Here is a 60,948-nt window from a genome sequence, read left to right as displayed (position 1 = left end):
TGAAGCACCATGCCAGACTTGGCCAAGCAGTAGCATGCACCTCCTTCCTGACCCACTGGTCCAAGGAGGGTCTTTGAAGGCCTCAAGCCTCCAAAGATACCACTGTACTCATATGAAGATAAACTGTTCTCCTTAGCATTACAAAATGATGACCCTGACCCACTGAAAGTCAGCTCACCAAAAGCAAAACACCAAAAAATAGCTGACCTTCTTTGAGACCTATCTGAGCTAAAAAAATCTTTAAGGTACAGCTCTGCAGTGGCTCATAAATGACCTAGCCCCTGTGAAGCCCTGGTAGGAAACTGACTCAGATACACGGTTATTTATTTCTAAGACAGTTCCTATGGAGACCAATTTGTCAGGAGAGGCATTAGCTCTTATTAGATCATTTTCATCTCACACTCTCTAGTTTGAGACGTGTCTCTTTCTGTCCATCAGTGGTGGCCTAGAGGGAGATCTCAGAGTCAAATCTGCTGTGTCACAAGGCAGCACTCCTGGTCTTGGGTACAGCCAGAGCTTGACCTGGCACAGGGTGGTTTGCAAGGCATGCCATGGTGGGAAGTGGCACAGCAAGGCCCTCAGCAGCACAATACCACCTCATTATTTGGAGTAATAGAGCTGACTCAGGTTTTAGGATCAATCAAGTTTTCTTGTAGGCTGTGAAGCAGTGACAGAGAAAAACATCTAAATAATTGAGAGACCATATACTCTTTCTTAGTATATATTTTATACCACTTGGGAATGTGCATGCAATACCATGCCCTACATGCAGCAGAAGGGTTTCCTTCTCCAAAGATCTTGCTTTCAGACAGCAATCAGATGAGAAAAGTATTACAAAAGAATACTCTTAGGGTCAGAGAGGAATTTGATTAACTTCATAGAATTGCGAGGTGACCTGGTAAAGATGTCAGCAGTGTAAATGGATGCAGAAGCCTGCTGGAGAAGGGGGATGGAGACCAGTTTCACTCCATTGGAATCAACGCTGAAGTGACGCTCAGGTGAGAGACATCGGGGTGTCTGCTCTGGAGCCTGTGAGAGCTGAGCTCTGCGCCCTGGGCAGCCATGCCTGTGCATAGGAGGTGAGGCTTACGTTTTCGCTCTGACTGTGGTGAGAACCAGATGACACCAGGCAGCCATTCAAAGCAGCTGCTCAGCTGGCTGGGCATGAGGGTCTGCCCTCTCCCTGTGCTGAACAGCTTCGTGCCATCACTTTGTTGCAGAGTGGTAGCAAGGGCAGCTATGCGAAATTGTGGCCCCCAGGGATACCTGCATAGACTTAGCAAGAACAGGGCTTTTACTGAGTTTTAGTCAGGCTCTTCAACTTCTTACGGAATACATTGAGCACCTGGCAAAGGGATGCTACCATAAGGCCTAAATTGGCCTGGTATTCAGTTCCTTTGCTTTGAAGTGAGATAACAGATACAGAGAAACCACATTTATAGGAAAAAATACAGAGCTGGCAACAAAAGATGAAAATAAAAACTAACAATTCTCTTAAATACAGCTTTACTGTATACTGGAACCTTGCATGCTGTCATTTTTTCTGACTTATTTAAACATAATTTTCCCATACATAATTTAAACTATAATTTCCCCAGTAGCTTAGAGTAAAGAAAACAGCTAAGGAGTCATCGGCGGGGCTTTGTCATTTGTTTCAAAGATGCTAGGATTAATAATCTAACATTTAGGTATAAACATTTACATGATATGTAGCACATTGCTAAATGTGCTACATCTAGGTATAAGCACAAAAAGGTGCTGTTTCTGAAACCTGTATTTCAATCAAGCATCAGTAATACTGGCTGATACACTACTATGAACATACTCATTTTAGTCTAATAGTCAAGCCAGGTATTTTACAGTTTACATTTAATATCTGAACATTTCTGTTAATAAAAATGTAATAAGAAATGGAAATAAAAATTAACATCCATAGCCAACTGGAAAACTGTTTTCATCAAATGAGAAATTTTCCACAAAATGTTTTGTTTAAATATTCAACTATTTTAACTCATGATCTGACTTTTCTATTCACAATAGGTAAACTGCATATTACCTCTGTCACCTTAAGTGATTGCAAAGCTTCTCTGTAGCAGAACTGTTTGTCAGTACTATATTAAGAACAGTAGTGAAGTACTCAGTAATTCTGTTAACTTTTAATTAAGAAACTGAACACTACTTTTTTTTTTGTTTGTTTGCTTCTGTACACTTCTGGTATAGGTGCTTTCACACAGCTGGATATAATAATAATTTATTAATAAATAGGTGAAACACTGCATTATTTGAGTAATTTTAAGTGTAGCCAGTTTAATTTGAAATAATAATAGTGTTTTTCCGTATGTATACTGCCTTTTCACGCTGAACATATACTGATAGCCGCAAGAGTCCTACAATATTAAATCCACACTGAACTTGGATAAATAAAAGATGTAAGCTCTGTAGCCATCTGGTAGGCACATACCCCAATCAGTAAAACAATTCTCTGTTTTCAGGTCTATTAAAATTAATACAAGTTAGGACCTTTAGCATGTAACAGGATAGGGATCCAAATTTCCAGACAAAACACTTGGTTAGTAGTGGGAGGCTATCTCTTTTATAGTGCTTGACCAGAGAAAGTATCTCTTCTACATTGTAAAACAGTGGAAGAGACACAGGCAATTAGCACAAGCAAAACATTTTCACTTGATAAGTCACTCTACACTGTTTTTTTCTGCCCTGTCAGCAGTGTCTGAAAACAAAGGAGACACAGCAGCCCCAGGAGACAGCTTGTCTGCCCAACCATTTTTCTGGGGATCTCTTAGTTTGTATTAGAAAACACATAGCAAAGCTTCTAGGTGTCAAAATTTAATATGCCACATAGCATGCTGCAGCCATTGACACCATGGGACACGTGAAAGTCTATACCAAATCTGTGTCTTTAGGGAACATACTCTATACCTTGTCTCCACCTCCCTGGTTATCACAACAACCCCTTGAATAGGCAATAAGACCTGGTCTTGTCTCAAGTGATTTGATAAGCAGTTGATAACCACAGTTCATTAAACTCTTGGGATATATAAGCCACAAGGTTTCAACATACCCTGGAGCTTAGAGGCTTGACAGCTGCCTGCTCAGCAGCCCAGGAGTCACTGGAAGATGTTCTTGACTGCAAAAATACTTGTTTTTACTGTGAATGGTTTACTCAGAGTGGCAATGGGCTTTGACATTGGATTATCCACGAAATGCGTGGTGATACCCAAGGAGATGGGCATGTGCCACAAGATTGGATACTCTGAAATGAGGCTTCCCAACCTGATGGGACACACCAGCATGGCCGAGGTTATCCTAAAATCCACCACCTGGCAGCACCTTGCACACACGGACTGTCACCCTCACGTGAGGACATTCCTGTGCTCCCTGTTCGCACCCATCTGTTTAGATACGTAAGTACCACAGCACAGTACAGAACTGCAGCTTTTATTTGCCAGAAAGGGGATCAAATGAAATGAATGTTTATCATAATCCAAAGGCACTCTCCACTTTTTCTAAAGTAATTCTAACTTTTCTGTACTTATCAGAAAGACAAGTACTGAAAGCATGTTCTACTTCCACTTCAGTTTGCCTTCGGAAAATGAATGTTGTTGTCAAGGGATATCATGTTTTATTCTGTTATAGTTGAAACTTTATTCTTGTTAATTTAGGGTTGAAGCACCTATTGTGAATAGAATCAGCCTCACGCTGACACTTTGCCCAGGTTGTAATAAAAAGAACTTTAAAAACTGTGACTTAATCCTGTAAGCTCAGTGAAGTCCATATTACAAACCACTCACATAGTTTGCACAGTTGCCATTTCTTGAACTATAGTATTATTGAAAGATGCTAAATATCAGTGCAGATGTTGCACTTTGCACAAAAAACACTGTTGAAATAGTTTCTGTTATCACTGAGCGAGTTTAAGTGATTCAGCCTAGTATTTCCTCTGGCCACAGGTTCATTCATCCTTGTAGGAGTATGTGTGTTGCCGTCCGTGACAGCTGTGCCCCTGTGCTTGCCTGCCATGGACACCTCTGGCCTGGCAGTCTGGACTGCGATCGATTCCCTGCAGATGAGGACATGTGCCTGGCATCTCTCACAAAGGAATACAAATACTCACACAAAGGTAGCTGGAAAATGGTGGAGGAGAGCGTGGTGCTCTTCTGTGTTCCTGGGAATCATGTACATACAAGGAACACTGTTCCCAGGCAGTCTGTGATTTTATAAGTGGTCATGTCTATCTGTACGGTTCATGCAGATGGCAGGGGAAAGTGCTAGTACTTGTAGCATGAGCTGCAGCAGAGCTCAGATCGGGTAAATCAGCATCACTTCAAAAAAAGAAAGTGTAGATAGTCTATGCTCAGATAGTGGAGGAAGGCAGTTATCACCCTGCACTCCAATGGGCAGTATCATACCCATGGCAGCACACTGATTTATTCTGAAGTCTATAGAGACTTAGCAATGGCTCTTATCACAAATAATTTTACATATACAATAAACTGATTCTCAGATCATCTTAGAAAAGTTGGAATGATTTATTATCTGATTTTTAATATTTTTTTCAGGGGAACCGGAGATATCATGATAACAGCGTTCAACTATTCAGATACTCAGGCTTGTTAACTTCTATGGAAAAGAATAGGATTCAGTTGCTACTAGCACACCCAAATTCATGTGTTCACAATCCTAATGTAGCTGCATCCAGAATCAGACAAAATCAGCCACCTAACCCCTTTCCCACCCACTGTAGCAGTATTAAAAATAATACTGTATTTGTTACTGTATTTGATGTTGATAATTGAAATTGTCAGTTCAAACAAGACTGAATGCACACGGAAAATGAAACTTTTTCATCCCTTGCCAAGTTTTCAGAGGAGTGTGTAGACTTTCTGTGTTATCACTGACCAGTTGTGTATTTTCTCTGTCATCCCTGTGGTTAAACAGTAGGCTCTCAGGCTTTGACAGCAGAAAATTAAACCAAAAGTTTTTAAAACATAACCATGACTTTATCATTTCTCAGCAGTCCTACCAAAGCCTGCCTGCCAGACCTGCCCAGCAGTGGAGGAATTCTTTACACACAAAAGAGTTCTTGAAGTTTTCTGTGACAGTAACTTTGGTAAGTCCTTGCTAATATGGCTGCTATTAAAGAGAATAACAGCTCTCCTTCTAAAATGCTTTGAAATTAGGATTACAATAATGACAGTTTCTGCTGTAATTTCAAAGGATTAAGAGTTTGGCTTTTAACTTTGAATTGTTTTTCAGAATATGTTCTTTCAAATCATAATATAAGGAGGATTTATTTTGCATGAAAGATTCATCAATGATCTAGTTTACAACTAAACAGCTCTTCTGTTCTTGTTTAGTTGGCTACACTGTAGAAAAACATGCTTTATGGAAAATATTTCTGGCAAAAGCTGCCAAATAAGCAGGTTTGCCTTTTATTAGTGGTTAAACCAATACTAAAGCTTTGGTATTTCACTAGTGAACAGTATGTCGTTGATATTTGTGTGTATGAGTTTTTCATAACACAAAGCTCACTGAGGAGACTCAGAAAATCAAATCAGTAAAAGAAATTCTTACTGGTGATACAAAACCAACACCAACAGCTTTCAATATCTAATTACCCAGAAAGCCTGACATACAAGGTGATGGTAAAAATAAATTACTCACTTCTGTGAAAATATTTTTGCTAGTTGCCTAATTCAACAAAAAAGATCTTTACTGCACACCTTTATTTTTAAACATTTTAAAATGTATACCGCTGCTAGAGAAGTCCTTGCCATACTCTATCAGCATAAATTATGACAGTATTTTTAAGGAATCATCCTGCTTTCATTGGTAGTGTTTCTTTTGGCATGTAAACAAATGGAGTGACTCACGTGTTTCCTTTTTTTCCTTAGCAGTGAAAGTAAAGCTGTCCAAGAAGAGAACAGTATTTGGCGACCAAGAGTATAACATTGAATGCCAAGTGGAATTCATTACCCAGGGCTCACTCTTGCCTTATGAAACTCAGAATATGATACAGCAGTGGCTGCTTATCAATGAAAACTGTACACAGAGGATGACTCCAACCCATCGTCCCATGGTGTATCTCCTTGTGGGGAATATTGAAGAGGGCATCATTTTAGTAAAACAGGTTTATCGATGGCAGAGGAGGGACTCCCAGCTGACTTTGGCCACTCAGAAATGGAGATACCATAAATGCCTGTAAATACTTATCACATTATTTGTAAAAAGATGATTATGCTTCTCATAACAAACTTATCTTGTAAATAGGAATGCATTATAAGTGGAATGTAAAGTCTTAATGTCTTTTAAAATGGTATTATAAGTTGAACTTAAAGCCCAGTGTTATCAGGCCTCCTTTCTGTAGTGTTACAGCTAATCACATGAAGTTTGAACTTAGCCAATCATGTATAAATGTTTATCGCAAAAAAAATTTTTACTATGCGCAAAACCTAGCATAAAACAGTTGTAATCCAGCTGACTATCTTAAATATATATTTCTATACCATCTGTTCTGCCATTTTCTCCAGTTACCTAAATTTTCCCTTGCTTAATGTTTCATTAATCCGCATCATTTTCTCCCATTATTTTGAAGTAAGGCAGCCCTCTGCTGGTCGCTTTTGCCAGAATCAAAGTAAAATAAATAGGAATAAGTAACCAAACACGATGTAGCTGGCCCCAGCCACAAGAAGATTTGATCATTGTGTGTCATTTTACAATGACAGAGCTGATAGTGCTCCACTGGAATCACAGTCAGGTACCTGTTACCTGAAGGTCCTTTTCGTTTTCAGACACATTACAAAAGCCAACGTATAAACTTTACCAGTTGTCTAAGTGGTCTGCAGGGAACTAATAGAGTAATAATATTCAATAAATGAGAAATATTACAGGTGCCACATGATTAGCATCCTTATTGTCAGTGCAGTACACTTATACTAAAGACTGCATGAAGATGGCCAGACCTTGACTTTATTTTAGTTTTATAAATGTGTATAATAGACACAAAACCAGGTAATTGATAATACTCAAATTAGAAGCTGTTTCAGCAATACAGTGTCTATTATGGTAATATTTTCTTGAAACAAATATGGCAATGTTTATGGTCAGTAGCTTTCTAAAAGTCCCATCTGTACTGATCTGGGGTCCTGCTATGTCCTCTGTAAGTGCAGATTTGTATGCATGCTCCTGAAGGCACTTGCTCCATCACTTTCTACCATGAACTGTAAGACTAGAAGAAAGCGAGGGGAAAAAAAAGTTGACACAGTCTATGTTCAGTTTATACTGTATAATGAAGTCACTGCTTAGCAAAAAGTGGGTTGTTCCAAAGCACAGTTCATTTGATCCTGCTGCGTCTGGCCTGGTCCCTGCAGGAAAAGTGGTAAATATTTAAAGGCAGCTGGCTGCTAGGCACATGCCGGCTGTTGCTGAAGGGCCTTCCCGAGGCTCCTCCTCAGCAGCCCCCTGGGCTGTGAAGCCTCCCCCGACTGACAGGCTGAGATAATCAGGCTTGTTCAGCTTGGAGAAGGCCCCAGGGACACCTTAGAGCAGCCCCAGTGTCTAAAGGGGGCCTACAAGAAACCTGGAGAGGGACTTTTTACAAGGGCATGTAGTGACAGGACAAGGGGGAATGGCTTTAAACTGAAAGAGGGGAGATTTAGGCTAGACATTAGGAAGAAATACTTCACTATGAGGGTGCTAAGGCACTGGCACAGGTTGCCCAGAGAAGCTGTGGCTGCCCCATCCCTGGCAGTGTTCAAGGGCAGGTAGGACAGGGCTTGCAGCGACCTGGTCCTAGTGGGAGGTCTCCCTGCCCATGGCAGAGGATTGGAACTGGATGATCTTAGGGTCCTTTGCAACCAAACCATTCTGTGATGACCTGCTCAGAACTGGCAGGAGAAGCATTGGCACCTGGGCTTGGTGCAGAGAGGTTTGGGCTCTGGTGCTGCCTGCTGGGAATGGGAGTCTTGCTGCTCTGCAAAAACGAAGGAGCAATCAGTTAAAGTTTTTATTTTATTTATATTAAAGGACAGCCTGCAGGCCAGGGGTGGTGGGTTTTTTTGTTTTTTTGATTTGGTTTTTTTTTTTTTCCTTGCTTTGTTGGTGGTGTTGTTTTGGTAGGTTGGTTGGGTTTGTATTTCTCTTGGATTTGTTACATACTAAAACCCAGCTCCCGTGGTTGAACCAGCCTTGGCATTACAACACAATCCAGCCCGCCAGGCACACTTCACATTGCTCTGGCAAAGTGAACGTTTCTTTGGTGTGTACTTCAGGGCCCCCCGGGACGCAGCGATGTGAGGAACAGCGGCACTACTGAGGCCGAAAACCAGGCTCAGGGGCTCCCATCCCGCTCCCGCCGCTCTCAGAGCCGGCCGCAGGGCGGGGACTCCCGCCGGCACTCCCAGAGTCGCCGCCGCGGGAGGAGCGTTCGGCCGAGCTGCGGCGCTCCCGGCGGCTGGGCCCAGGCGGCGGCTGAAGCGTGCCGGCTTCCCGCCCTCACCGACTCCGGAGGCTGGACCTGCCCGCGGCCTGCGGGGTGGCCCGGGCGCGGCAGTCCCACCGGGAGGGCGCCTGGGGCTGCCGGGCTTCCTCGGCAGGCGGGCGGCGCGGAGCAGAACGGGCCCGCTGTAACGCGCCCTCCGGCGGCTCCAGGGCTTCGGTGTAGGCGGCCTGGCGGCCCAGTGTGCACCTTAACCCTCTTTTTCACACCGGTTTCTTTGTTTCTCTTAAATGCTTCGGGGGTTTTGGAAGACCGATAGAGTTTTGAACCCAGCAGACCCCTATAACTGTGTCGTCCGCGGTGTATAGGATGCTGCTTTTCAACTTCGTGGCTTTATAACTTAAGTTTTCACAAGTTGCTGTTTCCCTTCACATCAGCCGTGTCAGGTAAGTATCTCTGTGTAATGGCAGATGAGGAGGCCGGTGCTCAGGTCCTCAGCAGTCTTTGCGAAGCTGAGCGTGGACTAGAGGGGCTTGGAGGGGTGACACAGCCCCTTCACCTACACCACAAAGCCCTGCACCCAGGTCTCCAAAATGCAGGTAATCTTGAATCCTGCCTTCATGCATCCGGTTTCGAGTTTGCATTGCTGCCTGGCTCCTCCAGGAGGAGTGCTAAATGATTTTCTTTGATTTTGTTCTGTTAAGTACAAAGCCTAAAGTGCAGAATTGTCCTGCAGCAGATATGTGTACATATAGTCTCACTAGCTAATATAATATTAAATTTGTTTTAAGAGATTTTCTTTCCTGCCTGAAATACATGTCTTGGGATTTTTGTTTTGGTTATGTCTGTAGTAATGGCTTCGGGAACAGCGCTGATTTATGATGAGGAGATGACCACTCACAAACTACTTTGGAGAGAGTAAGTCACTGCCGTCGTTTTCATTAATAGATTCTTACCAGGACTTCTGAGAGAAGTACCAAGTAAATGCAGGTTTTGTAAATGTAATAGGAAACACCCAGTGGTAGATAACACTGTAATTTTCCTAGTAAATGGGAAGTCTTTCCTTTTGTAGAAAAGTTTTTATTTTATTCCCAGTTTGCATCCAGGTGCTGTGATGATAGTCTGAAACTGGATTTGAGAAGCTTTAGGTCTCCAGGCTGGCAGGCCTTAACAAGAAGTGTTAGGTTTAGGCATCTGAGTAGCCCCCTAAATAAAGTATTTTAAGCTAATTAAATAGTTTATAAACCTAAAGGATCATTTATCTTGTAGATGTGATATATGTTTATGAGCATATGTGGATATACTCACTCAGATAAAAGCTGACAAATTCAGTTAGAGATTGGTATATGACACTTGCCTAAATTTACATAGATTAGGTTAATACCTTTGCAGTGCCAGAGTACCAGCCCATTGTTGTCTTCTCTCCCAAACCCACTTCTCCCCTGTTCACCTTCATTGTAATCTACAGCTTTTCATTTCAGCATTCCTGTGTCTGTAGTTAAGCATTGCTACTTTCAGTGGTGAGAGGGCAAACAAAAAATGATGCCATGGTGTTTCTTTTTGATTTAAGAACCATACATATTTTTCAGCTTGCATATTTTAGAAGCAATTTTTGGCCCAATTCCAAAGCAAAGAGTGTTTAAAGACTGTATTTCTCTTTTAATCCCACATATCACTCTATGAGGGTAATGAATGTTCTTACAATGCGAAATTAAAAGCTAGGCATTATGAAGTGTATTTGTTAGCTGTGGTAGTATGATTTTATAGTGATACTATTATTGCTTATTTTTAGTCCTGTTTGCGATATTGAAGTGCCAGAAAGGCTGTCTTCCTCTTATACGCAGCTGAAGTGTTATCATTTGTTGGAAAGATGTGTCCATGTGCCTGCCAGAGAAGGAAGCGAGGAGGAGATCCTGTTGGTTCACAGGTCTGAAACATACTTTCATCACCATTCAGGTTAATTCAATGAAGTAACAAATCTCATACTTCTAGGTCATACTTCACTCCATTTGAAAAGATCTGCTCCAAAACTTCCAGTGACTTCCAGTAATTTCAATGGAAAATGCATCACACTCAAAGTTAGACAGATGATGTTCAGTATGGTGTAGGTGCTGAAGTATGAATCTGCTATTCCACTGAATCCCCATTCTCACTCTTTGGGTTCTTAAGCAATGAATGCTGATTTATACATAGGATCAGAAGTAAACTTCTAATCAAAATTGTGAAGAGACTTCAAAATGTGTAGAAAAATGAGTATTTTTTTAGAAAGATAATAACCTTATGTTTCTTCCAAGTGTCTTTGAGATAGAGCAAACTGAACAGAGAAACTTCACAGCTAATTCTGTCGGGGAACAGCAGCTTGCCCATTCTGAAGTCATGGCAATGAAATCTGCTCTAGTATTTTTCATTTCAGTGTGATGATTTTGCAGCCAACTGCATATGGTTCTGTGTGCTGCTTGTACACTCATTTGCAGTTGTCAGGGAGTGTGAGGGCAGCCTTCTGAGAGGCATGGGGAGTCGGGAGCAGAGCATGATGACATATAAGAACCCTTACTTTCAAAGCGCTCCTTACTTTTTTCACTACACCCTGCAACTGGCATTCCAGAGTATCTATTGGACTTGCAAAATACCACAGCCCCTTTAAACATACGTTCTGCTACTTTTCATTGCATTTCACATTTAAAAAACCCTTTTTAATTGCTTAGTGAAGTGTTGCAACTTTCTGTCCTCTGCAGTTCGGAATACTTAGAAGTGGCAAAAAGCACCCAAACAATGAATGAAGAGGAACTGAAAAAAGTCTCTGGAAATTACGATGCTTTCTTCTTTCATCCGGTGTGTAAGTTAAATTGCTTCCTCTGTGGGAGTATTTGTGTTACTGCATCCATCCAATTGACACTTTCCTAAGTAGGGCAAAATTTGCAATACATTTTTTTGCTATTTAAATAGACTTGCATTTATGATGTTATCTGTTTCAAGTTTAGTATAATGCTATAATTTAAATTGGCTAAGTGTCCTGTCATCTGTTTTTTAATTATATCATGCCAGTATAGCTCACTACCCAAATTTTAGCTCTATTTTTGTCACTTAATGTCACTGTAGACCATTAGTGAGCTACAAATCCTATCTTGGTAACAGTTGCTCTTGAATGTTTGGCTAGATAATGCAGGTGAGGTCCTTCACGTTTTGCCTCTGTAAGGTTTCATTCCTTACTCTCAAAGAGTTATTCCATTAGTCAGTTCAGTATGTCCATCCCATGTTTCTTAACTGCTCCAGAGAGAGCATCCTTATAAAGGATAAGGTTATCACAGGTAAATCTAGTCAAAAGCATATTGGAATCTGTGTTGTAAAATAATGCTTTCAACTATCTGCATACAACTTCAGTTGGGTAGAATTATCTCCAGACAATTTGCTGTTGGGGTACAAAAGCATGTCACATGTAATTACTTTAAATAAGCTGATTAGTGATTGATGGCAACTATGAGTCTCTTTCAGAACACTTACCGCTGTGCCAAGCTAGCGGTAGGAGCAACTTTGCAGCTGGTGGATGCTCTGATGTCAGGAAAAGTGTGCAATGGAATGGCATTAGTAAGGTAAGAAAATAGGTGAGAAAGTTTTCACTTCTTACCAAAAATTCTTTTGTTGTAACTATTTAAAACTTTGGTTTAGACCTCCAGGTCACCACAGCCAGAGAAGTGCAGCTAATGGGTTCTGTTTGTTCAACAATGTTGCTATTGCAGCAGAATATGCAAAACTGAAATACAGTCTACACAGGTAAGTGCATGGTTGGCTCTAGAGAAGCTTTTCATACCCCAATTTGTCATTTAGATAACTCTGACATTGTACTGTTTTAGATTAATTTCTAGAGCTTTCTGGGCATCATATATGTTTTAGGTCAGTAAAACATATTAATCTATACCTATACCTCCTCTAGATTAAGATGCTGTGGTGGTTCTGCTGAATGTTTTCTTTTACTGATCTGTGCAGAATCCTGATTGTTGACTGGGATGTGCATCATGGGCAAGGAACTCAGTATATATTTGAAGAGGATCCAAGGTTTGAACAATTTTAGTTTTTTTATATTAGCTGGTAAAAGATTGCTTAACTCTGGAGAGAATAAGATTTCTTAAATTTCTAAAACTATAATTTTACAAAACATTCTCCTTGCTATTTTAGTTGTTGTTTTCTACTTGTTATAAAATAGAGGGGGAAATATAACAAAAAGAAAAATATGTAAATATACTCTATTGTAAAGAGTAGCAAACACAAAATGACTGATATGATTACCTTGGTTTGCCAGTAATAAGATCTCTCCATGTCAGTATTCAGGCAGTACATCTATTCTCTGTATTCACAGACCTCTCAGTTGAAGTATCCAAGTAGTAGTTGGATACAATACATGAGCTTTATATTGTTTTCAGAAAAGCCACAGAAGTAGGTTCTAGAAACAAGTCTGCTCTTCTAAAAATGCCCTGTCTTTGAGCTGAATGGACTGCATGCATCCAAGAAATTTTTAGCAGGTTAATTTTGCCACAGGACCTACTATGCTAAGTTTCACAGTCCAAGTCCCTTAAGAAAACTAAGGAGAAAAGACAATTCTATTTTATTACTTTCAATCAATGCAGTCACCAGGTTCAGGATATAAAGTCAGTTCCACAATAATTTGTCAAGTTGGATTTGTTATGTATATCTTTCAGTGTTTTGTATTTTTCCTGGCATCGCTATGAACATCAGGAATTCTGGCCATCACTCAAAGAATCTGATTATGATGCTGTGGGTCGGGGAAGAGGAAAAGGTTTTAACATAAATTTGCCTTGGAATAAGGTAAATGTTGTTTACAGCACAACAAAGCAAATGCAGTAGCTTTGTATCTCATGCTTTACATAATGCTTTCTGAGAAGTGTACTGCTTTTCATCCGTGGCAGATGTCTTAGCATAGTGTACATCCTTCCTGTCATTGGAATGTCTGCAGAGAAATATGGCTAAGAATGTGATAATGCTTTTTTCATTATTTTAGTTTTTTTTTTTATTTGGTTTTTGTTTTGTTTTAAAGAGGAAGATGTGCAAATATGTGCATATTTGTTTTTTCTATAATATCTTGCCATCAAATCAGAAAGTGTTTCAGGAGATGATTACATCCATCCTTGCTCAGCAGAGAACTGAAGCTCATACTTCAGTGGATATTAATGCACCTTACTTGAATTGAGTTTGTTTTACCTGACCTCATAATAAGGTTCCCTTAACTTTTGATACTATCATTCCTTAAAGTCTTAAAGAAACCTTAGAAAATTTGTTATTACAACAGGAAAATATGACCTTATTTCTGATATTTTGCAGGTTGGGATGGGAAATTCAGATTACCTTGCTGCATTCTTCCATGTGTTGCTTCCAGTGGCTTTTGAGGTATTTTTTTTTCTTCTCTGCTATATGAATAGCAAAACCAAAACCTCCTTCCTAAGTACTTCTTAAGCAGACACCTTTGAATGTTGTAGAAATACAGGAATTGCCAGTAGCATAGTTAACACCTTATTTCCGCTGGTATGACTGATGTCCTGATCAACTGAATAGTGTTTGAGGAATGTTAGCTTTTAGATATTCAATACTATGATCTGCAACTTCTCTGGAGGAATGAAAATAGTGTAAAAGTGTGATCTTAGTGTTTATTCAAGGAGAATCTTTGTGTTCATATTGTAGCTGAAATACCAGCTGAACATGGTACTGTTGAATTCCAGTACAAAATTGAAAACGGGGCATAAGAATGTGCTACAACTCTCTCTGTTTTATAACAGTTTGATCCTGAGCTGGTCATTGTCTCTTCTGGATATGATTCTGGAATTGGTGACCCCGAAGTAAGTAACTTGTGGCCTTTCTGTTGTCAGACATAAATCTGTTTTGATCTACCTCTTCAATGTCCTATGAATATCACTTTCTCTGAGCTATAAATACATGTTTGAGTCTTTAAGTTGACCCAAGCTACTCATTAAATACTACAACAAAACATGTAAAGGCAAATTATTCAATAGGCATAATTATAGTGGGGGGGTTGCACCTTTAAAGCGGTTGGTTCAGCATTTTGTTATATACAATAAAAGGCAAGTGTTCCAGTATTCCAACTCAGACTCATGTTTTTCAGATTGTATGGGGATTTTTTACCAATGTTTTGGTTCAGGGTTTCATCTCAAAATGTTTTCTTTGATTTAGGGTCAGATGAATGCCACTCCCGAAGTTTTTGCCCACCTTACCCATTTCCTGATGCAGTTGGCTAATGGCAAGCTGTGTGTCATCCTAGAGGTAATGACTTGTAAAATGTACCCCCAGGGGAAGGGTCTTTGTATTAGAGCCATGTAGGGCAAGATAGAAGCTAGGAAGTAAAAGTTCTTGACAAAATAATTTATTCTTTTTATCTTTTGAGAATCAGGAATGCAAAAATGGCTAAGGTTTGACAGTACTGTTATACATTAAAAGAAATACATGTCTTAAAAACTGGGTTTGTTTTGTTTTTTTTTTTAACTTAACATTTTGAAAAAGGAGCATATGGTCATTGTCAAAAAAATTCATATCCTCCACAAATATGTTCAGTTCTTGTAAACAGTGACTAGCCTGCTGCTCTGGACAGTCCCACACTCATTAAAATGTATTTAGTGAATAAGCTGCATTACCATTACAATTTATGTCTTAACTCCAGGAGTGCTTAAAAACCCCTTAACCTAAATATACTTTTAACTTAGTAATGGAGCCTTTACTAAATTCCCCTCCTAATGCTGATGGTGTGACTGCTCCACAGATGGTGTGCAGGAAGTCTGTCATCTGCAATCTAGCAGTTTTCAATCTGTCTTCAGTTGTTCTCCAAATTCTGCAAAACCATTAGGACAATCATGTCTTAAAAGTGTCAGGCTGAGGGAGATTTCCCATACACAGACATTTTAGAAGACAGTGATATTTGCTTTCTAAGGAGTCTTCCATCAGAATTGATGAAGATAGCATATCACAGATAGGAAAGGAGAAGGCATGTTTCCAGGGTTTGCATCAAAAAGTCATGTCTGATTTCAGAAATTAATTGAACCATGATAAAATGAGTCAAACCATAGGATGCCAGTGAATTTCAGAAAACAGCCTCTAACTTAACTGGTCTTATATTGGAAGTCATTGACTTAGATGTACTTGCGTATCATCTTCCATTTCTATAATTTCAGATATATTTCAAAAGTTTAATTGTTTTCCATGATGATATTCAGAAGGATGTTACAAGTACTTGTTCCTTAAGTGACATGAAATACCTTTTTTCTAGGGTGGGTACCATTTGAAGTCATTGTCTGAATCCGTCTGCATGACTGTAAGGACTTTGCTTGGAGATCCTATACCTCAAATAACTGGAGAAATGGCACCTTGCCTAAGGTAAGCATATGAAGAATTTTAGAACCACTCATGTATTTATCACAGAGGTAAAGATGTGCATGCTTTGAACATTTTGCTGAAGCAAGGTTTTAATGTGATGCTTTATACCATGCTTCAGGAAGTGGTACACCTGGTTTGGTGGTATATTAAGGTTTTAATATGATGGTTTATATTATCTTATTTTCTGCTCTGGATAACTTAAAAAAAAAAAAGTCAAGGTACAGTTTTGTATACGTCTGTTTCTGAAATTACTTCAAGTTGTGAGAATTTAGTGGCTTATAATTTTGGACCTTGTTATCCTGTAGAGATCTATCTCACTCAAGGCTGACACAATCCTACTGTAATCAAGGCAATGCCAGTTAACAAGAGCCAGCATTTGGGAAAGAATGTATTAGCAAGGATTAGTTCTTCAGACTTCAAAGCCATTTCATTGCTGTAGTACAGCAATAGCTGGAGCTGACCTTTCTCTTGTCAGTGAGAGCTTATTCTGTGTGGAGCCAGTTGTGATGACTCCTCCTGTTTCTGGAATTTGGAGCATCACAGCTTGGGGTGCAAAAGCACTTGACCTGAACCAAGATAATTAAACTTTGAGTCTAACTTCTTTTTGGAGACAGTAGGACTGTGTTTGCACAGTGGTGAATCTGACCTAGGAAAGCATTCTGAACCTTGGGCCTCAATCAGTCCCAGATCTAAACAGCACCTTTCTCTCTACCTGTCTATACTATCTCCCCTACATCTCCAAGTTCCATCCTCAGTCCCTCTCCCACCTCAATAGTTGTCCTGAGTTTTTTCCAGTAGTAATGCTTCTTATGCATTCTGGTGGCAGCTCCTACCAGTTGGCTGCACTGGTTAAAACTTGGATCTCAGATCAGTCAGGGAAGTGGTGTAATATACACAGGCTGTGTATAAACTCTGATGGAGCAAAGGTGGTTATTTTGCTCCAAGCACATCCCATACCCCCTGTATCACTTTTTCTCTACCAGTTCCAGCATCTGTTTGCTGGTAATACAGAGTTGATTACATATTTATCCATTATATTAGTCAAGCACCTGAACACCTTACAAATAATCTCCAAGTACACAGAATTTCTCCTGGGTTTAACATGATCTTAATTATGTTTGTAGGAGAGCTGACATAATAGGACCGTTTTCCAGTAGTTCTGCAAATAACCAGTGATAAAAGGGATTTCAACACAAAGAATAGCAGGGAATGCAATTTGCTTGGTTACTGAACAGATAGGCTTGCTTTTTTTGAGTGAATCCAATGACATCTTTACATTGTGTAGATAAAATGTCTGACAAAGACAGGTGAAACCCTGCCTCTCCTGAAGTCAGGCACAGGTGTGCTTCCTCCAAGATCAGGGTTGGGATTTCACTCCGTGTGTGTAAATGTGTGCACATACTGCATGTGTTGTTCTTCACTTTTCTTTTTCTGACTTTTGAATCTAATCTTTCCAAGCAATCTGCCCACTGGCTCTCATTCTGTTCTGTATTCTCAGAGGAGACCAGAGCTTGTTCATTTTCAGTTGGATTTTTTTTTGTTTTGCTTTTTCTTTGAGGTACATTTGTTTCCTTTATTTTCATTACTGCTAATACTGTTTATCCTGTTTCCTTTGTAGTGCTGTTGAGTCTATTCAAAATGTGAGAGCAGCCCACAAACCCTACTGGAAGTGGTTGATGTATGAAGGTAACTGCTTCTCTTTCCTCAAGCAAATGTGATTAGTAAATGGATTCATACAGAAATTCAAAATGATTAAGATTAATACCAATGGATTAAAATAATTGAACTACCAGTTCAATTCATGACTGATGAAGCAGTTTGAGGCTTCATTCAAGGCCATGTCTTCAGCTGGTCTGAAAAGAACTTCTGAAGCTGATGTTTGGCTTGATGATTATGTTTGCATCATGCCAAAAACTAGCACTTTGATATCTTTGTTTGAGGGTGCTGTTTTCTGTGTTGGAAGTATGGGCATAAGGTTTATTGTAATTTATGACCTTTTGCTAGATTAAAACAAATGTAGCAGCACTGAAAAGTAACATCTGTGGCAGGAAACATTGTAGCTGGTACATAGAAATAAATATGCATATTACGAATACAGATGTACTGTTTTGTAATCTACATCTGTACGTTAATAATAAATATAATTATTGCGATATATGTAGCCAAATGTTAACGCACTGCTCGGGGATTAATACATGTTAAGCCCCCTCTTTTTTTTTTCTCTCTCTAGACGTATCATTTTTACAAAACTTGAGCACCAAATCACACCTACTAACAAAAGCTGATCCAAGTCCCTCCACAGAGCATGAATCTAAGATAACTAACAACAACAAAATTGTTGAAGTAGAAAGGTTTTTGGAACTGCACATGAAAAACATTCTATTTCCAGTGCCTCCCATCAAAACAGCAACAACAATTGACTCTAAAGGGTCAGCACATTTTCTCCCTGGACCTGTTCATTTGGTGAAGGAAATGGACAAAAGTGAAATCAAAGCTCTTGTCAGGTTGGTCCTGTTTATTTAATTTTCAACCTAATTACGAGGATGAGAGGTCTCTGTGCAGACTGCCACCTAGCTCTGTCTCTGCCATGGCCATCTTTTAGGCTTTAGTCTACTCAGTTATAGTCAGAGTTTCTTCTTTTGAAAAATTAAGACATTGGTGTTAGTTATCACTCACAGCCTTTAGTTTAGTTCTTTGAAGTACTTAATCAAAATACTTTCAGATAAAACTATTTCAGTGGAGATATATAGATAAAACTGTTAGATAATTAGATAATATTAGATAATAGATAAAACTATTTCAGTGTTATCATCTTCCTGATAGAGCTGGGGTTTTGAGAATCAATGTGTAGCACCTATATAAATATTACAGCATCAGTACTAACTGCAAAATACTGTTAACTGTGTCCTTGTTGAACATATTGCCTCTAATCTAAGTTTTCTTCATATCATTTATTTTACAGTGGCTTTTACGTAGACATTGTGAAAGAGGACAAAACTCTGTTCTCTCTTGGCAGTGTGTTGGCTGTCCTAGATAAAATACTTAAGAAGGAGGTAATAATAAACTGTTTCAATCTTGGGGGTGGAGGAGGCTAGGAGGAGAGTTAGCTTCCTCTGACTTTTCCTTCTACTGTATTGTTGTCCAGATATTAGTTACTGTGTAGTTCACAACCCTCCTATCCTCATCTAGAATGTGCTTAACTACAAGAATATTCAAGATGAAAAAAAATTATGTAGGGATTGTGGTTAACCCAAAGACATCTTTCTAATGATCTTTGGGCAAGACATTGTGTTGCCCAAAGAATATGAGCCAGTAAGAACCTTCTCATCACTATCAGACACAGAGGTGAGCCATGCATTCTGTCTTCCAGCTGAGGGGAGCAGAAGCTGGTGTGTCAAGCACTAGTGAGCAGCAGCAAGAAATCTGAACATGAAATGTAAAAAAAATTTCCTCTCTTAATGCACAGTTTTGCCTCCTGTCTTTAGGGGAGACTTCTGCATTACCTTTCAGTACAAGATGCCGTGCTGTGTGCAGCTGCACCCATTTGCCATTATCTGTACAACAGCTTACTCATAGTAAATTTTGATTTATACATGCACACACCCCCTGCCAGCTAGTGAAGCTGTTAAAACCCCCACTGTGCTGTGATTCTGAACAGAGTAATTCCAGCTCGGCATTCTGATTCTTGCAGGGTCAGGAATGAAGAGGAGGCAGGCCGGGAGGGTACATGTTTGTATTTATGTATAAAAAGTTGGAGAAGCAAAGAGGAAAAATTGCAAACAAGTTAAGAATACTACATCATAATAAATTAGTCTTTCCCTTTGAAGAAAAAGCTCTTTCTAAAGTACCAGGCCAGCAAGTAAGAGTAACTGCCAGAATGGCCTTTTTCTTTTAAGCCACCTTCTTGTTGTTGGAACGGATATATGTAGATCTCAAGGACAAACTTCTAATGTTGTAGACTGCTCATACCTCCGGGAAAGACTATAAATAGAAAAAAAAAAAGTAAAGAAATAGAACATCCCATGAGCTACAGAAGCTAAGCTGAGCTTTTTGTGTTGACATATACAAAGAGGAGTGAGCAGAGAGAGCATGCATTATCTTTTTGCTTAGCTTTCATGTGAAGTTCAAAGCACTACATAACATAAATGAAACATGAAAGGCTGAGTGAGTAATACCGCCATTGAATTTTCCAGAAAGGAATAGCTTGCCTAGGTTAAAGGAAGAGTCAGAATTAGAATTCAGGGATGACCTCCTTTACATAGGATGTATATTTCTGATGCAGTTTGCCTACTGGCGCACTGAGTGTATCCAGTCTGCAGGCTATCTAAGAGAACCAGTAAATATGACCTTCTCCTGCAAAAGCTATTTTTACAGTTGCCTTTTAGCACAGCACCATACTTACGAAGTTACAGAACAGCCCTTGGCATAACAATCAACTATGGCCTTTCTGTAGGAAATGAATTAATAACATTTTCTTAACCCTACTATGATAGATCAATAAGATTCTTTTCATACAGCAGTAGCTTTGTTTGAATGTCACATCTAAACAAGAAAAAAGACAGTTGATACAAAAGACATCATCTTGTGCAGCATTAATTCTGAATGAGAAATCTATTTTGCAGGTATGCAATGGAATTGCAGTATCCCCCACTGCTGTGTCTGTTCCTGTTGCACTAAGACATTCTGTTCAGTTTGGATTTCAAAGGTGAATTTGTATCTTCTGCATTTGGGGATGTTTGACAAAATGTAAAAATAAGATACTGGGTGTTTGAAGTATGGCAAACAGCCTTCAAAGCCTTAATTTTAAAACAAATAGCATCTCCATATGCAAAGCATTTTCAGTATCTAGTTAGGCAATATTGTAAATGCTAGTGAACCCCTTTTGCCTTACCAAAGGCAAAACACTTGTAAGGATGACTGCTGTGCTAGCCTATGTTTTCTTTGTCAGATTTTTATTGTCTTTGGTCCAAGTACATTATCTTGGTTTCATTTTTTCTGGAAAGTATTTGGTGGGTGAAAAGAACTTCCCTTGAGCTGTCATAAATGTTTTTTCTTTGTACTTTTAATGGATCAAATTCAGAAACAATATACATTATTTTTATGCATGTAATCTACATGCAAACTCTTTAAACAAATTGCACTAATAGAAAAAAATACTTGTGGATATAAATGTATGCATATTTTTCTTTGTTTTCTGCAGAGTGCTTTGTATATTTGTTGGGGACATGCAAATCAGACCAAATACAGAAGATGGGTGAGATTTCTCTTTACTTCATAGAATCATAGAATGTTTAGGTTGGAAAGGACCTTAAGATCATCTAGTTCCAACCCCCCTGCCATGGGCTGGGACACCTCGCACTAAACAGTGTTGCTTAAGGCTCTGTCCAGCCTGGTCTTGAACACTGCTAGGGATGGAGCATTTACCACTTCTTTGGGCAACCTGTTCCAGTGCCTCACCACCCTCACAGTAAAGAACTTCCTCCTTACATCCAATCTAAACTTCCCCTGTTTAAGTTTTAACCTGTTACCCCTTGTCCTGTCACTACAGTCCCTAATGAAGAGTCCCTCCCCAGCATCCTTGTAGGCCCCCTTCAGATACTGGAAGGCTGCTATGAGGTCTCCACGCAGCCTTCTCTTCTCCAGACTGAACAGCCCCAACTTTCTCAGCCTGTCTTCATACGGGAGGTGCTCCAGTCCCCTGATCATCGTGGAGGCCCTCCTCTGGACTTGTTCCAACAGTTCCATATCCTTTTTATGTTGAGAACACCAGAACTGGACACAATACTCCAGGTGAGGTCTCACAAGAGCAGAGTAGAGGGGCAGGATCACCTCCTTCGACCTGCTGGTCATGCTCCTTTTGATGCAGCCCAGGATACAGTTGGCTTTCTGGGCTGCAAGCGCACACTGAAGCCGGCTCATGTTCAGTTTTTCATTGACCAACTTCAGGGATTCACATCCCAAAGGCTTTATAAATGTTTATGAGTTGTCGATATGTATGGTGAAATCTGCACCAAGGATTCAGTCATGAGATGTTGTTCATTAAGTTTAGCATAAGACAAAATACAGAACATCCCCAAATATATCTCTGAAGAGAAACTGCTATCTCTAAATGCCACTTTAAGATTTAGGTTTAAAGAATAATCCCTCTATATGATATGAAAATTAGATTGTTACTGACATAGAATATTGAAAATATAAAGTAATAAAGAAGACATGTAATTTGCCCTAATATAATAACTAACATTATTGTTAGTATCGAATTGTATATAACAAAAACCCCAACCCCCCAGAGATTTGGTAGTGGCCTAAGGCTGACATCATGTCAATTCTCAAAATTAAATAAACATCCCTAGGCAATAGCCACAGTCTGCTCTGTTTGCAGCATTCCAGATTGTGATTTAGGGCTCATTTTTTAAAGCACTTTTCTGTGTGATTGGGACTTCAATAATGTGACCTTTTTATTTCAGACACTAAAATGACTAAAAACCATGTGCACAGTCTTCCTATAACTGTAGGGGGCACATGCTGTAGATGCAGAGTTCCTTATTGGAAGTAATCTTTACTTATCTATAACTTTTTTTTTGCCACTTCCCCTTTTTCTTAAAAGTAATTTACCCATAGTTTTCAATACTCTTCTTTAAAAACTACCTTAAAAATTATTTCCATTTTAATTAGTGTTTACATTAAGGCATGTACTAATGCAAATAGTTACTTGCTCCTGTGTTATGAATTTGTATTTAAAGAATGATGAAAGAAAAATTCTGTCTCATTGGAAGTTGTTGATTAAATACTCAGATGTGGTGTTTATTTACAGAAAAGTACTCATGGTACATATTTGTGAGAAAGAAGAGTTTGGAAAGACCAGCTCCAAACACTATATTTCTCTAAGCTGGAAAGAGGTAAGATTCACTTTCTGGAAACAACGTTAGAGAAAAATGTTTTAAACAGTAGAATATATTTACAGATTCATAAAATGTCACTGAGAATCACACCTCTCACTGCAATTTGGACCTTTGAAAACACTTCCTTTTCTTGCCCTTGCCAAGGTACTACTCCTTCACAGATCTGTAGAGTATATTAGAATGCACAGGGCTGTGGAAACCTTCAGTAGCTACTGGGGTTCATCTTCAAGAAGGCAGAGTTAAAGCGTGAAGACATTAAAGAATAGATAAATAATCTGCATGCTTAATGTAAAAATTGCTGTGAGAATAGATGAGTGTCCAATTTCCTAGGTCAATCAAAAGCTTTTTGAGATTCACCTTACTGTTTTGGTTTATATCTGGGAATCTGGGGCTTTACCTGTGTGCTAAACAGTTTCTTGTTGTTAAAGGATGCCAAAGGAAATGATTTCTTTCCTGCTGTACTTGGAGTAATTCTTCCTGTAGCATACAGTTATCAACCAAACTTGACAGTAATAGCTGTTGGACCAAACAGGAGCCTTGGAATAAGTGGGATTTCTCTGCTTTTTGCTTTGCTACAAGGATTAGCTGAATCTCGCATTTTTGCAGTGATTGAGGTAAGAAGTAGTGCTAAGCTGTGGTATTTCAAAGTGGCTGGGACAGAACTGAAATCAAACAGCAGCACGTGTAGTATGAACTGCTTCCAGGCTGCCTAGTAGAAGATATTGGCTGTACCTATACTGCCTTTGGTACCCCTGAGTTCATGATGCAAGCAGCCTAAATTTCTTTCTGTCCTGAGAACAAGACACAGCTGAGTACTGGGCTGTAGGCAGCCTCCATCACTGAGAAGCTGAGGTATGAATGCAAGCCCATGGTTATGTCTATGAACAGTAGATGTTCTGACAATTTGCTACAACTTCCCTTTCCACCTGGGATTCATTCCTCAAAGCTGTCTCTTGAAAAGAGATACTTGTGTCTGTTAACTGTATGGCCTCTTTCCATGAAATGTGACTGTAAGCGGCCCACTGTAAGCGGCCCATTGGCCTGTTTATCATAAACCACTAAATTTCCTCTTCTTCTCTCCCCCATGCTGTACTTTATCACACATGATTTCAGTCATGCAGAAGGTAAATCAGAATGGCACATACCCTTTAAGTGGCCTTAACTGCCGTAATACATAACTGAGTCCCAATGTGTTTCTGGTAGAGAGGATGGCAAAGGAAATGAAGAATATACGGATCTTTCCCTAGTCTAGTTTTTCCACACATCACCACCTTAAAGATTTCTAAATTTAGGAAGTCAGACGCTGTATCCAGACCTGTGTGTGGTAAGTGTGAGCATATTTTCCATGAATTTATCTAATCTCTTAAAGAACTCAGTTTACACTCTTGGCCCCTGCAGCATCCTGTGGCTGTAACACGATTCCTGTCTGTGTTCTGTGAAACAGTAACTTTTGATTGCTTTTGTGCCTTCTAACTCTTCTTTAATGAGAAACAACTAGTAATTGTTCACATATTCTTATCTGTTCCCCAGCAAGTATCCACTTAAAGATACACTATTCATTTAGTTGGCAGTTAAGTGGGTTTTGACATACTTAATTCTGTAGTGTTCTCAAATGTCATTTAATTTGCAGTGCTGATATGTAAGCTGTCCAAGCTACAATAATTTGTACATTGATATGCAGTAGACATGAATAGTGTATTTGCATGTTACTAATTAGGAATATGAAATGGAAAGAATTATTGGTATTCTAAAGGGAAACTGGGAGGTAAAAAGGAAGTTGGGTATGCATCATTTCGAAATGGCTGGTACTTTTATACTGGTACTGTGCAGGTAGCTCCATAATAAGTTTATGTAATTTTTGGGGAGTTTCTAATCCATGTGTTTGGCTTTTTAGAATAATTGAAAAATACTTCTGTCTCTTAAAAATAAAATAGTGTTGCAGTCTTCCAAATTAAATAATCTTCACATGCTATCAACATTTCACGATAGAATTTCTGTGAGCAAATGATATTGATTTGAACTGTCGGAGTCCAGAAAAGTCACTTCTTGATGAAGGAAAATATATCTCTATTTTCTACCTATAGAAAGTAAATGGTGCACGAAATAAACAAGCTGCATGGCCCCCTTCCTGCCTAATATTTTCTGTCTTTAACCCAGCATTATTTCTTTTCAGTCACTAAAGGAAAACTGAGATTACTTCTCTGAAAGAAACAAATTTTACAGGAGATAAAAAATAATTTGCCTTTATCAGTAAAACCTTCTCCATTTTGACACATTTTTATTTGAAAAAGGAAAGTTCCTCATTCTTGCTACTAATACTAGTAACTTAATTACAAAAGCTTGTTTTAAAGTACTCCATGTATTACTGAAACGAAGAAAGTTTGGTTACCAGAAGTATTTTTTTTCTTCTTAAATAGGATACGGAGATAAACTTAGTGCAAAGTGTAGCCAAAGCATTAGTGGGTACTTCTACACCTCACTTTGGAGTTTTTGTACCTCCTACCCAGGAAAAAGTAAAACAAATAAAAATATTAAGAGACCAATTTCAGCAGGAATGGAAAATGCTTCAGTGTTCAGGTAAGCTGTCTGGTTTTATCTTTAGATACGCAAGTTTCTGAAAAGATGGTAAAAAAAACAGCTGGATCCTTGTAGTCAGTGGGATATTGAAGTCAGTGGGAACAATTGATCTAATGTGAAAAGCATGAAATTCTGAATGCTTTAATTCTGCCACTTCAGCCAGAAGGCACCAAAATTCATAGCATAGTAAGTGTACCCTTGGGAACTTTGAATACTGTTACTCCAAAATCTTGAAGTGAAACTACCAAAATGTTAAATGCTTAAAGAACAGTTAGTAAGATGTGAGATGTGCACTGGCTCTGACTCCTAATGTGTTTTCTGAATATAGTGCCAAATCAGGTGACACTTTCATGCATTCATCCCATCCACAAATAACTTCACTGAACAGACTACTACCCGCTGCTGGTCTTCCAGACAGGTGAGGAGTAAGCTGCTTCCCGCAGTCTGAGGGGGATGAAGAAAGACTACAGGGCCTTGGGGCAGATGGTGAAAGAGTCTGGGGCTCAAGTGATCTTCTCCTCTCTCCTTCCATCTTCCACTGATGATGTGGGAAGGAATGGGAAGATTCAGTTCATAAACGATTGGCTTTGAGACTGGTGCTACAGGCAGGGCTTTGGATTCTTTGATAACAGCTGGTTTTATAGGGCACCAGTCTGGACAATGACAAGTGGGAAAGGTTTGTCTCACAGAGGCAAAAGGATGCTGGGGCACGAATTAGCAGGGCTCATTTGGAGGGCTTTAAACTAGATTCGAAGGGGGATGGGGTTGTAGCTGGGCTTGCCCCAGTGGGGCAGCGCTCCAGAATTGATGAAGACTGGGAGGCCCCCTATAATCCTAGGGTGAAATCGGTGTGCTCAGCTCGCTCCCTGGAATGTCTGTACACAATGCGTGCAGCATGGGAAATAAGCAGGAGGAGTTAGAAACCTGTGTTAAGTCAGGAGATTATGATCTGGTGGCAATTAGAGAGACGTGGTGGGACAGCTCACATGACTGGAATATAGTCATGGAGGGCTATGTCCTCTTCAGGAAAGACAGGCCAGCCAGGAGGGGTGGTGGGGTTGTTCTTTATGTGCAAGAGCAACTACAATGCACTGAGTTCTGTCCAGGGACAGATGACGAGCGAGTTGAGAGTCTGTGGGTGAGAATTAAGGGGCAGGCTGGCAGGGGCGATATTGTTGTGGGTGTCTGTTACAGACCCCCAGATCAGGGTGAGGAAGTTGACGAGGCCTTCTACAGGCAGCCGAGAGCGGCCTCACAGTCACAGGCCGTGGTCGTCGTGGGGGATTTTAACTTCCCTGATGTTTGCTGGAAGGACCACTCAGCAACCCAGCCACAGTCCAGGAGGTTCCTCCAGTGTATGGATGATAACTTCCTCCTGCAAATGGTGGATGAGCCAACCAGGAGAGGAGCGCTGCTGGATCTCATCCTCACTAACAAGGAGGGTCTGGTCGAAGCAGTAAGGGTTGAGGGCTGCCTTGGTTGCAGCGACCACGAGATGGTGGAATTCAGGATCTTGTGTGGTAGGACCAGTAGAATAGCAAGTAGAATTGCAACCCTGGACTTTAGCAGGGCAAACTTTGGCCTTTTCAAGCAATCCCATGGGCAAGGCTGTTTGAAGGTAAAGGGACCCAAGATAGTTGGTTGACGTTCAAGGATTGCTTTTTCCGAGCTCAAGATCGGAGCATCCCGACATGTAGGAAGTCAAGGAAGAGGGCCAGGAGACCTGCGTGGCTAAATAGGGAATTGCTGGGTATGCTCAAGTGGAAGAGGAGAGTTTACAGGTCATGGAAGGAGGGGCTAGCCACTTGGGAGGAATATAAGGCTGCTGCTAGAGGATGTAGGAAGGCAGCTAGGATGACTAAGGCCTCCTTAGAATTAAACCTGGAGAGAAGGGTCAAGGACAGCAAAAAGAGCTTTTTCAAATACACAGCAGATAAAACTAACACCAGAGGCAATGTAGGCCCACTGATGAACGGGATGGGTGCCCTGGTGACAAAAGATACAGAGATGGCAGAGTTACTGAATGCCTTCTTTGTCTCTGTCTACTCTGCTGCAGGCAGTCCTGAAGAGCCCTGTACCCCTGAGACCTTAGATGAAGTCAGGTCAACGGAGCGGTTTCCCTTAGTCGATGAGGAATGGGTTAGAGACCAGTTGAGCAATCTGGACATCCATAAATCCATGGGTCCAGATAGGATGCACCCGCGGGTGCTGAGGGAACTGGCGGAAGTCATTGCTAGACCACTCTCCATCATCTTTACCAAGTCTTGGGAAACGGGAGAGGTGCCTGAGGACTGGAGGAAAGCAAATGTCACTCCAGTCTTCAAAAAGGGCAAGAAGGAGGACCCGGGTAACTATAGACCGGTCAGCCTCACCTCCATCCCTGGGAAAGTGATGGAACACCTTATCCTTGGTGCCATCTTAAGGCGTATCAAGGATAAGAGGGTTACGAGGAGCAGTCAATATGGCTTCACCAAGGGGAAATCAGGCTTGACCAATCTCTTAGCCTTTTATGAGGAAATAACACGGTGGATGAATGATGGCAGAGAGGTGGATGTGGTCTATCTTGACTTCAGCAAAGCATTTGACGCAGTCTCCCACAGCATCCTCACAGCTAAATTGAGGAAGTGTGGTCTGGATGATCAGGTAGTGAGGTGGACTGTGAGCTGGCTGAAGGAGAGAAGCCAGAGAGTTGTAGTCTATGGGGCTGAGTCTAGTTGGAGGCCTGTAACTAGTGGAGTGCCTCAAGGGTCAGTACTGGGACCAGTATTATTTAATATATTCATCAATGATTTAGATGAGGGAATTGAGTGTACTATCAGCAAGTTTGCTGATGACACTAAGCTGGGAGGAGTGGCTGACACGCCAGAAGGCTGTGCTGCCATCCAGCGAGACCTGGACAGGCTGGAGAGTTGGGCAGGGAATAACTTGATGAAATATAACAAGGGAAAGTGTAGAGTCCTGCATCTGGGCAGGAACAGCCCCAGGTTCCAGTATAGGTTGGGAAATGACCTGTTAGAGAGCAGTGTAGGGGAGAGGGACCTGGGGGTCCTAGTGGACGACAGGATGACCATGAGCCAACACTGTGCCCTTGTGGCCAAGAAGGCCAATGGCATCCTGGGGTGTATTAGAAGAGGGGTGGTTAGTAGGTCGAGAGAGGTCCTCCTTTCCCTCTACTCTGCCCTGGTGAGACCGCATCTGGAATATTGTGTCCAGTTCTGGGCCCCTCAGTTCAAGAAGGACAGGGACCTGCTGGAGAGAGTCCAGCGCAGGGCAACGAAGATGATTAAGGGAGTGGAGCATCACCCTTATGAGGAAAGACTGAGGGAGCTGGGTCTCTGTAGTTTAGAGAAGAGGAGACTGAGGGGTGACCTTATTAGTGTATATAAATATGTAAAGGGGGAGTGTCACGAGGATGGAGCCAGGCTCTACTCAGTAGCAAACAATGATAGGACAAGGGGTAATGGGTACAAACTGGAACACAAGAGGTTCCACTTAAACTTGAGAAGAAACTTCTTCTCAGTGAGGGGAACACTGGAACAGGCTGCCCAGGGAGGTTGTGGAGTTTCCTTCCCTGGAGACATTCAAAACCCGCCTGGACACATTCCTGTGTAACATTACCTAGGTGTTCCTGCTCCAGCAGGGGGATTGGACTAGATGATCTTTTGAGGTCCCTTCCAATCTCTAGCATACTGTGATACTGTGTAACTCAGTAGTTATTAGTCATGCTGAGGTACTGCAGATAAACTTGTTTTTCAACGGAAAAAGCAAGGATAAAGGTGGGCATCTCTCTGAAGGAGAATGCCCATCTCTCCTTCAGAAGAAATGGCGAAGAGCAGTGTTCTGGTTCCAATAAAAATGTTCTTACTGGGTTGGGAATTGGGGTATGATCTTTGATTAACAGTTCTTCTTACTGGTCTTTTCAGTGAAGGATGGGATTTCAAGAAGTTGACTTCAGAATCATTTTACACAGCAGAAGAAAATGTGTTGCTGTTCATGTTGCCTTTTAAATCACCAGGAAAAGAGCTGGTCAATCTCTAAACAGAGTGAGGGTCATTCACAATTATCTTCTGTTTTTAAAACCGTTTAAATGAGTATTTTCAGCTGGAGAACTCTGCAAATTCTATATCGGCACTAGTTATTTGGGACTGATGCCTGAAACAATTCCTGTACTTCATGACTACAAACTGGGGCCTGTGTCGTTTGTGACATTGTAAAGCAGGCTTGTATGCAGTAGCTTGACTCAAGTTCAAGAATTCCAGAAGACAGGCATCTGAAATGAGCAATCATAACAGCCAAAACATTTTAGTACTATTCAACATTATGCAAAAGTGCTTACACTGCTGCCACTACCAATGCTTCATTGGGAGTTTAAACTTAACAACCATTATCATCACAAGTGTGATACAGGACATGCACACACTGTAGGTGTTCAGCTGCTTTTCTTCCTTTTTACAACTGACAACTGTCCATTAGAAAAATTAAAAGAACAGACAATGTTAGGTGAATCCTTTGTATCAGATTATGAAATAAAATTTCACTTGTGATGATAATGGGAATGGGCATGAGAAAAAAAAAGAAAAATTGCATTTATAACCTGACATAATTGAATAGAGCAGTGTAGAGGGGACTTCACTCACCCTTCTTTCCAAACGTAACTTGTTTCTGTGACAGATAAAAACCCCAAACCCCCAGAGGTTTGGTAGTGGTCTAAGGCTGACATCATGTCAATTCTCAAAATTAAATAACATCCTGAGGCAATAGCCACAGCCTGCCCTATTTTGCAGCATTCCAGATTGTAACTGAGGGCTCATGTTTAAGAGCACTTCTCTGTGTGACTGGGACTTCAATAATGTGACCTTTTAATTTTAAACACTAAAAATGATGTTTATACTGGTGTTGCTGCTGGGATCAGCTTGACATTATTTTAGTAACTAAATCTGTCTTTGCAATTTTCTGTTCTCACTGATACCCTTCTCATTGGCACTGCTTTCCAATGCCAATCCTTGAACATTTTGAACTGAAAATCTGTTTCAAAAGAAACTAAAAGCCATGTCAAGCATTTTCACAAATGAAAGTTGAAGACAATTAAGATTCTGCTTTAAACTCAACTTCAAATTCCAAAAAGTAATTACTTTAAATTGGAAGCTGTGCAATGGCAAATGTTAACTTCAGAACTTTTCAGAACAGGAGATTTTTTTTGTTAATTATTCTCTCTCCACTGGAAAAAAGAAATAAATAAATAGATAAATAAAACTGACAGTTCAGCATTTTCAAGGGTAAAAACAACGAACCCAAACATTTTCTCAGAAATAGCTTTTACTTGCCTTCATTCAGCTGAATTTTTACATGGTTTGAATTATGAAATGTCGTATTTTGCTATGTATTTTTCTAAGATCTTGATGCATTTTATTAAAACATGAATTAAGATGAAAACCGTGTGCTCTTGGTAGAACTAGTTTGTAAGTGTGGTCAGCCGGCTGCAGCCACAGTGTGCAGCCCTGGCCCCGACCGTGGTTTATTGCTCTCTGTTACCGCTGTGTTATTTCGCGTACGCTGGGCTCACCCGATACGTGCACGCACCGCAGGGACGGGTTGCACCCCGCCAGCTCTGCAGCCCGGCGCTGTTGGACCGCGCCGTGCTCACGGCGGCACCGCAGCACCGCTGCGAGGCCACGGGACCTTGCACGTGCGTGTCCAGCACCGCCCTTAGCCCCGCATGCCCGGGGCCTCCTCGCGGCTCGTCGCGCTGGCGTGACGTCAGCGCCGTGTTTGTCGGCCCGCGAAGGGGGAAGGAGCGGCTGAGGCGGCCCCGGCAGCCGCCACAGGTACGGCGGGAGCGGGCCGGGAACGGGGCTGGGGCAGGGTGCTGTCAGCGTGCGTTGCTGGGAGCGAGCAGGGGTGGCAGGGCTGGGCCCAGTGGATCCCCAACGATCCAGCCCCGCCGCGGGAGCTGCTCCGGGTGGTGCTGTCAACCCCCGCGCGTTTTCTGCGGGTACTCCGGAGCCGCCCCGGGGGCGGCCGGTGCCGATGCAGCCCAGCCCTGCCCTGCCCTGCCCTGCGCTGCCCGTCACCATCAGCACCCGTGCTTCTTTGCCCTCATCTTCTCGGCCGCTCTCTTCGTGGCCCCGTGGCTTCTGCGGCGGGGGCTGCGCTGGGGAGAGCGGGGTGGTGGTGTCTCCTGAGAGGATACGGGGTGGTAAAGCTCTGGAGGTGTTCCCACAGAAATCCTTTATTAGATCAGGGCAGTCTTCTCTCTTCTATTTCAGTGTGCCGAGCAAAATCAGGCGCTTGGAATTAAGCTTGCACCACCATCAGTATGCTTGTGATCAAAGTCATGCTGTTATTTTTATAGCTTGTGTCCTAAATATATGCTAGGTCAGTTTTCTTCTCTCTAGTTTTGGGCTGTCTTAATTTAAGTTAAAGCACACTCATCTGTTTTATACACATCACGAGTGTTTCTTCCTGGTATTTTTCAGATCTATGCATGAAACCAGAGCCCTGGACTGTAACTGCTGTAACCTAACAGTTTGATTTGAAATGGAGAGCATTACCCAGTTGTTCAGTGATTTGTGTGAAGCACACTTGACAGGTTTGCCATGGAAGGTCCACCTGGGCAGGCAGAAGATCAGCAAGAGAAGGGCTAAGCACAGTCTGAAAAGGGTTGCTTATAATGCCCTGTTCATGAACCTTTTTCAAGAAGAGGCTCGTAAGCTGCAGTCAAACGCTTCCAGGCTGCCAGTAAAAAACAAAATCTTGATGCTGTCTTTCAACTTAAGAGTTGCTGGCCTCGGTGCTCAGGCAGATAGACTGGAGAATCTTGTGGAGGAACTGGAAACAGCTGAATGCTTACCATTTACTGAAGTTAGCGCTGTCTTAGATCTCCTGGTACAGCTTGCTGGAACAGGGCCTCCCCAGCTTGTATCACAAAAAAAGGACTATTTTCTGAACAACAAATACGTTGGTAGAAATGTCAAGTATCAAGGTTATGACTATTACGATGTAAGTGTATTTGAAGCTGATATACAATCTCTAATAACAAACGAAGAATGTCAGTTCAATGACACAATTCAGAAGACTCTTCAGATCATGGAAGCTGCCCCTGGCACTGGGCTCCCTGCCATAGGGCTCTTCTCACGGGACTGTCTGGTTGGGGACAGGTTTGAGAAAGAAACACGGGTCTCACTCTTCGGTGCCCTTGTCCACAGCCGTACCTATGACATGGACATCAAACTGGATTTACCGCCAGTGCCTGACAATGCAGATTTGTCTGGACTTGCAATTAAAGTATGGTATCATTTGTTTTGGACTTGAACGTATGCATGCTTTCAATACGCCACTTTGAAACTATAGTTCAAACTATAGGTAGTTGTTTAATTTGTAAGAGAAGCATACAGTGTTGGAATTAAAGATGAAGCAGGTATCCTTTTCTGTACTCCTAATCCTCATTTTGTTCCTTGTGCTTAACATATGGATAGCTTTTGCAGTTCCCTTAACTCAGGATCTTAAATGAAACTTGAAGGTAGAGAGATTAAAAAGGAAAACCCCTGTGGCACATAATGGATGCAAGTTGTAACTTAGGGGAGGCAGAACCTTTCTGAGTAAGTGCTGCACTCTTTCCATCAGACTGGAAAATTTGTGATTTTTTGAAGAACGTGCTGCTTTTTACGTGGGTACGATTGTCTTTTACTGAAGTTGAATAGTGTTCTGCACATACAACTGCTGAGTGGGAGCTGAGGATATGGCAAATACACTGTTTGGAAACCTGCAGGTTTTCCGCATATGAATAAGCATAAGGGAACAAACTATGTTAGTCAGAGTTAACAAAATGTTTACAAATTTTAATAATTAGGGCCTGGATCACTTGCTCAAATGAAATACCTAGCAGTATGATTTTGTTTGTGTAACATATTGAATATGCAGACATCAAGTTCTCAACTTGTAGAACTATATGCTTACCAAAGGAGTAAGTTTGGAGTTTAATACCCACAAATTTAGTGTATGATTTTGGTGGTGATTGTTGTTTTATGTATGGGCATTAGTATCAGTAGAGGCTTACCAAATGGAAAGAGTGCCTACAGGGAAAAAATCAAAATAGATGTAAAGGGAGGGCTCACAACACAGGCTTTGTTATGTAGAGTCCTTTGATCATGAGTGATAGCAGGAAATCATCTTTATTAGCATATATTTCTTCAGTAAAATGTTTCAATGTATAACATTTGAACTCTCTCACAGGTTCCCCAAAGTATAGACCAGTCAGAAGATGAGGGATTCCAGTCAGCATCCAATCTGACTCCAGATTCTCAGTCAGAGCCAAGCATGACTCCAGACATAGACTTGTGGGATGCAGTGCTTACATATGGACCCAGCAAACGAAGATGTTGGGAAAGAATTGGATAGTATGTGTCTGCACTTAATGGCAAATTTATTATGCTTCACATGCAAATGTATGGAGATGCATTTCATCTTAGTTCCAAATGACCTCAGTATAAATGATGAAATATTAATGTTTAATTCACAACATTCAATATACTGCATTAATGATTGAGAAAGGAATAGCGGTCATGCAGTTTCAACAGGCTAGTTCTTGGATTGCAGCTGTTTCATAGGAAGGGAGAAAATCGTCTTTGTCAAAACCGCTGAAGGGATTATGGGAGTGCTTGCTGTTTGTGTGAAATGCAACATTTTTGTAACTAATCTGACTTCTTTTGCACTATACAATTTATCTCAGTCAAAAATGGTCCCATATTTTCAGTTTCAAAAGAGAAAGTGTAGAGCACTAGGATAATCAAACCCGTATCTCCCAGTACTGTACGCTATTGTATTCATTTTCCCTGTCTATAACCAAAACAGAAATTATTACTGTGGATTTCTTGATGGTGTAGTTAGAGTTGTAGTTCTTTTGGCTGTTGAGTAGAAGATGAATCCCCTGAGAGGACACTGTATAGCACTGTTAAAGCTTCCTGGCTTCCCTAAAATGGAAGAAAAAAGGAAAAGGAAGGTATGGCAGGGATCCTCCTTATAGATAGTATTGTGCCTGATTCCCGGAGACACATCTAGTGATGTGTCTGTGGTATTGTTGCATACTGTTTTTTCAGCTCTGAGCCTGAGAAGCTCACAAGTTTCCTAATGTGATTTTTTAAAGCCCCTCTAGCATGCTCAAGCTTTGTTTCTAATTATGACAGGTTTTTTTGCTACCATTGAGACTGCAAGGATCTTAGAGTCATATACAGACCATATGCCTGGCAGCTTTCATGTAATGCATGCTACTAGAATTCAGAAATTTTTGAGTAATTGGAAGGAGACATTGGTTTGGAGGGCACAGTAATCATCACTGGGAAGATACCAAATATATTAATACAAGTTACTACAGCATTTTGAGTATATTGCTCTTGAACATATTTGAATATTGATATTACATGCACCCTGGAAATCTGGTATATATTGACTCCATTTTCTTAATGTGAAAACTGCATCAGGGAAGGCCACAGAAGAGGCTGGTAGTTATCTATCATGATTTCTGTCTCTGATGTTCAAATTATCTACCTGTTTCTTCATTGTACTGAGTCTGGGCTACAGTTTCATTGATGGAATACACATTCCCTTGAAAATGTCTACTTTTCTGTGGTCACTACTGGCTGTGTAAAATTCTGAAATGCTGGTTTTGATTTAGGAGTTATATTTCCTTCTTTTCATATAAACACATTGTAACATTGTGTTTGCTCCGACACAGTCCACCTGGTAAGAAAGAGGAACCCTATCTTACTGAAGCTGGGAGAGAAGCTTTTGATAAATTTTACAAACTTCGAGAAGGGGAGTTACAACTGTTCAGCAATACCGTGCTTCAGCTTCCACAGCTTGTACTAATGAAAGAACCTGAACTGGTTAAGGATGTCTTGAATGTCCTCATTGGTGTGGTATCTACTACATTTTCACTCAATCAGGTATGGAAGATTTTTAACTGTGCTTCTTAGTCGAATCTTTTTTCTTTGTAGAGGTCTCCTTTTCAATACATTTATTTCTTTTGAGGTCTTGCAGTTGTGAATGCTATTAAAAAGTTGAATGTGACCTAATGGCAATAAGGCAGTATTTATATAATGTAATAGGGATGTTATTGCAGTGGGCTAAGAGTATTTGTAAACCTGTAAGTGAAAACAGGTTTATGAATACTTGAAAATAGATGTGTAAATAGCTTTGTAGATTGGGTTTTCTTGAAGGAATTAGATGACTTTTATTCTGTACATTTGCAAATACCATTCATATTCCTGAAATTTTGCTACAGTTTAATGTTTATCACACTGTTCTAGCTGTTTAGTCTCAGTTACTAGAGTATCTAAACTGAAAATGTGTTATTTTTTTTGTGAATGTTTGCTATTTTAAGTCAGAATAAAGCTATGAAATATCTGTATCTGCTTTTTTTCCCCTCTCTATATCCTTTCAGGCTGCTCAGACATTTGTGATAAAGGAGGGGGTGTATGTATCTGGAACTTCACCAGAGACAATGCACAACTTGCTCTCAGAAGTTGCAGAGTATGGCACCTATTACACACGACTAAGTCGGTTTTCTCTTCAACCAGTTTTAGATTCTTCATACAGCAAAGGACTTGTGTTTCAGGTAAAACAGTTGTATCAAATCATCTAGCTTTAACGGGCCAGTTATCTTAGGTAGAGAAGGTAACTTCCATTTTGTGTGAAGCTGAAATTTCTGCATTCTGCAAAACTGCAAGGCATGTCGAGTGTAATGCTCATCCCAGGTTGCAGTGAACAGTGCTACTGCGTTTTAATCACAGCTCTGTGTGCGTAGGGCTTGCTTGCACTGAAACACATGGTAAAAGGTCTTCATTATCTCAAGTATGATTTGTTTAGTCATGTTGTTCTTTTGAGGACTAAAGGAATATAATTTTTAGATGTTAAAACCATCACATATTTATACATTAAGTTGCCTAAAATTAAAATACAGTAACCTTCTTAACACAGTATGTATATATATAAAAATATATATTTAAACATATAAATTTAAATATATTAATATATTTAAATATATATTTTTATATATAATTTATATATTATATATATTATATATATTTATATATATATTTAAAAAAGAAAAACTAAAATAGAGAAATGTTGTATTTAATAGCTTTAATTACTTTTTATCAGTTCAGAATTAAGTGCAAATTTTCCCTGTCAGACATCTGTATATTATGCTGAACTGTATGTACACTGTGAAATATCTTTCTGATGCATAGAATTAAGCTAGGATTGGTTATGAAAACAATGAAAGTGTATTCCTATGAAAATGCATTCCAGTGAAAATGTATTGAAGACAATGAAAATGTATTCCTTTTGAATGTTTGATTTACAGCAATGTTAATAAGCATAGAATAGAAAAATCTCTCTCCTTGTCTTGTTAGAAAAAGTTCTAGATGAGATTTTTCCGTATCCAGTTTAGGCATGAAAGTAAGGAAACTCTTTTCCCACGTGCATATTATAGCTGTTCGAGAGCAAGGAGCTCCTCAAAGGGCAATTCAAAGAAGCTGAATCAAGATGCTTTGATATACACTGCGTGGGTACAGGCTCTGTGCATTGGATATATAAAGAGTGTAGAGGAGTCATCTGGCTAATTTGAATATCTGCTGCTGCACGGACTCTTACCTCCCTCTTACTTCAGTATACAGGCCCCTCTTACCTAATATGCAGATTATTTTAGTAAGACATTTGTTTTCATGGTGGTGCAATTAATGTGAGACACAGACAAACTGTTAACAACTTGAATATTTTCTGTTGTTACTAGGCGTTCACAAGTGGGCTGAGAAAGTATCTTCAATACTACCGAGCCTGTGTTTTGTCAACTCCTCCTACTTTAAGTCTTCTAACAATCAGCTTTCTCTTCAGAAAATTAGGTCGTCAGTTGAGGTAAGAGAATAATATTAAATATTTAAGCTTTTCATAGCAGAAAAGATGCAATCTATTTCTTCATATTCACTAAACCAGACAATACTACATGGGCATTCTTACATAGTATTTTCCATCTATTTTAACAGATTTCTTTCTATCCAGAAGATTTTAGGGAAAACATATAAGGTGTTTAAATTCAATTTCTTTGTTACCCTGTTACCATTCAGTTGGTACAGTAGGGTTGTTGTATGATACTAAGCTTTAGTAAAGTTCATCAAAGTGGTCTCAGAGACTTCTCGTTAAAATTGTTACATGTATTTTAATATTGTTTTTTAGGTATTTAGCTGAACTTTGTGGCATAGGAACAGCAGCCCTGGGGATCAGTAGTGGAGCTGGTGCTTCTTTTCCTACGGTGATAATTCATTTGATATATTTATGTTTGGTTTTGGTTACATTGTTAATATTCTTCAAAATTAGGTAGGATTTTACATGCAATTATTAGTGGTCCCTTTGCTATGAAAGACATGGCCTTGGACCTCCAGTTAGAGTGCCATGATCCTTTCTCCAGGTATTTTAAAATTGGTAATTTTGTTTACTTCCTAAAGTAAATGAAGGACCCAAAATAATCCTTAGAATGCATTTCATTTAATTTAATTCTAAAGGAGGTGTTTGTAGCAAGTCAGATGGATCCAAGTCTAAACATACATGTTTCCCTCCATTGACTACGAAGTGAATTTGAGATAACTAGCTCAGGTAAAGTGATCTTAGTTGCAGAGAACTAGAGGACATGCATCTGATAGAGGATAGAGGACGTCCTGCATTCTGTGTCTAGTGAAACATGTAAAGCTATGCATTTATGAATCTGTCGTTATTATAGTTAAGTTTGTGGCCTAATATTAGAATATTTTTCCATTTTCTTAGGGTGTTAAATTGCTTTCATACCTGTACAAAGAGGCTCTCAACAACTGTAGCAATGAGCATTATCCAGTTCTTCTGTCTCTGTTGAAGACAAGCTGTGAACCATATACAAGGTGCGTCCATACTGTTCTCTGCATAATTGTGTTTAAGAGCAGTTCTGAATTGCTAATCTGGTGAGTAATTTAACAATGGCTTTTCACATTCTCAGAGAAAATATAAGATATATCTGCAAATACGTACTAAATTAATTTTGCTGAATCCTTCTTTCCCTCTCTTTTGCAGCTCAGTAGCAACATAAGGGTTTTATGTGTGACTAGATTAGTAAATAAATACATGTAAGTAAGATTTCTTTCTTGCTGCTGGTCCTGGAAATTCATACTGAAACATGAGAGTTGGATAAATGTTTATTTTTTTTTTCCTTCTCATACTTGTAGTAAAATCCTGAAACTGGCAACTAACAAGTTCCTTTTGATCTTGCACAAACTGGAAAAGTTCATGTTTATTTCCACTGTCTTAATTCTTGTGGGCTTTCAGTAAGGAAAAGTAATAATAATAAAAATTAATAGATCTGTTGTTCATTAATTAGATGCAACTAACTGACAGTTGGAAGTGGAGTTCCTTGGATTGCAGCAGTTTTGTTGACAGTGATACTTAATAGACGTAATGATACTAGAAAGAGAAAACCAAACTTTGTCAAAATGCTCTAAATTGAAGATTCCTCCCAAGGCCCCCTTCTTGTTTTTTCTTCCTTCTACATAAAATGTTCTCTGGAGAAATTTAATTTCAGATTTACTGGAAGACTCACTGAAATATCTTCACAGCTCCTGCCCTGCAATTTATAGAAGGGAGCCATATTTCTGAAATAACAAGGGCAGGAACCTAAAAAAATACGAAAGTATGCTCACTAGTATGTGCTACTTACAGTATTGACCCCTGAATTTGTTGCAGATCTCTACTGAAGCATCAGTCATGTTCAGTCAGGGCTGCTGCGGAAGGAGGTCTCATCTGCAGAAAATGTTATCTCACTCATTTATTAACCTGAAAGAAATTAAGTAATAGTTTTTGCTCAAATAAATCATAGAAACATCAGATTTAACACTTTATTAACTTTTTACTTGCAACCTTAAAATTGAGTGTTCCTCTTCTAAATGCTTCCTGCCTTTTACACTGACCCAATGTCTAGAAACAGTGTTCGTACTGCAGCTAGTAAGAAAAGAAAATATCTCTAAGGTGCTCTGAGCTTTTTTTTACCTATAGCTTCAGATAATTGTATTTTTTATTTCTTCTTTGGTTTCACACAGAGGAAATAAGAAAAAGCATGAATAAATATTCCAAAGCAGTAGATCTCATTACTGTATGTATATTAAAAATGGCTCTAGATCAAGGGTAAAAGTGTTTAATATTGCATCTTTGTTTTGTAGCTTTTCAGTTTCTGCCTGCTTGAGTTACCTCTCTTTAAAATAAATTCTTCCTTCTTATTTCTCCCTATGCTTTTGATATGCTGCAAAGATTTATTGAAATTTTTGACATAGTAAATTTACAGTAGAAAGATTGTTCTAATTAAGGCAGTGTTCTTGCATCTTAACTAATCACTGAAATGTTCTATATAAAAATGGTTTATGAAAAATGCAGTGTCATAATCCTGCCTGTATCTTTAAATATCACTGTGACAGCACTTAATTGCTGGGTTTTATCCTGCCTATAGCTTGTTTGTTTTGACGTTTTAGAGAATATTCTTACTGTTTGGTTATAATAAAGTTGAGAAGAGGAGAGGATTGATTCTCAATGTTGTACAATTATATTTTTTTTAGATTTATCTATGATTGGGTATACAGTGGTGTGTTCAGAGATGTTTATGGAGAATTTATGATCCAGGTGAATGAGGATTATCTTTGTTTCAGAGGTACAGTATGTATATGGAGCATTTCTAATTTATATAATTTGTATAGTTAATGAAATAATTAAAAATACATACTTTCATCTTTTTGTTTGGTATGTAGATAAACATTACTGGACTCATGGTTATGTTTTGATTTCAAAAGAAGTAGAAGACTGTGTTCCTGTATTTCTTAAACATATCGCTAATGATGTATACATATGTGGGAAAACCATAAATTTGCTGAAGTTGTGCTGTCCTAGGGTAAGTTTTGGTTTGGTTCCTTCCTATTCTATTGAGAAAATCATGTCTCTTTAGAGCAAGAGTCTAGGATTTTAGCAAGTTTGTTTCTTTATTGAAAGACGGTATTGCCTAAGTAGGACGTTGATTCATGAAAGGCAATTACTTGCTCACAGATGCTTGTGGGCTGATTATCCACTCTTACTTGCTAACACCTCACTGCAGAAATATACATTTTTAACAGCATCCAATTAATTGTATCCAAGACACATGCTATAGTTCTTACTTTCCTTGGTATTCAAAGCAGAAATGTTTTAGGCTTCCAAGCAAGTGCCTTCCATTTTTCACCCAACTCATAGTCCTGTTTTTTTTTATGTTGAAAGGTGCCTCACTTACCAGATGTTGACTCAGTTCTCCACAGAGTTTCAGTTCTATTACTACATCTTCAAAAAGTGCTTAAATAGTTTATTCGTATTTTGCAGAATAAGTCTTGTTCTTGATAAGGAAAACATGTTGAACTACTTTGTGTTTTCCCTCTTCTCTATGCATGTCTAACAAAGAAACGACCACAGAGATGTCTAAAGGCACTCTTTCCATTCTCTTCAAGATCAGAGTTGCCTAGTTTAGACAGAGCTGAGCAGCTCATTATAAGTTAACTTGACATCAGGTATCAGTCATAAGCCTGATACCTCAAGATGGCCCTCTGCTAGTTCTCCTAGCATTCTCTAACCACAACTCAGATGTGCCCAGTAGTACTGGGCTTTCTGTAAAACAGCATCAGCCATCATTTCCTTTATAAATTACAGCTTTATCAGTCACTATCACAGTATCATAATAGATAGAACATTCCCCCAGGATGTGGAGCACCCAGGTTCAATCATCTTCCATCTGTCAGAGTGCCAGACACATTTCATCCCTTTCCATGATAATGCTCTGAACAGCTGGCTGTTCCCTTTTGATTTGGCTAACAAAGTCCCAGGAACGCAGCTCTGGGCTTTAACCAGACTGAGGACTGCAGTGTGAGCATACTTGTGTGCTCTTGGTTTTTTGCCTGTTTTCTGCACTGAGTAGAACAGCTTGAAAAATCTAGGAAAGCTGAGGGAGCAGAAAGTCCTAAGATACTCAGCTTACAGAACAGGTACGCTGTGATGTGCACTGTCCATATTTTTGAGAGTTATGTCTTCTGTAGATCTCTTTCCTGTAGGTGTGTGTTAGTTGTGTCCCAGACAATTCCAGTTAAGTGGGGATCTGTGGGGGATGTAAGTAAACAAGCACTAACTTTTGATAGAAGGGATGCATTCAAGTGCTGCATTACTCAGCCTTAGTTAATTTGGATGTTCAGAAAAACAAAGCTTTAGGCATTTAGAACACAAGTAGTATAAATGTATGTATCAGACTTTAGATTCCTATCCAATTAATTGGGAAAAAATGGGACTCTGAGAATTTCCCCTGTGATCCAAGTTCTGGAACATTATACCTCTGTCTCCTAGTTTGAATTATATAAATGCTAAAAACAGTGATATTAATAAAGGTTATAGATCCTGTGTGGAGGCTTCTTTCAGTGCCTTGAAGCAGTGCTAAGTTAAAAAAAATACATAATTTGAGTTCATAATGTAACATTTTACACTTAGAAATGTATATAAAAGGACATTTCTCATTTTTCAGCACTATATATGCTGGTCAGATATTCCTGTTCCCCGGATTTCAGTTATTTTTTCGCTTGAGGAGCTGAAAGAAATAGAGAGAGATTGTGCAGTGTATGTGGGTCGAATGGAAAGAATTGCCCGGTACAGTTCCATAAGCAAGGAGGAAAAGGTAAATGAATAAAAGAATGAAGACCTTATTGTTGGGATTTATTCTTTTTTAAATACTAATTTTTCATTTTTTTTTTATAACTCTGAAATAATTTGTATTTATGGTCAGAATCTTTTCATTGGTCAGTTGCTGTTTGAATTTTTATCACAACACATAAACTTACTTACTATGCCTTATAAAAGTATAGGTGGTGTGTTGACATTTTCATGTATCAAATGAGTTTTGGACTTCCATTTTATTCCTTGCAGCAGCAGATTTGCCCTTCTACTGAAAAGTAGCGAAAAGATGGTTAAATTTTAATGCAACAGATGTGACAAGCTAGTTAGTAAGAAAGATGAGACTCTTTGTAATTTGCATAGCTACTTGTTTTTTCAGAACTCTTCTAGTTACAAAGAGACTTCTAACTTTCAGATGCCACCAATATGGTGGATACATGACGGATTTAGCTTGTGGAAAGGCCTGCAGTATTAACTTTGAAAATTAGCTCAGAGACTTTCTGTACAATTAATTGCTTTATTAATATTTCTGTACTGTAGCCATAAATTAATAACCTTGATAAAGCGTGTGCCTGTCTTTTCAACAGTGTATTTTCAAGTCTAAAATGATAGAGAAAATTACCATGTGTGTTTTTGTTTGGGTTCTTTTTAGGATTTACGCATGGAAATAGCCAAACAAGAATTAATTGTTCACGCTAGAGAAACTGCTAGTAAAGTGCTAAAAGCCATTAATGGTAAGTTGCAGTAGTGTTTCATGTGTTTTCTAGTGGGTTTGTTAATATAAACTAACAATATCCATTTTAATACAGACCGACAAATGTCAGAACGAATGGCTTTGGATGCAAAGAAACGGGAACAGTTTCAGAAGCTGAAAGACCAATTTGCAAAGGACCAGGAGGTATTTCTCTGTGTTTCTAAAGGCCAATTTTATTTCTTAGGCAAATAATTGAAAGGGTATCCTGATCTATTGTACTAAAGTTGAATGAATTGAATGAGTGGGATACAAATACGAACTTCTCGCAGGTGTGTGTATTACAGCTGGTATTGAGAGTGGCTTTTAAAAGTGTTAAATATTTATGCAGCGTCGTCTTGCAATAAAGCAAGAAGAGATTGATGATGATTTCAGCTATGCCCGAGAGCTCAGAGAGAGAGAAAAAAGACTGAAAGCTTTAGAAGAAGAACTGGAAAAAAAGGCAAGGTAAATGCTTCTGAGTAGTCTCCCAAAGCTTGGATACTCCAAAACCATCATAACCATAAAAGCCTCAGGAAAAATTACTGTGTATTAAAATCTATGGTACTAACAGTTCCCAGATGTTGCTGTACAAGGGTAATATTTGCAGTTAAAAGGTGGATGTAAGGATTTTTTCGTAATCTGTGAGCAATTTTGTCATTTGGGAGTGTTTAGTGGCCTAAAAGTCTGGGAGCCACTGATTCATGCCAGCCCTCTCCAGTCTGGGTTTTGTTATCATCAGAATTTCAGGAAAAAATGTAACTACATCTTACAACTAAAAGCTGAGCCCACAGCAAAAATGGTCACATATATTTCAAAGCAGAAGTAAAAAGCACAGGAGTTAGATCAATAATTATTTGAATTGCTGTTGTTCTGCATATAGTTATGTTTCACTGTCTTTTGTTATATCTAAAAATACTTAAGATAAATGAGTGACCTACTATAGAAATACATATTGACTAAGAACACTTTGTCATACGTAATGATTAAGAATAATTCCTTTGTTTTCTCCACTGTTTATTCTCTGGGATTAAAGCCTCTGGCGTCTACTTTTAAGTAATTGTTTCTCAGTTCTAAAGTGCTGAAAGGTCTTATTCTTTAGAGATGAAGAGGAAAATAAGTATGTGAAAATCTGTAACTTAGCTTTGTTTTTATTTTCTTAGGCAGGAATTAATTGACCATTATAGCAAGCTTTCTGATGATGCAGCCCGTAGGGAACAAAGAGCCCTATGGAAAATCCAGCGACACAAGTTGGAAACAGCCCGTCTTAAGTTTCTGTTAGAAGATCAGAAACGCATCGAGGTATCTTCTGAAAAGATTTAAGAAATGTAATTTAGCGAATTTGGCCTTTGGTACTTAAAGACTTGGTTTTGTCTTTTTTACTTACAGGAAATGCTTGAAAAACTTCCAGATGGAAGCTATAGGAGAAAATTAGATATTATTCCTTATAAACAGTGCCAGTTGGCTTTAGATAAAACCCCTGTTGTGAAAGATCCACATTCACAGGTCAGTTTATTTTCTTGCATCAGCTCCAGGTTGCTGTTCCAGGTGTCCCTGCAGGGAGTTCATTTCGTGGTTCATTTCAATTCAGTAACCACGAGGTTCACTGTAACAGCAGGGTGAATGGTTACCGCACTATTTGTAGTACATCAGAAAAAATGGTGATAAAGTGTGTCTAAAAAGTAGCTTGATTATGTGACTAGCCATACACTGTAATAATTATTTCTTTTTTAGGTGTCTTCTCTGAAACCTCCACATGTCAATGAGACAGTTGGCCAGAAAGAGTCTGAGCCTGGACTGGAATATGCTACTTCTGCTGACAAGGCACTGCCAGAGCCAACAAATAATAACCCTGATCATCATTTTCAGCCTAAAGTAGCTGGATCTGAAAGCAGTCCCCAGAGTTCAGAGAAAGCATGCAGTTCTCTCTACAGTGCTGATTCGCTGCCTGAATCCAGTGTGAATATAGAAGATTTCTTACCAAAGCCACAGGATGAACAACCTGTTGCTATTAGCGTACAAGGGTCTTTGCTGGATGAAGCATTCCGAAATATTAACTCGGATCTTTCTGAGACTCCTCAAGTAAGTGAAAATCAGCCTGTCTTGAGAAGAGCACTGGAAGGAGAAGACAGTGCACCATCGCATCAGCAAAACGAGTATGATTTTAATACAGTTCTCAGACCGTCTGCAGCTTGGCAGGGACATGTTAGAGTTGGAGAAAATGAATTTGATATAGAGTACAGAAGGCCTCGGTGGAATATTCATGGACATGCATCTGATTCCAGCATTAGAGTGGGAGAGTATGTACCTCATGTGGAGACTTACCAGCCACATGCAAGTCCTTATGGGCATTCTTCCGACTCACATATAAAAATCAGCAGCTATACTTCTGAAGTTGAATCCAGCCGACCCCGATGGAATATTCATGGACATGTTTCTGAAGCTCATATCAAAATTGGGGAATATGCTTCAGAGGTAGAGCCCTCAAGGCCCAGGTGGAATATTCATGGACATGCTTCAGAAGCCAATATTAAGATTGGAGAGTATGTGTCAAATGTAGCTCCTACAAGGCCTCGATGGAACATCCATGGTCATGCATCTGATGCCAATATCAAGATTGGTGAAAATGTGTCAGAGGTGGTCTCAGCTAGGCCTCGGTGGAGCATCCATGGGCATGCTTCACAGTCACACATCAAAATTGGAGAACTGGTTTCGGATACAGAGTCTTTGAAATCTCGTTGGAGCCCATTTGGTCATGCATCCCAGTCAAGCATCCAGATAGGGAAATGGGCCCCATCTACAGAAGATGATCCAATACCTCATCGTAAAATCATTTCGAGTCCTTCGACTGACTCCACAGTTCAGACACTTCTGTACAGTGAAGAAGCATCTCCTGCTGAAGGGAGCAGAAAGGAAGCAAAAACATCACAAATGAAGAAAAAGACTTCACCACAGTTGCAGTCATCTGACAGTGTTCCAGTCCTTCCTGATGCTATTATTAAAGATGACAAAAAAGAAAATACGATGGAAGAGAAAGAAGGTAAATTAAAACTAAGTTTATTCAGTCAGCATTTGTTTAAGGGCTCATGAAATTTAACTGTAGATGTCTACATTCAAAATGGGTATTTATTACTTAATTCCTTGCATAACTTTTTGGACATCTCAGATTCCTCTGTTAGAATTCAGAGGAAAGAATTTGAGCTAAGTCTTTCTCCTATATAGAAGAAACAGCATTAAAAAATTCTGTTCTGAAACTTGAACAGGATCTCTTGTGAGCTTGAGTAGAAAGCAGGCATAAAACTGCCTACGTGGGACTGTTATTGAGGTGGTTGTACCTGTGATAGTCTATAGAAAAATCTTGAAGAACTTCGGGAGCAGATCTGAAGTGTGAACTAAGTATTTAGTGTTGTCTTTAATTTACTTCTAATTACAGAAATGGCAGATGTGGTCAACAAGGACCCTTCTCCAGATTCCTCACAGACTGTACAGGTAAGAAAAGTAGTTGCTGCAGAGATTTCCTTTTCCTTTGAAGATTAAACACACTGGTAGTTAAGACAGTAAGTTTCTGTCCTAATCTAGTAATCACTGTAATATTGAATTAAAAAAATCACTGTTTTGCATGTCAGAAAAGTGCAGGTGAGTAAGCTCTTTTATTTTCAGTTGGAACAACCAGTAAAGTACCTGTAAGAACATATTAAGTGTGAGTAGACAGATACAGCATCTCTCATGAAATTTGTCCAATTTTTTTTTTGCTTTAGGCTCAAGAACCTGAAAAAGCAAGTCCACAAGATACTGTGCCTCAAGAAACTTTGTCTTCTGAAGCTAATACTCCAAAGACTAAGGAGGAGGAAGGGGGAGAGGAAGATACATGGAAGAAAGAACAAGCTTATTTGAAAGCCTTATCGGATCAGTATTGCATTGAAAAATATCAAGATAGTTATGATTTGATGTGTGAGTAGAACTGTTGGAACAGAGATCAACAGCAAATGTGGGAAACTTCAGCAAGAAAGCTGAGTGCCAAAAAACTTACCTAAATTGCCAGCAAATTGCCAGTCTTAGGAACTGCAGTAGCCAAACACTTTGCTTCTGGGCACAGAGATGAGAAATTCATCTTGACACATTATGATTTTCTAACCTAGAGGGGTTTGTAGAGGTAAACAGAAACAGATTATTGAATTGCTTAATTAGAGTAGCTTACAATGCTCATATGTTTTTAAATTTAGCAGAACTACCAGTTTCTCATCTCTTGCATCATGTGATACCAAGATCCTACACTTTTCCTGTGGATCCTATGGTACAGTCAGCGACAGATGAAACGGCTGTACAGCTGAGTGAGCTCTTATCCCTGCCAGTGCTGATGAAACGGTCTATTACTGCTCCACTTGTATCTCAGTGAGTGTTTGTTAGAAATAGTGAATCAATAATTTAGCCATTAGTGTTGTATTCTTTATTAGTTCTTTTTTGAGAGAAGAGTTGTGCATAGATCTGTTCCCTTAGTTTTTCTCTTTGCTCCCAGAAGTGGTTCAGTGGGTGGTCCATAACTAACTAAACCATTCATATTTACATTTAATGTAAATAGTAACATAAACTTACCTATATTTTTATTAGTAAATTAAAGCTTTGAAGGTCCGTTTGAAATACCAGGGCTTAGAGGGAACTGTTTGCTCTCAGACTCGTGGATTATGCAGCAGTGGGTTTGACACCATTGGTTTCCTTCTTCTTTTAAAAAGAAGGTGTATTATTTATAATGTTTGTGCTAGTTTTTATTTGGCAGATGAAAGATAAGAGGAGAAAGAAAAATCTTTTGATGATGTGAAAGCTCATGCATAGTGATCAGAATATATTTTATGTTTCTGTTGAACTTTAATAGAAGCTGTTCTTGTTACTTTTGGAATATATAGGGAAAATACGTATGTTGGACCATTTTCTTAATAAATCTAATGGTATTTTAAAGAAAAGTTTCTGTTATTATGTACAAGTTCAGCTTCTGGCATGAAAGCAGTTATTCACAGATGTGTTGACATGCTTCCTGTGTGGAAATCTACTTTCTTGTAAGTCTGGATTTCCATTTACCAACTCAAAGTATACTAGGCTCAAAGTTTGGTGCAATGTAGAAAGATGTAATTATCTAGCTTAGTTTTAAACGTCCAGATTGATATCCATCAGAACAATCTCTATACAGATTCATGTGTTCAGCAAAGCAAAGTGAGCAGGCCTGAGTTGTGTGCTGGCAGATTTAGCCTATGCCTGGTATGCAAGTTAAATTATTTAAAGCTGTCTTGAATACCTACACTGTACTGAAAATTGTAGTATAGACCTATGTTGCTTATAGACCTGCCCTTAGTATCTAGTGTCAGAGCTTTACCAATTAGGATATTCTTCTCAGGGATTTAATAGTCTTTCTTAATCTATGTGTGTCGGTGACAGAGATAGAAGCCTATTGACAAAAATGTTGCTCCAGGGATAGCAGCATGTTCTAAAGACCATTATACGTAGCCAGTCTTAAAATAATTCCCCAGTACTGTTCAAAATACAGTTAGCTGAAGTGGTAGGTTTTAATTCTGCTATATTCTGGATGAAGATTTTATTTGTTTCATTTTTTTTGCTTATATGAATATCATCCTGTCTTGGAGTTAAGTACTGGAGCATTAAACCCATGTAGCCACACCTGAATATTAACAGTAAGGAGGGAGTTGCTTGTAAATACCTTTTCTTTGTTCTTATTCTTAGTGTTTCTCTTGTGAACAAAGCAATAGTTGATTACTACTTTGTGGAACTTAATGTGGAGAAGCATTTTGAAGCACTGAGACACTTTTTGTTGATGGAAGATGGGGAGTTTGCTCAGTCACTCAGTGACCTTTTGTTTGAGAAGGTATTTGCTTTGTTGTCTTAACTGCTGGTTTTGAATTGCCTGCTTTAGTTTGGGAATGAGGGAATAGTGTGAATTAGAATCCTGCCTGCCTGATTTCCTCTTTTGTGCTGTGTCAAGAAACCTTGTAGTAAGGAACTCTTAACATTGTTAGGACTGAGGCAAAAGAAGGTCCTTTGCATGGAAGGGATGCCCAGGCCCAAGGAAGTCCCAGGGAAGAGAGTAGTATTTCCTACTGCTAATCCCAGGAATAGAGAGAGTACAAGGATTTGACACATAATAATTTCAAACTGTCAGATAAGTAGTCATGGAAGGGCATTTCACACTTTCCTGTGAAAACTACTGCACTATTGCAGCAAGGCTGGAAGAGCCCATTGCCATTTGGCTAAAATCCAGTAGAAAGACTTGTGTTGCAGAATACCTACTCTTACCTCAGATATACTACAGAGCAGAGGGGAGAGCATCTGAAGAGGGTGCTGGGCCTTCTGATGAGACAGTATTTTAATGACTTACCCCTGTGTTCATGGGGAAGAGAGCAAGGTGGGAGGGATAGCATTGGTTAGTATAGCTGGTTGCCAGTGGAGCTATGTGGCTGTAGGTGTTCAGGAGCCAAGACTCTTTGTTAATACTGTGTAATTAGGATTGGTTTGTTGGTATCTTTTCCGTAGCTTGGATCAGGACAAACACCTGGTGAACTGCTGAATCCACTGGTTCTTAATTCCATCCTAAATAAAGCATTACAGTACAGCCTCCATGGTGACACCCAGCTTGCTTCCAATCTTTCTTTTGCCCTCAAGTATCTTCCGGAAGTATTCAAGCCCAATGCACCTGATGCTCTGAGTTGCTTAGAGCTAAGGTACAAGGTAAGACAGCATGGAAAAAGGTAGAATACTGCAGTTATACCATGGTTCTTATGGTGATAGTGTGAATATGTTCTTAATAATGGAATACCTTTAAGAATGGAGTAAAAAAATTGTGTAATGGTAATTACGTGATTGACTTAGCCTGGCCACTGCACTGCATTATTAAAATGCATATACTAATTTGTGTGTTTCTGAAATACTTGTATCTGAAATATTCTTATAATTTCTAAAACAAAATGTAGTAAGATCAGCACTGTTGTTATTTCTTTCAGGTTGACTGGCCTCTGAACATTGTCATTACTGAGAGCTGCATGAATAAATACAACAAGATCTTTTCCTTTTTGCTTCAGCTGAAGCACATGGTGTGGACTCTCAAGGATGTTTGGTTTCACTTGAAACGCACTGGTATGTATAATGAGTGAAGTAGAGAGTGTCCTGTATGAAGTTCTTTTGCCACCCTGTGCTTGACAATCACTTATAAATAGTCATGTCAAGCTTCAAAAGGCACAGTTTCTTAAAGAAACTTCCCTGGCATTTTAAATAGACTCTGCTAACAAAAACCTTAATTTCTTTGCAAATCCTGATTTTAGATGGTCTCCTTAGGTGCTGATGGTAATGTATTTCTGTTTTTGTTTTCAGCTTTAGTCAGTCACGCATCAAATTCTGTTCAGTTTCGACAGCTCCAGCTGTATAAACATGAAATGCAGCATTTTGTGAAGGTTATTCAAGGCTACATTGCTAATCAGATTCTTCATGTTACCTGGTGTGAATTTGGAAACAAACTGTCTTCTGTAGGTAACCTGGAAGAAATTCACAGAACACATGCTGAATACCTCAACAAAGCAATCTTCAGGCAAGCTGCCATGTTTATCTTTACTTCAGATCTTTAAGTGAATGAAGCAGCCAGTCTAGTCTAACTTATGTGTGCAAAACTGACTTCTGCCTGACACACTAAGTAGTCTTACATATAAATGTGTTCTTATGTAAGGGAAACAAACTTCATGGCATGTTATGAGGTCCATACTTTGATGCTTTTCCTCAGCTACCCATCGCCAGACTCCTTGGAGTTGGCTGCAGCTCCTGTTTAGCCTGCCTCTGCAAGTTTTAGGTCTACTCAGGACAGCTCTAACCTGAACACTAAAAGGCACACTTGCCACAGTTCTGTTTTTCTTTCGCCCCATCCTTGTTGTAGCCTTTGTAAATGCATGCTGTTTCATTCAGCATGAGTAATGTGCACAAGTAAGCCTAGCTGAAGTAAAACACTTCTCTATACATTGTACATGCCTTTAATATATGTGCAGTGACCAGGGCTGGACTTTGAAGGAACAAATGTGACCTGATGCCTTTGTGCAGACATCTGTCTTTCAGGAACCACAAGCGTTTAGCCCTTTGGTTGGCATATATTAGGCAGAAGGGCGGTCTGAATAAGAGGAGAGGAGCAATGGTTGGTTGGTTTCTTAAAAAGGATACACTGGAATAATGAAGTGGGGAGATGGAGGGAGAGGAGATAATAAAGAACAGAAAGTATGAGCAAGAAAAGAAACCCATCCTTTTATGTCTCTCTTTTTCAGTTTTAATGGGAAGAAACTTCCCTAAAGCTGCTGTTTGGGTACCAGGGATGAGAGGGGATTAAAGCTAAAGAAGACTCAGAGTATGGTAACATTTTTAAATGTCAACTACACCTCTGAATTTGTTTTTGTTTTGTTGTTAGGGGTCTGTTGACAGAGAAGGCAGCCCCTGTGATGAACATTATACACAGCATCTTCAGCCTTATTTTGAAGTTCCGCAGCCAGCTGATCTCTCAGTCCTGGAGCTTCGATGCAGGGAAGCAAATGGCTGTTCATCCCAACTTTGGTCTGATGCAGCAGTCATACAACACCTTCAAGTATTACTCCCACTTCTTATTCAAAGGTAAGAAATGGAATAAATTCTAGATGGAGGAAAATGTCAACTGACAACTGAAAAAATTACAAAGGGGTTTTGGAATTACACTGCCCTAGTAGGAAGATGTGTGTACTTAGCGTGTGTTAGAACATGTATTTCCCAAATGAAAACTGCATTCTTGTGGCTTGCAAAGCTCTGCATATCCGTCAGTTAAAATGTCCACACAAGAAATCTAACAGGTATCCCCAAACTGACCATAAGGTTTTGCTAATTTGCAAAGCGAGTGTTTGGTATTTAGCTCTGTGTACATGCTTACATTTTCCTTTCTTTGGAATTGATTTCTGGCATTTTATTGGCGGCAGTGAGAGGTAGATAGTACTTAGAAGTAATTTTAGATACATCTGCATTAGTTGAGTTTTACCCTTGTCATGAGGTTCTAAAATTCTGACTCTTGTGTTGGACTAAAGCTCAGAGAAGCTCCAAGCAGTAGTTGGAGCTTATATCCAGTGCCCCAGTGTGTTTTCAACTGCACAGATAATTTGGCAGATATTCTTTGCTGTAACATAATAAAGTTTCTCCTCACTATCAGGTTATAATGTGAAGAAATGGTTTTCTGTCTTTCCATTTCTCTTTCAGATCTTGCTTGTGTTTTTAGTAGAAGTTACTTAACCTGCCCCTGAGTATAAAAGGTGGTGCATGAAAGTTTGGTGGTTGCTTTTTTTAAAAAAAAACCTTAATTCCTGAAGGAAGTGCAACTGCTTTCCTTGGATCTATTTTTCTGGAATATTTTCTAGTCAGACTGTATTCTTCAGGAAATGAGCTGCCCTTTTTATTCTTTAAGGGTGTCCAAAAATGGTGTCAAAGGACCAAACCCAGGTATTTCAGGATGAGTTAGAATGGCTGCTTCCAAATTCCACAGGAAGCCAGAACACCTCTGGGAGCCACCTAAGCCCATACTACGAGATCTATGGTTGCTTCATGGACAGAGATTAATAGACCATTCTGTAAGGAAATTTGCTGAGTGACCTGGTTCTTTACACCCTCTCTGTTAAGCACTACAGAACAAATACGTGCTTGTTCATCTACACTTGTACCTTCAGTCACCGTGTATGGTAAAATGCTGTCACAATGGGTTGATCCAGAATCCATTGAAAGCCAATATAAAGTAGACTGGACTTCAATGGCTTTGGCTCAGGCCCTAACTTCTAACTATACACTTTCCCTTCCTCCTTGCATGGTACTGCTGCTTGCTAATTCCCTTTCTGCTACTGCATGGGATGTTTGTGAGTTTAGGGAGTTTCTACTGCCTTTTCCCTTTGTTACTAAGGATGTTTAGAGCAGTCTGTTCATTCATAGAGCTTGAGGGGTATGTCCAGGAATTTCTCTTTCGTTTTTCTCTCGCAATGGATTATGCTCAAGAAAACTTTAGCAGAGCTGCTTCTTTCACATCCAGAGGACCTAAACATGCTTCCTGGTCAGTCGAGATTATGATAAGAACACACTGTCTTACTGTGAAGGCAACTTGAGAAGGCATTTCCTTCTTATTGGAGTAACAGTTTAACTTAGAACTGACACGTAATCTTTCTTTCACAACTTACTTGAAATACTTTGTAATTCCAGAAAGAGACATTGGACCTTTCCTATGCAAAAATCATAATTTGTTTCTGTTGTCTTCAGATTTCTACATTAGGCTGCTGTTTTGTTTCAGTTAAAATGCACAGGAGCTGCCAAGGCTGACTTTAGAATGTTCTTCGTAGTTGAAGCCTGTTTTATGTTTTGTTTTTCTTCCAGTGGTAACAAAGCTTGTAAATAGAGGATACCAACCCCACTTGGAGGACTTTCTGCTGCGAATCAACTTCAATAACTACTACAAGGATAACTGACCTCCCTAGAGTAGGATCACTGATAATAGCATGGTAAACCACAAAAAGATAATCCTATATGCTTATTATTTATAGAAGCTTATGCAAATGCCATGCAAGAGGCATTTGTCTTCAGTGAAATAACCTGCCATCTAATAGCTTGAAGAATATAACCACCAGCTTAAAGAATATAACCACCGCATACAGAGAATGATGCATCTTAAAATCCACCACACCTACCAGTTATTTAATCTGCTGAGATTTGATGTTGTCATTATTGCCAAGACAGAAGAGCCGAGTGCCTGATCTTAACAGGGGAGAGAGTGCAAACCTGTATATCTGTGAATGTGTAAATGTTCTATTTTCAGTGTTGTGAATTTCTTGCAATGTAAATATATGTATGTGAAATAAATTAACAGATACTTTCTAGAACTGAGCATGAGGTACAAGTGTTCAAAGAGACATAAGTACCTATTTGATGAGTTTTATTTTCAAGGTGATGATACTGATTTTCAATCTGAACATAACCAATTTCTTCAAGGCTGCTAGTCACAGTGGAAGAGGGCATCATAAAAAACACATTGTGCTAAGGTAGGAGATACGGTATTTGACTATTCAAGCAGTTGATAATTGTTAGGTCACTCATGCCAGACTTAGTTTCCTTATCACTGATCTAAGCTATCCACCTTTTGTGGTGAATATGTAAAACACCTAAACCAGAAATTCAGCATCCCTAAAGTATAACAAAGCTCAAATTCCAAATATGTTCCAACTGCTGCTCTCAGCTGCAGGATCACATTTTCAATTTACTAATAATTTTTCTGTTCCTTGTCTTTTTTTCCCTATATAGTGAAAAGAGACTATTGCACTTACAACTTCATCGTATGAGAATGCAGTCTGCTTTGAAATATATTCATTTTGAGATCCTGGCGTCTCAGTTGCTTAAAACATGGATACATTATCTGATCAGTGATGACTTACGTAGAAGTACAGGCACAGGCAACATGTTACCAGTACTATGGACCAGTGAATATGATTATTTTCTGATGATGTGTAGGTAGTTTTACAATTTTTATTTTTCTGAAATAGAAATTAAGCATTAGAGTCAGAATATTCCAAGTGTAAACTTGACCTGAGTTTCTGCGCCTGCCCTGGTACCAAAGTCAGTATAAAGATTTGTCAGTGCACAGTTGTAACATACTTCTTCTATGCTGTTTGTCTGTGCTATATTTAATTAACTAGCTTCTTTCTGTTCTGCAGAACAGTACATTGAAAGAGCACGTGGCTTGCAGAGTGAGCTGTCTGTTGCCTGGACAGGCAGAGAACTGTTTCTCTGCCAGACTTGCTCTTCAGGAAAGTGTAAGGGCAGGTGTGTACTTGTGAGCTTACCTTCTGTTGCAGGTGCCTTGTCCTGACACCCCACTCCCACTAGGGAGCGCAGCGGTACCTGATGTGTAGGACCTTTGGCGTTTTAGTGTATCTATAGAAAGATAGTTTTAGCTTTTCCATGAGCCCAGTGTAGCTCCTGGAGGAAGATCACACTGCCAACCTGCACTCTCCTCTCTGGAATGCCTCAGGTGCCTCAGCTGGCCATTGACAGAGGCAGCAAAGAGAGGGCAGTAAGAGGAAAGAGAGAAAAAGAGATTCAGAGCACCTAAATTAACCTGGTAGCATTATACAAAAGGAGAAGCTCTCTCTCCCTGTTGACTTCTGAAGGACTCCTCTATGATGAAGGAAAAGAGCAGCAAGATTAGCAATAGCTAAAAATCAGACTTCTCAAATGTAAACCCCGAGCACTGCTGCACATCAGCTCACTGTATACTAACTCAGGATTTACTTCTCTGGTGTTACAAAACTAGCCTATTGTTGCTACATTTGTCGCATACTTTCCTTTTGTGAAAGATAACACTAAACCAACACAGAACAAATAGTTTCTCTTACATTTTATCATTTTAAGTGCTTTATTTTTTTTCTCTTAATCCCTTACACCCTCACCATTGTCATACTTTTAATTTTCAAATATTTATAAATATAGGGATTTTGGGGGGGGGTGTGGAATTTGGATTAGACTATTGGCTGAGACCTGTTCCAGCGTCAACTCTTCTGTGATCTGACTCAGCTTAAACGCTGCTGTTTGAATTTGCATCATATCTCAGGCCTCACCCTGAGCTCTTTAATGCTGATCATTTCACCAAAGTCATCTTTCTTAAAAAAGGCTAACAGCAAAGTTTGGGCTTCAGGCACAGTGTTACAGCGATGACCTGCTTCCTTAGGGACAAGTGTCTTTCTTTACAAACACAAAAAGGGAGCAAACTATGGAAATGAAGGAACCCTCCCTCCCTCCTCCCCCCTTATTTATTGCTGAGCATGATGCTGTATGGCATGGACCAGCCCTTTGGACAGTTCAGGTTGGCTATGTCTCCTTCCCAACTTCTCCCCTACCCCCCAGGCAGGGGCAGAGCAGAGGAAGAGGCAGCCTTGATGCTGTGCAAACACTGCTTAGCAAGAGCCAAGACACAGCTGTGTTATCAGCCCAAGGTTTAGTTGCCAATCCAAAACACAACCCCACACAGGCTGCTATGAAGAACATTAACTCTGTCCTGTCCAGAGCCTGCACAAAGTAAAATCAGTTCGCGTTTGGAAAACGCTGCTTGTTTAGAAAGGACATAGCAAGAATTACCTCAAATGAGAAAAACTAATGTGTATTTTCAACTCTGGTGTTATCGGAGCACTTCAGTATGGAAATGGCTGTAGTAGCTTTTTGGGAAAAAATCTGCATCAATTACTCAGTTTAAACAAACAAAATGCATCTTCACTTGCTATCCTATGGTCTGTTTCTGTAAGAAGTTTGAAATCACATCCTGTATCTGTTGACATAAGTTTAATTCCAGTGATGTCAGGAAGAATAAAAGAGGTGTCAGCATAGGTCTCATGGCCAAGTAACTAAGAAGGAGGTGTCTCTTTGTAAAAGGTGAGGTTCCTTACCTTGCCCCAAGCACACTGCCAGGATCCCTGGCGAGGCAAGATTCTGTACCTGCGATGATCTACTTCTCAGAAAACACTGCAAAAATACAAAGTGAGGTGTCTGTGATACAGTCTGGCCATCAGATGTTAACATAGAGTGAATTCTTTTAAGAAAGTGAAGTCTGCAAACTGTGGCTAAGAGCAAAACTCTTTCAGAAAACAGGCATGAGAAAGAATATTAAAATTGAATTTTTAATTTTTTTTTAGAAAAGATTCCAAGAAAGCTACTGCGCTTGTTTGGGAAAATTACTAACAAAACCAAAAGAAAAACATCCCACAAAACATTCCAAAGTAAGAGCTGACAGAAAAACATTTGGGAATTACAGATTTACAGGCTCATCAAGCAGAGTTATAGTGAGATCTTAAGAGAGTCATGAGAGGACGTGACACCATCCTCTACCAAGTGAGACCATCCAGAGATGTCCCCAGGAGCTTCGCAGTTCATTTTTGTGACCTGGTACCACCTGCTTTGATGCAAGGGTCCTTCCAGCTCCACAGCCACAGACTGTCTGATCACGTGTTTCCATAGAAAGCTGTTGATGCAAGGAGTCACGAATTCATTTTTCATTGTGAGCACAAGTCCATGGCTTTTATACAAGCAGAATATTTGACCATAAGTATTGCTATTTTCAAGTTTACCTACTGCAAATACAAGCTGTAAAAATCAAGCAGCAATTTATGATTCAAGTATTTAGACTCCCAAATGTCTAAAGCTGTAGTCCCTTCTCTCTGACGAACTGAGCTAAGAGATAAAGTTCTTGCCTGGACAAAATTTGGTCTAACTGTCCTCAACCTCCTGCTTCCATCCTGCTCCAGAAGAAGAACAGAAGAATCAGAGCTGAAACTACTACCTGCATGTTGCAATGAGTGTGCAGGAAGAGCACAAGCTTTCCACTTGGTTTCTTCAGGCACAAACCATCAACATTACTGTTTGCACCAACAAATCAAGCAGTTGAGTATCAGTGCAGTTAGACTATGTGCAGTCAGACCCTCTTCATATTCCTACCCACCAGTGAACACACTTCACCTATACAAATATAACATCACTGAGTGGCACACCAAAGCAGTCACACCAAGGGTCTGAATTCATCATTAAAAGCTTTCAAAACCTGTTGCACTTCATCTGTCTATCAGCAAAGAATGTATTTAGCAGGAAACACCACCACATTTTCATTTCTCACATTTATGTTCAATTTCTCTTTTTAAAATTGCTATTTCAAAGTATTCCTCTCTGCAGGATTTTAGCTTTAGAGGTACACCATAATTTGTATTTTATATGCAAAATAACCTGGTAGTTAATGCTCAAACTCCTAAAGAAATGGGTTATTTCTAGAAGGCAATCAGCTGCATGGGCCAGCACTAGTTGTTGCCCACTTCTCCAAGGTACTTCCTCTTTCAACTATATCATCCTTCCATGTACTAAGCAAATACACCTTCAAGCTTGTCCTTTTCTGCAAGGGTTCCAAAGCATTACAGAAAGTGCCATCAAAGATTCTAGCTTGTCACAAGTCATTATTCAGCATCAGTTTCTCCAGGTCTAAGGCAAGACACAACAATGTTTACATTCAAAACATCATCTGCTCTGTTGTAGCTAGGAGGACAAGTCGGTTATCAGTGCAGATTATAAGCGCATCCCAACTGTTCTCCCTGTTTTTCAGTAGCTTGTATTTTGAGGAAGACTTAGAAGAGCACAAATCAACCTGAGCTAATACTAAGTTTGCACAGGGGTGGAAGAGGAATTTAGTAGACTTAAACTCACAGTGTAAGATGGTGGTCTCTTTGGAAAAGAGAAAACTTTGCATTAAACCAAACTTTCCCAAGATTTCAGGTACCTGAACCAGTAATAGAGTCCTTTACACAGCAGTTCAGAAAGCCAAGTAGTAACTAACTATGGAACAACCGGTTTTGGCTGATGTGGCAATAATGATGTGGCAAGCAACCTTCCGCTGAAACCTCAACTGCAACATTACTGACAAGTAATTTGCAAGCAAGTCAGCTCCCATCTCCTCCCATATCCTTTATGATCTTTAACACAGGCTCAAATAACTTGTCCTGAATGACAAGTGACAGTGCCAAGCTTCTCAAAGACTGAATGGTGCAAGACCAGAGAGGGAATGGAAGAATCTCACTGACCAGTGTGAACAAACAGGTACCCCACCTGCACACTTCTTGTACAAGAAGACTCTGTCAAGAGCACATGAATAGCAAAGGAACCTGGATTTGAGTACTGGGGTAGTTTAAGGTTCACACTGATTCAGCTAACTGGCCTTGCCCAAGTCAACTGGCTTACAAACTGCACCCATGATTTTAGTAAATATTTACACATGTTGTATGTGAACATACTGAACCTGAATAAACCTTACCACCAGGACTTGCCAGTGCAAATGCATATGATCTCCCTTCATTCTGCTCTTAATGTATTAAATAAAAATAAAATCCCATTGCTCCCCCAAGCCCCGGCCTGCACAAATTCTCTGAAAATAGATAATGATTAAATATCAATCTGAAGGTTCACAAGAAATGAACTTAATCAAATGAAACATAGCTTCAACAAGCAACACTGAATCTATTCCTCCATTAAAGAGAACTAATAGTTCCTGCATAGAGAAAGCAGTAAATAAATGTTAGAAGTACTATTAGTTAAGACATCAGACAAAAACAGATCAGATTCCTGACTTGCTCTTTTTGTCTTCACATAACAACTCCATTTGGATGTCTGAAACTCAGCCTGCCTCAACAAAAAATATTGCTTTCTACTTGCAGTGTATGAATACTTGTGGTATGAATAAAGGAAAAACTTTCAGTTTCAAACCATTTAAATTACTGGTATACGGAGACTGTTGATTGTCATCGGTTTGTTCCAATGATCCATGATTGCTTCAAATAAGCACAGGTGAAGACTGCTACAGATGCATCCAAATGCAGGGTTGTTTCAGTAACTTAATAGCACTCTGATGTTTGCCTTGCTGCATTCTTCACTGCTGAAGGAGGGTCAGTCTTCAATTTACAGCAAAAAACAAAACAAGGCAGTTACGAAGATCATGTAACACAGAGCTCTGAAGCCCACAGTGGAGGTTTACTGCTATAGGGTAGTCTGCTTCTGGTCTCTTGGGCACAAGCAGCTGCTGCAGCAGTTGCTCCCTCCTCTTCTTCATCCTCCTTTACCTCCCTGAAATCTTCTGCTTCTTGGAATGGATTCTCCAATAGTTTCAGTACATTTCTTACCTGAAAAGAAAACATTGCATGGTTATGAGAATTCAGAAAGTAAAGGCAAAATGATGTAGAAAAGAACCTCACACCAAATAATGATCGAGTGCATTGTATTTAATACGCAAACCTCAGACAAACCAAATGTTAAATAGATTAACAATATGCATATCAAATAAGCTGAAAACTGTAAAATTGTAGGTGGCTGAGTTTGTATCTGTACAGAACTCAAGCTCAAGTAACTTGAAATACAAGCATCAAATACAAGTCCTTGTGTCATTTCTCACAGTTCATTTTCCCATATTCTGCATGTAACAATCCCCCAGCTGAACTCCACAGGTGAAAACCAAAGTTTTAAAAGACAACAGCACAGCAAGAAATGAGTGTACATTAATTCCTAACTCCTTCTCAAGGTAAGCACCATTCTGAAGACATCAAAAGCAGGGTAAGTGTCTTATCCTGGGATCCTTCCCCAAAGGTGGTGAAGTTCAGATTCAGATTTTCAATTCCTTTCTTCATTCTGCAGTCATTAAAACTACAGCTCCCTCAAAAATACCACAGGCCTTTTGAACCATAAATTCCCAATCCCCTTACTGCCCGAGATGCCAGAAGGAATTTCACCAGCATGTCAGTTATCAATAGTACCACTACACATCCATGCAAGCCCAGAGATATATTAAGGAGTAAGAGCATACCTCTGAGAAATCCCCATTTTCAGCTGCTTCTATGGCATTCTGGGCAATATAATTTCTCAGGATATATTTTGGATTGTTGGAATTCATAACCTTCACACGATGAGTGTGCCAAGCATCAGCATCACTAACACTTTCTATTTCTTTTTGCAAACGGTCTCTGAAATCAAGCAGTGAAAACAACGGTTGGGATCAAGAATCACACATAAAAGTTGAAATGTTTCCTTGCCTTGAGATCCTTAGTTTGTAGGTTTTAATAAACACTACATCACCAATAATCCCCTCAGTTTATAAAATGCAGCATGATAACAGATAAAACCCCTTCATTTAAAAGCAGCATTACAGACATCAGCAGGTCCTAACTAGGCTTGAGGAAGCGGCACACCTTGCATATTCTCTGACAAGTCAGACTGAGACACTGGTGCACAGTGTTCTGCAGTGCTCCACAAAGACCATCACATTTAGATCTTGTCTTTAAGGATTTCTATGCTTGTTTATTGGTTAAAGCTTTTGACATTCTGTCCAAGGGGATGCAATACAGCTAAGGCAGTCTGAGCTACCTTTTAGCTGGAACACTTGCTAAAACTTTCAGCCCCACTGGAAAACATGATCACAGGCGGCCAGGTGAGGAACTGAGTCCTGACCTAACCAACTAATGCTCTACTAACAAGGGGTTCTTTGTTAAAAAAAGAAACATAAAACAACAACAAAAAAACAAAACCCAAACCAAAATAAACAAACAAACCCCCCA

General features: G+C 39.6%; 4 protein-coding genes across 5 annotated transcripts in view; 3 read left to right on the top strand and 1 right to left on the bottom strand.

Annotated features, from left to right (window-relative positions):
- The first annotated feature begins 3,080 nt into the window (after positions 1-3,080).
- Positions 3,081-6,399, top strand: LOC130602701 (secreted frizzled-related protein 2-like). The gene is made up of 4 exons (XM_057415836.1): positions 3,081-3,422; positions 3,969-4,138; positions 5,036-5,128; positions 5,913-6,399. Exons 1-4 carry the CDS (start codon positions 3,136-3,138, stop codon positions 6,221-6,223), a joined length of 861 nt encoding a protein of 286 aa, XP_057271819.1. The 5' UTR covers positions 3,081-3,135; the 3' UTR covers positions 6,224-6,399.
- A 2,391-nt stretch (positions 6,400-8,790) lies between these two features.
- HDAC10 (histone deacetylase 10) lies at positions 8,791-30,313 on the top strand. 2 transcript variants are annotated; one of them, XM_057415748.1, is made up of 21 exons: positions 8,791-8,901; positions 9,307-9,373; positions 10,248-10,382; positions 11,191-11,287; positions 11,948-12,045; positions 12,122-12,226; positions 12,440-12,508; positions 13,150-13,276; positions 13,790-13,855; positions 14,242-14,301; positions 14,654-14,743; positions 15,741-15,847; positions 17,466-17,533; positions 18,078-18,351; positions 18,810-18,900; positions 20,470-20,552; positions 21,048-21,101; positions 22,662-22,746; positions 23,178-23,363; positions 25,167-25,326; positions 29,250-30,313. In XM_057415748.1, the coding sequence occupies exons 2-21, from the start codon at positions 9,309-9,311 to the stop codon at positions 29,273-29,275; spliced, it is 2,046 nt and encodes a 681-aa protein (XP_057271731.1). In that variant the 5' UTR covers positions 8,791-8,901; positions 9,307-9,308; the 3' UTR covers positions 29,276-30,313. The 2 variants fall into 2 exon arrangements, with proteins under 2 accessions (XP_057271731.1, XP_057271732.1); XM_057415749.1 differs by lacking the exons at positions 8,791-8,901; positions 9,307-9,373 and having other exon boundaries at positions 9,813-10,382; positions 11,191-11,291.
- Positions 30,314-31,058: 745 nt separating this feature from the next.
- On the top strand, positions 31,059-53,710 carry TUBGCP6 (tubulin gamma complex associated protein 6). The gene is made up of 26 exons (XM_057415750.1): positions 31,059-31,151; positions 31,803-32,610; positions 33,559-33,722; positions 35,057-35,267; positions 35,765-35,938; positions 37,118-37,239; positions 37,558-37,633; positions 38,143-38,252; positions 39,951-40,042; positions 40,140-40,279; positions 41,921-42,070; positions 42,719-42,800; positions 42,876-42,964; positions 43,149-43,264; positions 43,960-44,098; positions 44,186-44,302; positions 44,531-45,836; positions 46,230-46,285; positions 46,555-46,747; positions 47,020-47,188; positions 48,527-48,668; positions 49,334-49,528; positions 49,801-49,933; positions 50,168-50,381; positions 51,240-51,439; positions 53,204-53,710. Exons 2-26 carry the CDS (start codon positions 31,864-31,866, stop codon positions 53,293-53,295), a joined length of 5,229 nt encoding a protein of 1,742 aa, XP_057271733.1. The 5' UTR covers positions 31,059-31,151; positions 31,803-31,863; the 3' UTR covers positions 53,296-53,710.
- Positions 53,711-58,746: 5,036 nt separating this feature from the next.
- SELENOO (selenoprotein O) overlaps positions 58,747-60,948 on the bottom strand; it is a 12,369-nt gene continuing 10,167 nt past the window's right edge. The window contains exons 8-9 of the mRNA XM_057415770.1: positions 60,201-60,357; positions 58,747-59,523 (exon numbers count right to left, since the gene is read on the bottom strand). Coding sequence (XP_057271753.1) covers positions 59,329-59,523; positions 60,201-60,357 — 352 coding nt within the window. The 3' untranslated portion in view covers positions 58,747-59,328. The remainder of the gene's footprint in view (positions 59,524-60,200; positions 60,358-60,948) is intronic.

The sequence above is a fragment of the Pezoporus wallicus genome, unplaced genomic scaffold, assembly GCF_028554395.1.
Source record: "Pezoporus wallicus isolate ANWC-B61680 ecotype Strahan unplaced genomic scaffold, APGP_CSIRO_Pwel_v1 contig_6966, whole genome shotgun sequence".
NCBI classification, from domain to species: domain Eukaryota; kingdom Metazoa; phylum Chordata; class Aves; order Psittaciformes; family Psittacidae; genus Pezoporus; species Pezoporus wallicus.
Note: the sequence above shows the minus strand (reverse complement) of the source record. Positions and strands in the feature narration are given on the sequence as shown.

Excerpts from the sequence above, each read along its gene's own strand:
- LOC130602701 (XM_057415836.1), top strand. The coding sequence starts at position 3,136 with ATGTTCTTGACTGCAAAAATACTTGTTTTTACTGTGAATGGTTTACTC. Across the intron at positions 3,423-3,968 it reads GCACCCATCTGTTTAGATAC|GTTCATTCATCCTTGTAGGA; the intron begins GTAAGTACCACA and ends CTCTGGCCACAG. Across the intron at positions 4,139-5,035 it reads ATACAAATACTCACACAAAG|TCCTACCAAAGCCTGCCTGC; the intron begins GTAGCTGGAAAA and ends ATTTCTCAGCAG.
- HDAC10 (XM_057415748.1), top strand. The coding sequence starts at position 9,309 with ATGGCTTCGGGAACAGCGCTGATTTATGATGAGGAGATGACCACTCAC. Across the intron at positions 20,553-21,047 it reads GTTCAGTTTGGATTTCAAAG|AGTGCTTTGTATATTTGTTG; the intron begins GTGAATTTGTAT and ends TGTTTTCTGCAG. Across the intron at positions 25,327-29,249 it reads GAAAATGCTTCAGTGTTCAG|TGAAGGATGGGATTTCAAGA; the intron begins GTAAGCTGTCTG and ends TGGTCTTTTCAG.
- TUBGCP6 (XM_057415750.1), top strand. The coding sequence starts at position 31,864 with ATGGAGAGCATTACCCAGTTGTTCAGTGATTTGTGTGAAGCACACTTG. Across the intron at positions 47,189-48,526 it reads ACTGCTCCACTTGTATCTCA|TGTTTCTCTTGTGAACAAAG; the intron begins GTGAGTGTTTGT and ends TCTTATTCTTAG. Across the intron at positions 50,382-51,239 it reads CTCAACAAAGCAATCTTCAG|GGGTCTGTTGACAGAGAAGG; the intron begins GCAAGCTGCCAT and ends TTTTGTTGTTAG.